This window comes from Hevea brasiliensis, chromosome 18 (genome assembly GCF_030052815.1).
Source record: "Hevea brasiliensis isolate MT/VB/25A 57/8 chromosome 18, ASM3005281v1, whole genome shotgun sequence".
NCBI lineage: Eukaryota > Viridiplantae > Streptophyta > Magnoliopsida > Malpighiales > Euphorbiaceae > Hevea > Hevea brasiliensis.
Window position 1 is genome coordinate 34,449,449 of NC_079510.1, and position 72,089 is coordinate 34,521,537.

Consider the following 72,089-nt stretch of genomic DNA (forward strand, 5'->3'; position numbering starts at 1 on the left):
CACTTTCGATTTAGTACAATTTTAATTTGATTTCGGTTCAATTTTGATTTAGTTCTTAATAAAAAATTAAAACCTAAACAAAATATAAAAAAAACTTTTGTTCAATATTCGTTCAGAATGATTCTTTAATTTGATTTGATTTCCAAGAATCATGCATAGCCTTAACTGCAATGGACCAAATGTCGCTTATCGAGGTGTGAACTTTGCTGTTAGTATGGCATTAGGAGCTGCACTGGGTCACATTAATCACTGCATGAATGCAAGGGTATAGTCACACTGTTAAGGACACTCACCATCCCATTTTGAGAATGGGCTTTGTGACACTGAAGGAAGCAGCCATAGGACAAGTCCTTTCGGTGAAAGAATGACCATAGAGCTCATGACTGAAAATTAAGGTCACGGACCTCAGTTCTGCACTAAAATTGGTGCAGCCTGCCAGTCTGATTCACCTTTGGATACAGTATGGATTGGTTGTGTTTCCAGAAAATTATAAAATCTCTAATCTGAACATTTACAGATGACAATTAGTTTCTGTCCCCATATTTCAACAGTTCAGATAAAGCGTCTAAAATTAGAGCCACAAGGAAGAAAAATGGTACTCATCGTCATCACATTGTAAAGAACCTCGCTATGTAGACCAAACTAATTCTATGGGAGGAAAAGCATTCCAAGCTTACCTTAAATAGAATCAAAATAAATGGTAAGTGTATTAGACAATGCACGGTAGCCTGTAAAATCAACTAACAATACCAATAACAATATAGACAACGTTGGTACATGTTGGCAATTGCTATCAAGTATAACCAGGGCAAAGGAAAATGGCTTCCAGCCGGTCAATTCCACGACAACCAAAAAATATACCCAGATAAGATGAAAAGCGAATTCAGTTGATGTGGTGGTTGGGATTTCTTGGTGATCGGTTCACAATGTTCTGACCCACAACCAAACCAAGCTTTCTATAAGCGAAATGACACCAGCAGGGTGATTTGGTAATTGGGATTTTTGGATTTGGATTTTAAGTTCTTTAACAGATAATGTCACGTCCTTGGTATCAAACCCAGGACCAAATAGCCTCCATAATTGAATGGCGCCAACAATGCCAATTTCAGGAGGGATGTATGTCTCACTTAAGTGGTGAGCAAAACCTGCGTCAAGATTAGCATTCCAACTCTACTTTAGAAGATGATGTAAAATAATACACGTATAAAACTAGAAAGATGCAATATAGGAAATCAATGACCATGAAGCAGAGAAAATTCCTCTGCTCTTATAGATGGCTAGTTTAAAGTCTACGATTTGGTTCAGGGGTAATATCACATTAATAATCACGCTGCTTCAGATCCTGCAGAATCCCATCATGCGGACCTAGGTAGTTAAAAGCATAAAACACATTTAAAGTGATGCATCACCTCATCGTTTAAAGCGCAAAAATAAGTGCTCGCATCATTGAAGGAAGCACAAAATTATCAAAAATTTAACTAACAATATGCAAAGAAAATAAATCCCCCGTATAAAATTTAAACCCTTGAGAAATCATCAAACATCCAAAAGCTTTTAGCATTCAAATTCATAGTCATGACCTACTAAATTTTCCATTAAAGTCCTTAACACTTTCATCCTCATATCCAAAATAAGATCCCATTTCCATCAAAACCTTTATCTAAATCAATCTCAACATCATCCAACATTGGCTTTGAAGTTGAGGCTCTTTGTGCTTTTTTTGTGCCTTGCACTTCAAGCGTAAAAGATCCCTCACTTCGCTAAATGCACTTCACTTACCATATGTAAAAGCGCTTTCCTATTAATCATTGTGCTTTTTCGCCTGAGCAAGCACTTTTTGCGCTTTTGACTACACTAATGCAAACAATTTTCCTTTTTTCTTTTTTTTTTTCAGGGTGTATGCATGTGTAGAATTGGATTGCAGCCCTTTGGTGCCCTGCAGTGAATATTCAGATTTCACCATTTTCTTAGTCATTAATGTAAAAAAAAATAAAAAATAGAGAATTAAAATCCCAACGAGATGCACAGTTCAATTCTAGTAACATCTTGATTTAGACAGCAGATGTAGCTTATGGAAGAGGACATAATCAGGTTTGAAACATAAATTTTAGACAACAAATTCTTCTCAAATGAAGCAGAAGCACAGGCTGCTTACACAAGAATGACGGTTCAGAACTCCATACTTACCTAAAGCAATTACACATTGTCATGGATGAATGAGAAAGGAGCGCAAATGAGAAAAGGCATAGATCTGACTATGGTTCCTTCTTTATCACACACAACAGGAAAACGGGGGATTTTCAACCAAAAATTGAAGTTGTTAGCAACATTAGACTACCAGCAGCAGCCAAAGATTGTAATTATCATAAATCACTCCAAAAGCAGGCTTATCAAGCAGAATCTAAAAAGCCAAAGCACACATGGGGTATTGGCTACAGTCGAAATGTTATGATAAAAATGCACATAGAAACAGGGGTTTCATTCCCTTGGCTATGTGTAAGGAAAATGGTGTATTCTAGAGGAGGCAAGAAAGTTCTGGAAGGATTGCAATTGGTTGTCCAGCTCAGTTAATTTCTGTTGGAGTAAAATTCGGGAGGCATGTGGGGCAACAGCTCCAAGTTCTATGTAATTGAGTAGAAGAGTGAGGGGTGGGTATGAAATGGAAATTTGTATTTCTTTTCAACTAAGTAAGCTTGAAGGCAGTTAGTATACTGCTGGGGTGTGAGGGAGATAGTTTGTATCTTGTTCCACCTGGATCCTTCAGGTTCTTTGAATAGAATTCTCTTCTTCATCCTGCTGCCATTTCTTGTTCTGTTTTCATTAGTTAAATTTCAGTTTTGTGATTCCTTAATTGTTAGAATTATGACTCAAAATCCTATAGAGATTTGGAGAGATGAGAAATATTCCTAAATAAGATAGAGAAATATTTCCTATACAGAGTAGAACTCTTATTTTAGTATTATTCCTAAATTGAGTGGAACTCCTAATCATATTAGGATTGAAGGAATTAACACTATAAATAGGAGAATGTTGTAAAAGGTTATCTCATTGAGAGAGGCTGTCGCCCATTGTAGAGAAGAGCCTTGCCAATTGTTGCGGATTTGGCTCTGCCCATTGATGAGGGCTTTTATCCATTGCAGTGGAGATAAACTTCGGCCTAAAGTGGAGTAAGGACATAAAATTCAAAAGGAAGGAATTCTTATCCATTGATAAGAGAGCTCTTGCCCATATAGTTAAAGACACCCTTTGTAGTATAGTGTCGTAATAGTAAATATATTGGGCTATGTCTAGAGGAGACTGAGAGAGACTAACTAATATATTTACTATGAGCAGTTATGTAGTATGGATTCTTTTGGTTGTAATTGGGTTTATGGGTAGTATAGTTTTGAGTTTGTAATTGATGATTTATTATTTGTTAATAGTAAAAGATGGCATGCCCGTGGATGTAACCCTATATTGAGAGGGTGAACCACGTAAATATTAGTGTTTTGTATATTTACTTTATTTCCTTATAATTTACACACTTACGCAGTGCACAACAAATTTGTATCAGAGCATGCGAATGATCTTAATAAGTTTGGTTGAAGGTGGAGCTATTATGATATGTGGAAAGTTGCACATGCAACATTGGTGGTGCAAGCTCAAGGTGATGGAGAGAGAAAATTTAGGTGGAGCTCTTGATGTGAAATCAAGATGGTTGATGACGCGACTATTTTTTGAAAAAAGAATTAAGTTACACCCAAGATAAAGATTGAAAAATAGAGATTTGAAGGATTCAAGGTCAAGTATGGAGATTAGATGATTTGATAACACCCAATAATTTGAGTTATACAATGGTTGATGTATTTGGAGATTGTTAGAATTATCACTCAAAATCCTAGTGAGATTTGGAGAGACATTTTTTCTAATTTGAGTGGGAGAAATATTTCTAAATAAGATAGATGAATATTTCTTATATAAAGTAGAACTTTTATTTTAGTATTATTACTAAATTGAGTGAGACTCCAAATCAGATAAGGATTGAGAGAATTAACACTATAAATAGAAGAATGATGTAAAAGCTTAGCTCATGGAGTGAGGGGTCTTGCCAATTATTGCGGATTTGGCTCTGCCCATTGATGAGGGATTTTGCCTGTTGCAGTGGAAAGAGTCTTCGACCTAAGGTGGAGTAAGGACATAGAATTCAAAAGTAAGGAATTATTGTCTATTGATGAGAGGCCCTTGCCCATATAGTTACAGGCATCATCCTTTGTGCTGTAGTGCTGTAGTGTTACAATAGTAAATATATTAAGTTATGTCTAGAGGAGACTGAGAGGGACTAACTAATATATTTACTATTAATTACTTATCATGCGTTTGCATAAGTAGGCAAGTGATCCAACTAGTGGTGCAAATCAACAGATCATCGAATGGGAATCAAAGGCTGCATAATAGATCTCTGAATGCAACTGATTAACAAACACTTGCAACACTGAACCATTGGGCCATTAGGTACCAAAATATTACCATGCGGATGCTAAGCAATCAACTTGGAGAAAAAGAAAAGAAGGAAAAGAAGGAAAAGAAGGAAAGAAAAAAGACTGATTTAATGATCAGTGCACTCAGCATAAAGAACCAAAGAAAAAAAAAAGAAATATAACAAGCCAAAAAGAATAACAACATTTGACAAAAATGCCTTGTTGCCAAAACAGAAAATAAGATAAACATGAATAAATAGATTTATCATTTTCAACTTATGCCCATAAACACAAAATGCAAATTCTCCACCATGCTCTAAAGTGTAAACTAGCACCATTCATATAAACCTACATTAAAACCAACTCATGTAAAACAAAACACATTCGAATTATAAATCTAAAATTTCCAAAGTAACACATTATATAAATGAAAAAAAGGAACCTCATCCTTCTACTGAATTGCCAAGGACAAATGAGAATAATTCACGAACCGGTGAGAACTCTACCAACCCAATATCCATTGCATACCCTGTAACAGGCAACTTCAAGTCTCTCAAAACACAAAATGCCTCTCCTATCCTCGCCTTTGGCACATCTTGAGCCACTGCACAATAAGGAATCCAGGAGTCAGGGCGGTAATCTTCAGTAATCTCAATCCCTTCCTTCTTCAATGCATCATACAATTGAGAATGAAATTGAAGAAGTGAAAGTGAAGGCGTAGGGGCTAAAAAGAGGACATTGTTATCATTTGGGAGACCCCCAATTGCAGAGAGAGATAAGGATAATGGCTCCTGCTTTGAGGCAAAGTTCTTGACAATTGATTCAAGCTTTGTAGGCTCAGCAAACGAGCTAGAATAGAGGGTTATGTGAGGGCGTGACTCGATTTCGATGAGATGGGTGCTGATTTGACGTCGAGCTAGCACGTTCCAGGCCTTCAAGACCTGATTTTCAAGGGCTGGATCGAAATAGAGTTCAATTGCATAACCTTGTGACATCGAGTGACAATTAAGAACTATATGAAGCAGAACAGTAGTGAAATAGCGAAAATGTTGATACCCAGAAAGGAAATTTGAGATCTAAGAGTACCCAGCTATGGAAACAAGTGAACAGTATGTGAAATTAAACTATCCCTAACAAGAGAAGCACAAGAGAAGGGAAGACCCAGTTAGGGATTGAAGGTTATAAAAGGCAAACAAGTTGAAGAATGAGCCGCAAGGGGAAAAGCAGAAAACCCTAGAAATTGGAAAAGGAATCAGCATAAAATAGAAGAGACCCAGATGAGATTGAAGGTGATAAACGCCTAAAAAAGTTGAGAAAATGTAAAATTAGAAACAGAAAGAGACATGGGAGACAGATCAGAGAAGCGGAGAGAAGAGAAGCACGCTCTTATTAGGATAGCTACATGAAAATATTTTGAATAATCTAATTATTCATTTTTTTAATTTTTTTGTTTTTTAATTGAAAAAGTAGATTTCTATTTTCTAAGACACCAATTTTTTGAGCTATATAATTTAAAATTTAAAAAAAATATACAATTTAAAATTTTATTTTATATATAATTTATTTAATTTTATTTTTAATTCTGTTTTAGAGAGAGAATAAGAGATACGGATAAAGAAAAATTAATAAAATAGAGAAAAAAAGGGAAAGTAGGTCAAATAAATTAAATTTAATTATCTATATATATTTAAATAATTATAATATTTAAAAATTTATTTATTAAAATATAAAAATTTATTTATAAATAAAAAATTATACTTAAATATCATATATTTTCATATTTTTAATATATTGAGATTAAACTTTCCTTTTAGTAATTTTAAGGTTTGTGTTTTTAATTTTTCACATTTAAATATTCAATTAAAATAAATATTAAAAATACTAAGTCAGCATTGACGTCAATTTAATTATATTTTATCAATACTACTAATCATTTTATCTATTAAATACCTACAGACCCCAAATAAAAAAAAATAAGTCCTTTTTAATAAAAAAAAACTAAATAAAATTTAATTTTTAAATATATTAAATATTATTTTATTAAAATATAATATTTTATTGTTTAATACTTTAAATGAATATTTCAAAATTTATTTAGCGTGTAGACAATAATCACAAATTAATAAAAATAAAAAATATATTATCGATACAAACGACGCATGGTAGCTGCAATATAATAATAATAATAATAATAATAACAATCTGGCAAAATTATTGGATTTGACTATTATTAAAAGAAAAAAAAAATGGCATTTAAACATTAATCTTGACCGCCGTCGTGCCGCCGATTAATCTTGATTGTTTTTTTGTATCTCATTTTTTGTGTTTATTAGTCTGAGGCTCCGAGCAGCCCATGATTCAATTATTATTATTATTATTATTATTTTAAAATAATTTTAAGTTTTTATTTTTTTATTTATTGAGTTTTTAAATTTTTATTCATCTACATTAAACATAAAAAGCTTGGAATTCTTACATTATATTTAAGATCATTATAAGAAAGTAAGTAATAAGATTTTTTAAAATAATGTAAGATAATGTAATGAAGGTAATCTATAATTTTTTTTTTTTATTTCATTTTACTTGGAAGAAGGAACGGAAATGATAATTAAATAATTTTATATTATTTAGCTGGAATGTATGAGAAAATAATGCTAAGCATAATATTGCTTAAAATATTCTTATTACGCAAATAGATATATTTTAATATTTAAAATAATAATATGTATAAAATTTTTAAAATTTATTGAGGATAATATGAGTAACAAAGAAATTATTACTTATTAAAATTTATAAAAATTCACTAATTTAAAGTGTTATGTAAGCAAGGGTTTTGAAAATTTTGAAAAACTTAGAAGTCTTAACAATCTTAACTTTCTTAAACAAATTTGTCAAAATCTCACATCTAAAGGAGAAATGAATCCTAATGGGTTTATAAGGAGTAATTATATGATAAAACTGTGATTTCATGTAAACAATTTATATGAAATGATAAATCAATCAGATATAGACAAATGTTTAAAAGGTCTAATGGTTAACTTTGGTTAAAACTATAAAAAAAATTGTCAATTTTAGCTTAAACTTTTTTTTTAGTCAATTTTGGCCTATTTTTGCAAATTAGACTCAATCATGGTTAGGGGAAAGAATTGCTTCTAGAGATGCATATGTGGTAGCTAAGTTAACAACAAATAATAATGTTTAATTGTGGGGCCCACAGTAGTTAACCATGGTTAACTTCTAAAAAAACAATTGCGTTTTGGTTAAAACCAAAATGCAGCCGTTCAATTTCCTTCCATTACAAAGCAATCGTCGACTATTTAGGGTTGTGGGTTAGAGTTATATGGTGTATGCTTTCTAAACTCGTATATGTAAGGAAGAAGATTCGAGTGGCAACTAGCAGCAAGGAGGGATTATTTAAGGGTTTTGATTGTGCTTGAAGTTAGAGATAGAGATTAGCTCATCTGACATCCAAGGGTACATTGTATTGCAAAAAGTAATAGGCGATGGCTCAACGTAAAAAAAGGTATGTTTTTCTTTTGTGAATAGTTTAATCATTTCAAAGCTTTTGCATGTGGGGTTGATGATTATAATATTAATTTAGGGTTAGTGGAATTGGGAATTGAAAAAAAAAATTAGGGTGTTCTGAAATAGGGTTTTTAAAAATTTGAAATTGGTTTTTTTAAATTCGATTTTTATCATGTGGAAATGGGCATTATTTTGTATTGTTTATGTAATGCATTGTATATAATCTTATTTGGATAGCATGCATTTTGTATGGCAGGTCTAAAGTTGAGGTATGGGTTGAAGGGTGTATGGTGGTAAATGTTATAACCTGGCATATAAAGGTGGAAAATGTCTAAAAGAAAACTGGTATCATTGTATGGGTGTGGGTCATTCTCAAGTTGTTAACGAGATTAAAGAGTTGGGTTATGCTGGGGTCAATCACATAGCTTATCATTCACTTAAAAAACTTAAATTTGACTGTTTGAAGTTAGTTATAACTGAGGATGAGGTTAGAAAAATGTTTGCTGAAAGTGTGGAACATGGTTTTATGAAGATTTATATGGAAACAATTAGTGTTAATGAGCCTAAACATGTTGCTGATGCAAGTAATTTGAATGAAAAGAGAGTGAATAAGGAGGTAGAGTTTGTTTTTAATAACTGCCACTTTTCGACTTTGGAATATCTACCATTGACGGAATATTTCAGTGAAAATGAAAACTTCACTAACAAGGGAGTGACAGTAAAATTTGAAAATGTGTTTATGTATGTGTGATGATTTAAAATGTATTTAAGAATGAAGAATGTTGTTAATATTTTATCTCCTAAAAGTTTTAATGTGCTATTTTAGGCAGAAGAAACTTTGTAGAAGGAATAGACTTTCAACAACCAAAATCCTTTTTATGATTCAAATGCTCATTTGGACAAAATAGACTCCGATAGCCAAAACTAAGGCTTCTGGCAGCCGATAGTCCCTTGACTATTAAGGGTATAAAAGGGACCAAAACTCATTTTGCTTTGATGTCTTGATTTTCTCACCTTCAAGCTCTAAGAAAGGAGGTAACATTCTTTTCTTCTTGAGGAATTAGGTTTCTATAACTTCAATTTCATAAAAAGTTATTTTTAAGTTGAGTTTTAGGGAAATTGATGCATATCAGGGTTAGGGTTTCATGATTTATGTGGAAATTTCTTATTTTGTTGTTAGTTTAGTAAAGTTTAGGTGTTATGGGTTTTAAATGGCTAGTTTAAGATGAATATTTCTCTGAAAATCTGAAAAATTTTCAAGTTCGACAGCTGAAGTCCAAGACTTTGGCAGCCGAAGTTAACACTAGACAAAAGTGCCATCAGAAGCCTAAGACTTCTGAAGCTAAAGAAAGTTTTGCCTGACTTTTTCTCCCTTCTTTTCTAAGCTTCCAAAACATGGTTTCATGGTTCTCAAGGGCTTAGAATAAGATGTTTACAATATGTATAGAGTTTTAAAACCTTATGTAACACTGCAGGGTCCGATTTTATAGGATTGAGCTTGAGAGACTCAAAAGGTTAAGTATTTGAGAATAGCTACCATTCAAGGTAGGTGGTTGATAGGCTACAAGGGGTGAGTAACTCTTACTTTAATAAAATAAAAACTATTTAAAGGTAATTTACGTTCATCCTCATGCATCATGTCATATATATTTAGGATGTATGTATCTAGAACATGAAGATGTTGCAAAATTACATAATTTGTTATTGGTGTATTGATGGATATTGGATAAACCATTGACTCCCCCCATGTTTATGACTATGTTATGTTATGTATGTTATCGATCCATAAGCAAATCTCATGAGAAGATCTTTATGATGCCTTGCCAGAGGAGATTTATAAGTTGCCATGGTATATGACACATGTCATGTTTTAAATAAAAGTTTGGGAAGTTACAAGTGACAAGTTCATCCTACGTGAAATATTTGTGAGGTGAAAACCTATATGAATGATGCATTGCATATATATGAATGAATGATATAATTAATGTTGGCTAGTTTACTCACTGAGTTTATGTAAGCTTACGCTTTTCCACTTAACCCCCAAATGCAAGGTTGTAAGACTAGAAGAGTTCTTTAAAGAGAGAGCATCAGGGGCAGCTTTAGTCGTTTTCTTTATTTATGATGTATGGATAGATGGACATGTAAACTGTGAATGGATAGTCTGGTAATTTAAGAATTTTAGAGTTATGTAGCATTTTCAAGTATGATGATTTATATGTTATGTTTACCTTTCTTAGGAGTATGTATTTAAAACATTACACTTTGGAACTTATGCATGTTAAGGTTCAAATTATGAACCATTTTTATGTTAAAAATATTTATATATGGATAAAAAGACTAAAGCGTAATGGGTTAGAGTATGCTTAGATGATGAGGTACATGAATATGTGTATATTTTACAGGCTTTATGCTTGTTATAAGTTTCGACAGTCTTAAGCTGACTCGATCCCTAATGTCGATAACGGCCTCTAGTTATGGTCATTACGTTGTTAATGCAATTAATTTCAATGAAATAACTGTAAATGAGGCTGTAGCTGAGGCAAGTAATGTGCATGAAATGAATGAGGAGCCTATTGTGGATGTGAATGTGCATTATAGGCCAACTGAAAGATCACTAACAGATACTGTTAGTGAACTTGGTGAGGATCAAAATGAATCTAAAAATGATTTAAGTGTGGATGATTTAGACAGTGATGAAAAGTACATTCAAGCTAGAAAAAATAAAAGACAAATCAGTAAGGTTGTGATGGATAATAGGTCATTGGATAAAGATAATGGGTTTATGAATGTGATTGGAGGGTGTACTGAATTTATAGATGAGGAAAATGTTAATGATGAGGTTGATAATGAAAGTGAGTATGAAAACTCTAAAGAAGGTTTTAACACTCCTGATAATAATGGAGAAGATGACATAGAGCCTAGAAGGAAAAGGAAAAGAAAGAAGATTATATATAACCCTAAATGTGATCATAAAGAACTTATTTTTGTACCTAGGATGGTATTTGGGAATAGAAGTGAAGTGAAACAAGCTGTTCAAAAATATGCTATTAGCAATGGGTATAATATCAAATGGATACTAAGCCAGGAAAGTAGGCTGGAGGCAATATGTGAAGGAAATTGTAACGCCCTCACTTTAGGTAGTCCGTACATTCTACTGTTCCGATGACTAACATTTCTTCGGATAGCTAGGATGCCTGAAACAACATTTAAACTAGAGTGAGGAGTCATAAGAAATGTAAATAAAGATCGAGAAAAAAAAAAAAGTAAAAGAAGCGAAGTACAACTCGGTTAAACAAGCCGAGATCACGGTGATGGGTGACCGTATTGGGAAGCGACTGTGAAGTCAGTTGACGACCCCAGACTCATGGGAAACCCTGTGAAATAATTTTTGGGGCTCCAGTGGAGAGTTATTGAGCCTTAGATAGCAATAGAATGCCAAGAAATTTCTCAGAGAATTTTCTAAATCGGTACAGACATTTTAGCTCATTAAGGAAAACGAAGGGCATTTTGGGCATTTCATCTTTAGAGATGATTTTTGACCAACTTATCCATTTAAGTAAGTGAGTTATATGACATAAAATATGAATAAATATTAATAAAAATTTAATTAAAAATGATTAGAAAAGAAAGAAGAAGAAAATGAAGTTTAATTGAATTATTACACAAGCATTAAGTAAGAATGATGTCATTAAAATTTTTCTAACCAATCACCATTCAACAAGCATTTATAAAAGACATAAAAAGAGACAAAAATAAAGAAAAATCAGTCCATTATCTTCTTCTTCTTCAGCTGGCCGAACCAGCTCCCCTCATCTCCTCCATTTTTATTTTTTTCAAGCTTGAATCTCCTTATTCTTCACTCAAAAACCCAAAGCCCCAACACTAAAAGCAACCCTTGGATCCTCCTAGAGTGTTTGGTAGCTAAGAAAACCAAAGAAAGTGAGGTTTAAAGCTTGGAAAAATTCTACTCACAAGGTTAGTGCACTAAACAAGTTCTTTTCCTTCTTTAATCTTTGTAAGCATGCTAAATCAAGTAGAGATTGCATGAAATCAAAAGAAAACCATGAGTAAATAGAACCTCTAAATTTTGAAAGCCTTGAAAATGTTTGAAAATTGTTGGTTTTTGATGAAATTAAGTGGTTTATTTATGTTATTGATGAGTATAAATGATGAATAAAGTGATTAATATGAGTTTGGTATGTGTATGCCATGAATTGGAAATTTGAAGTTAGGGTTTTGGTGAAAATTTGGGAATTTTGTGTATGGCTTGAAATTGATGATGTTGAAATGAATTGTTGACTATTAGAAGTACTATGAATATGAAATGAACTTTGGGAGTTGGGAGAATTTGAAATTGGGAGTGCTGATTTTTCTGTGTAGGAAATTGAACCTTAAGTCCAGTGTGGTTTTTAAGCCATAAGTTGAATTGTGTTGGTCCAATTGGTGTGAGGTCAATTGGAAATGAAATCTAGGACAATTTGCCACATTTTTCATGAAGAAACCATGCTAAAAAACTGTCCCTAACCTAGCCAAAAATTGGCTTGAATCCGGGTAACCCTAATATGGACTTGGAAAAATGACCATATGAACAGTAATTGTTCAATTGGCCATAACTCCCTCTAGGAAGATCAGAATGACCTGATTTTTATACCATTGGAAATGTTAGACATGGAAGCACAAATTTCATGAGAATACAGAACCCAGATCTTCCTCTAACCAAATCAAATTACTAGCACAAATTAGGTCAACAAAACTGTCCAGAACCAAATTGTCCAGAAATTCTAGACTTGAACCTATCTGACCAGTTTTGGTAAAAATGCTATAACTTGATCTACAAAATTGAAAATGCAATGAAACTAATACTAAAATTTTTATAAGACATAGATCTACAATATTGATGTTTTGACCAGAACCCAGAACCCAAGGGAACTAGGCCAAATTGCTAGAACAAATCAGCACATCAAAACTTTGAATTTGACTAAATCACCACTTGACCCCAGAATAGTATTTATAGCATATCTCCCACTACGAAATCCCAAATGGGATGAGCAAAACTGTTCTGGAAAACTAAGAGATAGGGCTTCAACTTTGATTAGAAACTTGTCTCCAAATTTGAGTGTAAAAACACTAAAATGGGAGTCAAACTCACTGACCTGAACCTGGAATCCATTAGACATAGGGTACTTGAGTCTGGGCTAGTTAATTTGTTATAACTAATTCTAAAAAACTTGAAAAATTATAATTCAAAATTATGAGTGATCATAAGACATAGAGTAATAACTTCTATGAAGAACATTAGGCCTAAAAGTGGCTGTAACATGTCCAATTAATTAGACAAACATTTACTCTAGAATTTGCCTAAATCTAGACCCAAGAAGTGACCATAAACCAGTTATGGTTATTTGACCATAACTTGAGTTCTAAAATTCCAAATGACATGATTTAAAATGAAAAACAAAGATAAGACATATAAGAACAATTTTCATGAAGGAAGTGAAGCCAAACAGTGGCCACATCTTGGCCAATTTGATAGATAAAATCAAGGCACCGGTTTTGAACAAGGCACCAATTCTGAACCTAAAGAAAGGTTCATGAAATTATTTGATACATAAAATATAAATTACCTAAATGGTTTGCTAAACACATAAGTTATATGAAATTACACTTGGAACCTATGTTTCTATCATATATGAATAACAATACTATAAATATGTATAGTACATGACATAAAATAATGAGAGTGATAAATACATAAGTTATATGAATATGTACTTGGGACTCATGTTCTCATTATAAATGATATGAATATGTACTTGGGACCTATGTTCCTATTATAATGACATGAAAATGATATAAAGCATAGATAGTACATGAAGTGAAATAACAATGTTGTATGAACCATTAATAGTATGTAGCATGAAATAATAAAACTATAAGTGCTTAATAAAATGCCCAAAGTATACCTGGACTTATGTATATAGCTTGGATCGATTGGTATACCAATTAGGGACTACAGATTGCAGTACTGCTTACAGGAATAATCATTGATAGACAATATATGTCTGATATGATTGTTCTAGTGGCTTTATGCCTGCTTGTTGGCCATTGTGCCTGATATGATTTCTGGCTTTATGCCTGCCCGTTGGCCTTGTGCCTGACATGACAGATGTATACATGATAGGCATACGAATGTCTAACTTGTATACTCCCATGTATCTAGTCTTTATAGTCTGTCATAGGTTACTTGGGTACAAATATGAGGAATGAGTCGTAAATTTAATTAAGTACCGAAAAAATCACAGATATGAGCAATAGGCTATAAAAATTAATTGATTATATGAAGAGATCCCAGTAAATTAATATGCTCCTATAGAGCAGCTAAAGTTATGAAATGACTCATAAGTAATAAGCTTTAAAAATTAAATAATTACATGAAGAGACCACTGATATGAAATTAAGAAGACTGAAAATGGAATAAATTATTAGAAAAGATCCTGACAAGTTTAATTGCTTTCAAAGTTCAGTAAACATGTAATTGACGCAGAGTCCATGAAATATGTATCTCTATATAAAATTATACATGAAATAATTATCCTTGATTATTCAGTTATTTTTATTTTAAATTATGCACCGCTAAGCAATATGCTTAGTGCGATGGATTTTTTCCTCGCTTAGATATTGGAGAGATTGATCAGTAGAGTCCAGACAGAGATTCTGAGCAGATCTGCACTAGTGTGGGAGTCACCTCAACATAGTATTTTTGGTAGGACCCATGTGTATTTAGATTTTGTGTTTTTGATTTCTGTACATAAGTCAAAGATATAATTCATTTTGAGACTGTAATGTAAATTGCAAATTATTGTATACAAATTTTATATGAATGTTTTAAGAAAATTATATGAGCTATGATATGATATAATGCATGGAAATTGATATGAGCAACGAGATGAGGTATCAGAATATAAAATCGATGTAAAATGTTTTGAACAGGTAACAGTGGAACCTGCCATGCACTGAATAAAATAAAAGAGACTCAGTCTGGGTCTCTACGAAAATAAGATGTGATAAAAAAAAAAATTTCTAAATGACAAGACAGGATAGGGTGCTCCGGCACTGAATGTAGCACACCTTGCTTGACTACACTATAGACGGGTGAGGGGTGATACATTTATTGGTATCAGAGCAAAGGTTTAAGAATTCTTAGGCATAAGTAGATAGAAAGATGTAGTGTGCATAACATGCATGGAACTTTAATTAGGAGTCAAGGTGACACTAATGCAGATCTGTTTTCTCTGGTTATTTTAAGTTAAGGTATGGATCCCGGTTCACAGAAAGTCATAGATAAAAAAAGGATAAGTATAGGAAAAATTTGATATATTGGGATATACCGTGGTGACTATACAATATTCTCGATGTTTGTGCTGTAAGTTACAGATTACAGTATCGATGTAGGACTATTGTGTAGAGCTACGTATTTTTTATAGTACATCGAGATAAGCATATTTGCATGTGATCTCTGCTTTAGTATAGTTATGCCAAAATAGAGTTCTATTACTAGAAATGAGTTTTAAAATACTATGGAAAAATCGTAGGACAGAGGGAGCAAAGGAAAAAGGTTAAAGATAAGCATGTAGAGCTAGATTAAGTAAGATAGACTAAGGAGAAAGTAGAAAAGTTGAGAAATAAGGAGATAGCAGTTCCTCAACTATTTATACCGAGTAAATTTTGAGGACGAAATTTTTATTAGAGGTGGAAAATTGTAACGCCCTCACTTTAGGTAGTCCGTACATTCTGCTGTTTTGATGACTAACGTCTCTTCGAACAGCTAGGATGTCTGGAACTATACTTAAACTATAGTGAGGAGTCATAAGAAGGGTAAGTAAATATGTGAAAAATTAAAAAAAAGTAAAAGAAGCAAAATACAATTCGGTTAAATGAGCCGGGATCACGGCGATGGGTGACCGTACTGGGAAGCAACTGTGAAGTCAGTTGCCGACCCCAGACCCATGGAAAATCCTGTGAAATAATTTTTGGGACTCCAGTGGAGAGTTATTGAGCCTTAGATAGCAATAGAATGTCAAGAAATTTCTCAGAGAATTTTCTAAATCGGTACAGACAATTTTAGCTCATTAAGCAAAATGAAGGATATTTTGGTCATTTCACCTTTAGAGATGATTTTTGATCAACTTGTCCATTTAAGTAAGCAAGTTATATGATATAAAATATGAATAAATATTGATAAAAATTTAATTTAAAATGATTTGAAAAGAAAGAAAAAGAAAATGAAGTTTAATTGAATTATTACACAAGCATTAAGTAAGAATGATGTCATTAAAATTTTTCTAACTAATCACCATTCAACAAGCATTTATAAAAGACATAAAAAGAGATAAAAATAAAGAAAAATCAGTCCATTATCTTCTTCTTCTTCAGTTGGCTGAACCAGCTCCCCTCATCTCCTCCATTTTTATTTTTTTCAAGCTTGAATCTCCTTATTCTTCACCCAAAAACCCAAAGCCCCAACACTAAAAGCAACCCTTGGATCCTCCTAGAGTGTTTGGCAGCCAAGAAAACTAAAGAAAGTGAAGTTTAAAGCTTGGAAAAATTCTACTCACAAGGTTAGTGCACTAAACAAGTTCTTTTCCTTCTTCAATCTTTGTAAGTATGCTAAATCAAGTAGAAATTGCATGAAATCAAAAGAAAACCTTGAGTAAATAGACCTCTAAATTTTGGCAGCCATGAGAGAGTTTGAGAATGGTTGGTTTTTGATGAAATTAAGTGGTTTATTTATGTTATTGATGAGTATAGATGATGGATAAAGTGATTAGTATGAGCTTGGTATGTGTATGCCATGAATTGGAAATTTGAAGTTAGGGTTTTGGTGAAAATTTGGAAATTTTGTGTATGGCTTGAAATTGATGATGTTGAGATGAATTATTGACTATTAGAAGTGCTATGAATGTGAAATAAAGTTTGAGAGTTTGGACGATTTGAAATTGGGAGTGCTGATTTTTTTGTGCAGGAAATTAAACCTTAAATTCAGTGTGGTTTTTAAGCTATAAGTTGAATTGTGTTGGTCCAATTGGTGTGAGGCCAATTGGAGATGAAATCTAGGACAATTTGCCACATTTTTTATGAAGAAACCATGCTCAAAGACTGTCTCTAACCTGGCCAAAAATTGGCTTGAATCCGGGTAACCCTAATCTGGACCTGGAAAAATGACCATATGAATAGTAATTGTTCAATTGGCCCTAATTCCCTCTAGGACGGTCAGAATGACCTAATTTTTATACCATTGGAAAGGTTAGATATAGGAGCACAAATTTCATGAAGAATATAGAACCCAGATCTGCCTCTAACCAAATTAAATTGCTAGCACAAATTAGATCAACAAAACTGTCCAGAACCAAATTGTCCAAAAATTCTGGACTTAAACCTATCTGACTAGTTTTGGCAAAAATGCTATAACTTGGTTTAAAAAATTGAAAATGCAATGAAACTAATAATAAAATTTTATAAAACATAGATCTACAATATTGATATTTTGACCAGAACTCAGAACCCAAGGGAACTAAGCCAAATTGCTAGAACAAGTCAGCATATCAAAACCTGAAATTTGACTAAACCACCACTTGACCCCAGAATATTATTTATAGCATATCTCCCACTAGGAAATCCCAAATGGGATGAGCCAAACTGTTTTGGAAACCTAAGAGATAGGACTTCAACTTTGGTTTAGAAATGTTTCTCAAAATTTGAGTGTAAAAACCCTAAAATGGGAGCCAAACCCACTGACTTGAACCTGGAATCCATTAGACATAGGGTACCTAAGTCCGGGCTAGTTAATTGGTTATAACTAATTCTAAAAAACTTGAAAAATTATAATTCAAAATTTTAAGTAATCATAAGACATAGGGTAACAACTTCTATGAAGAATATTAGGCCTAAAAGTGGCTGTAACATGTCCAATTAATTAGACAAAGATTTACTCCATAATCTGCTTGAATCTGGACCCAAGAAGAGACCATGAACTAGTTATGGTTATTTGACCATAACTTGAGTTCTAAAATTCCAAATGACATGATTCAAAAAGAAAAACAAAAATAAGACATAGAAGAACAACTTTTATGAAGGAAGTGTAGCCAAACAGTGGCCACATCTTGGCCAATTTGATAGATAAATTTAAGGCACCAGTTCTGAACCTAAAGAAAGGTTCATGAAATCATTTGATACATAAAATGTAAATTACCTAAATGGTTTGCTAAACAAATAAGTTATATGAAATTACATTTAGAATCTATGTTTTCATCATATATGAAATAACAATACTATAAATATGTATAGTACATGACATAAAATAGTGAGAGTGATAAATACATAAGTTATATGAATATGTACTTGGGACTCATATTCCCATTATAAATGATATGAATATGTACTTGGGACTTATGTTCCCATTATAATGACATGAAAATGGTATAAAGCATAAATAGTATATGAAATGAAATAACAATATTTTATGAACCCTTAATAGTACATAGCATGAAATAATAAAACTATAAGTGCTTAATAATACTAATTTGCCCAAAGTATACATAGACTTATCTATATAGCTTGGATGGATTGGTATACCAATTAGGGACTACAGATTGCAGTACTGCTTATAGGAATAATCATTGATAGACAATATATGTCTGATATGATTGTTCTACTGGCTTTATGCCTGCTCGTTGGCCATTGTGCCTAATATGATTTCTGGCTTTATGTCTGTCCGCTGGCCTTGTGTCTGACATGGCAGATGTATACATGATAGGCATACGGATGTCTAACTTGTATACTCCTGTGTATGTAGTCTTTATAGTCTGTCATAGATTACTTAGGCGCAAATATTAGTAATGAGTCTTAAATTTAATTAAATACCGAAAAAATCACAGTTATGAGTAATAGATTGTAAAAATTAATTGATTATATGAAGCGATCCCAGTAAATTAATATGCTCCTATAGAGTAGCTAAAGTTATGAAACAACTCATAAGTAATAAGCTTTAAAAATTAAATAATTACATGAAGAGACCACTGATATGAAATTAAGAAGACTGAAAATGGAATAAATTATTAGAAAAGATCCCGACAAGTTTAATTGCTTTCAAAGTTCAGTAAACATGTAATTGATTCCGAGTCCATGAGATATGTATCTCTATATGAAATTATACGTGAAATAATTATCCTTGATTATTCAGTTATTTTTATTTTAAATTATGCACCACTAAGCAATATGCTTAGCGCGATGGATTGTTTCCTCGTGTAGGTATTGGAGAGATTGACTAGTAGAGTCCAGATAGAGATTCTGAGCAGATCTGCACTAGTGTGAGAGTCACCTCAGCAGAGTATTTTTGGTAGGGTCCATATATATTTAGATTTTATTTTTTTGATTTCTGTACATAAGTCAAAGATATAATTCATTTTGAGACTGTAATATAAATTGCAAATTATTGTATACAAATTTTATATGAATGTTTTAAGAAAATTATATGAGCTATAATATGATATAATGCATGAAAATTGATATGAGCAACGAGATGAGGTATGTGAATATAAAATAGATATAAAATATTTTTAACAGGTAACAGTGGAACCCGCTATGCACTGAATAATATAAAAGAGACTTTGTCTAGGTCTCCACGAAAATAAGATGTGATAAACAAAAAAAAATTTCTACACGACAAGATACGATAGGGTGCTCCGACACCGAATGTAGCACACCTTGCTCGACTGCACTGCAGACGGGTGAGGGGTGTTACATTTATTGGTATCAAAGCAAAGGTTTAGGCGTTCCTAGGCATAGGTAGATAGAAAGATGTAGTATGCATAACATGCATGGGCCTTTAATTAGGAGTCGAGGTGACACTAATGCAGATCTATTTTCTCTAGTTATTTTAGGTTAAGGTATGGATCTCGGTTCACAGAAAGTCATAGATACGAAAAGGATAAGTATAGGAAAAATTTGATCTATTGGGATATACAGTGGTAACTATGCAATATTCTCGATGTTTGTGCTGTAAGCTGCAGATTATAGTACCAACGTAGGACTATTGTGTAGAGCTACGTATTTCCAATAGTACATCAAGATGAGGATATTTGCATATGATCTCTACTTTGGTATAGTTATGCCAGAACAAAGTTCTATTACTAGAAATGAGTTTGAAAATACTATGGAAAAACCGTAGGATAGAGGGAGCAAAGGAAAAAGGTTAAAGATAAGCATGTAGAGCTAGATTAAGTAAGATAGACTAAGGAGAAAGTAGAAAAGTGGAGAAACAAGGAGATGGCAGTTTCTCGACTATTTATACTGAGTAAATTTTGAGGACGAAATTTTTATTAGAGGGGGAGAATTGTAACACCCTCACTTTAGGTAGTCTGTACATTCTACTATTCAGATGACTAATGTCTCTTCGGACAGCTAGGATGTCTGGAACTACACTTAAACTAGAGTGAGGAGTCACAAGAAGGGTAAGTAAAAATCGAGAAAAATTAAAGAAAAGTAAAAGAAGCAAAGTACAACTCAATTAAATGAGCCAGGATCACGACGATGGGTGACCGTACTGGAAAGCGACTGTGAAGTCAGTTGCCTATCCCAGACCCATGGGAAACCCTGTGAAATAATTTTTGAAACTCCAGTGGAGAGTTATTGAGCCTTAGATAGCAATAGAATGCCAAGAAATTTCTCAGAGAATTTTTTAAATCAGTATAGATAATTTTAGCTCATTAAGCAAAACGAAAGGCATTTTGGTTATTTCACCTTTAGAGATGATTTTTGACCAACTTGTCCATTTAAGTAAGTGAGTTATATGAAATAAAATATGAATAAATATTGATAAAAATTTAATTAAAAATGATTAGAAAAGAAAGAAAAAGAAAATGAAGTTTAATTGAATTATTACACAAGCATTAAGTAAGAATGATGTCATTAAAATTTTTCTAACCAATCACCATTCAATAAGCATTTATAAAAGACATAAAAAGAGACAAAAATAAAGAAAAATCAGTCCATTATCTTCTTCTTCTTCAGCTGGCCGAACCAGCTCCCCTCATCTCCTCTATTTTTATTTTTTTCAAGCTTGAATCTCCTTATTCTTCACCCAAAAACCCAAAGCCTCAACACTAAAAGCAACCTTTGGATCCTCCTAGAGTGTTTGGCAGCCAAGAAAACCAAAGAAAGTGAAGTTTAAAGCTTGGAAAAATTCTACTCACAAGGTTAGTGCACTAAACAAGTTCTTTTCCTTCTTTAATCTTTGTAAGCATGCTAAATCAAGTAGAAATTGTATGAAATTAAAAGAAAACCATGAGTAAAGAGAACCTCTAAATTTTGGCAGCCATGAGAAAGTTTGAGAATTATTGGTTTTTGATGAAATTAAGTGGTTTATTTACGTTATTGATGAGTATAGATGATGGATAAAGTGATTAGTATGAGTTTGGTATGTGTATGCCATGAATTGGAAATTTGAAGGTAGGGTTTTGGTGAAAATTTGAGAATTTTATGTATGGCTTGAAATTGATGATGTTGAGATGAATTGTTGACTATTAGAAGTGTTATGAATGTGAAATGAAGTTTGGGAGTTGGGAGGATTTGAAATTGAGAGTGCTGATTTTTTTGTGCAGGTGATTTTTAAGCCATAAGTTGAATTGTGTTAGTCCAATTGGTGTGAAGCCAATTGTAGATGAAATCTAGGACAATTTGCCACATTTTTCATGAAGAAATAATGCTCAAAAACTATCCCTAACCTCTTTGAAAATTGGCTTGAATCCGGGTAACCCTAATCTGGACCTGGAAAAATAACCATATGAACAGTAATTGTTCAATTGGCCATAACTGCCTTTAGGAAGGTCAGAATGACCTGATTTTTATACCATTGGAAAGGTTAGATATAGGAGCACAAATTTCATGAAGAATACAGAATCCAGATCTGCCTCTAACCAAATCAAATTGCTAGTATAAATTAAGTTAACAAAACTGTCCAGAACTAAATTGTCCTAAAATTCTAGACTTGAACCTATCTGACCAGTTTTGGCAAAAATGTCATAACTTGGTCTACAAAATTAAAAATGCAATGAAACCAATACTAAAATTTTTTTAAGACATAATCTACAATATTGATGTTTTGACCAGAACCCAAAACCTAAGGGAACTAGGCCAAATTGTTAAAACAAGTCAGCACATTAAAACTTGGAATTTGACTAAACCACTACTTGACCCTAGAATAATATTTATAGCACATCTCCCACTAGAAAATCCCAAATAGGATGAGCCAAACTGTTCTGGAAACCTAAGAGATAGGACTTCAACTTTGATTTAGAAACTTTTCTCAAAATTTGAGTGTAAGAACCCTAAAATGTAAGGAACGTTTCTCAAAATTGGAATCCTGTAGCCACATGGTACCTGAGTCCGGGCCAGTTAATTGGTTATAACTAATTTTACAAAACTTGAAAAATTATACTTCAAAATTCTGAGTGATCATAAGACATAGGGTAACAACTTCTATGAAGAATTTAGGCCTAAAAGTAGCTGTAATATGTCCAATTAAATAGACAAAGATTTACTCCATAATCTACCTGAATCTGGACCCAGGAAGAGACCATGAACCAGTTATGGTTATTTAACCATAACTTGAGTTGTAAAATTCCAAATGACATGATTCAAAATGGAAAACAAAGATAAGATATAGAAGAACAACTTTCATGGAGGAAGTGTAGCCAAACAGTGGCCACATCTTGGCCAATTTGATAGATAAAGTCAAGGCACCAGTTCTAAACTTAAAGAAATGTTCATGAAATCATTTGATACATAAAATGTAAATTACCTAAATGGTTTATTAAACACATAAGTTATATGAAAATATGCTTGAAACCTATGTTTCCCTCATATATGAAATAATAATACTATAAATATGTATAATACATGACATAAAATAATGAGAGTGATAAATACATAAGTTATATGAATATGTACTTGGGACTCATGTTCCTATTATAAATGATTTGAATATGTACTTGGGACTTATGTTCCCATTATAATGACATGAAAATGGTATAAAGTATAGATAGTACATAAAATGAAATAACAATATTTTATAAACCCTTAATAGTACATAGCGTGAAATAATAAAACTATTAGTGCTTAGTGCTTAATAACACTAATTTGCCCAAAGTATACCTAGACTTATGTATATAGCTTGGATCGATTGGTATACCAATTAGGGACTACAGATTACAATGTTGCCTACAGGAATAATCATTGATAGACAATATATGTCTGATATGATTGTTCTACTAGCTTTATGCCTGTCTGTTGGCCATTGTGCCTGATATGATTTCTGGCTTTATGCCTACCCGCTGGCCTTGTGCCTGACATGACAAATGTATACATGATAGGCATACGGATATCTAACTTGTATACTCTCGTGTATCCAGTCTTTATAGTCTGTCATAGGTTACTTGGGCACAAATATGAGTAATGAGTCTTAAATTTAATTAAGTACCGAAAAAATAACAGATATGAGTAATAGGCTGTAAAAATTAATTGATTATATAAAGAGATCCTAGTAAATTAATATGCTCCTATGGAGCAGCTAAAGTTATGAAACGACTCATAAGTAATAAGCTTTAAAAATTAAATAATTACATGAAGAGACCACTGATATGAAATTAAGAAAACTGAAAATGGAATAAATTATTAGAAAAGATCCCGACAAGTTTAATTGCTTTCAAAGTTCAGTAAACATGTAATTGACTCAGAGTCTATGAAATATGTATCTCTATATGAAATTATACGTGAAATAATTATCCTTGATTATTCAGTTATTTTTATTTTAAATTATGCACCACTAAGCAATATGCTTAGCGCGATAGATTGTTTCCTCGCGTAGGTATTGGAGAGATTGACCAGTAGAGTCCAGACAGAGATTCTGACCATTCTGCACTAGTATGGGAGTCACCTCAGCAGAGTATTTTTGGTAGGGCCCATGTGTATGTAGATTTTGTATTTTTGATTTCTGTACATAAGTCAAAGATGTAATTCATTTTGAGACTGTAATATTAATTGCAAATTATTGTATACAAATTTTATATGAATGTATGAAGTTTATATGAATGAAATCAAATTTATTTTCTTGAGAATTATATGAGCTATGATATGATATAATGCATGAAAATTGATATGCGCAACGAGATAAGGTATGAGAATATAAAATAGATATAAAATGTTTTTAACAGGTAACAGTGGAACTCGCCATACACTGAATAAAATAAAAAAGACTCTGTCTGGGTCTCCACGAAAATAAAATGTGATAAAAAAAAATTTCTACACGACAAGACAGGATAGGGTGCTCCGACACCGAATGTAACACACCTTGCTCGACTACACTATAGATGGGTGAGGGGTGTTACAGAAATTGTCCTTGGAGAGTATATGTAAAAAAGAAACAATATGAGAAAACATATCAAATTAGTGGTATTGATGATAAACATAAGTGTTGTAGAAGTTTGACAAATAGGCAAGCAAATTCTGATTTTATAGCCCAAGAGTTTGTACAAAAGTTAAAAAGGAATATTGACTATTCAATGAAGGATATGATGGTTGATTTGAATGAGAAGTATGCACTAACAGTATGCAAGGAAGTGTGTTACAGAGCGAAAAAGAAAGCACTCAAGATTCTTAAAGGCTTACATCAAGAACATTGTGCAAGATTGAGGTCATGTTTAGTTGAATTGCAAAGAGTTGATCCAATTAGAAACTTCAAGTTAGATATCAAAGCTAATAAAAATTCCTATGTGTTTTCAGCTCTTTATGTTGGCTTTTCTGGACTGAGGAAGGGTTTTTTGGTTGAAGCAAGGCCTGTAATATGCATGGATGGATGCTTTTTGACAACTATGTTAACAAGTGCACTTTTGAGTGCTATAGGTAGGGATGGGAATGACCAAATGTTTCCCATTTCTTGGGTTGTGGTAGAGGGAGAGAATGAAGCCACTTGGTCTTGGTTTTTGAAAATTCTATTTGATGATTTGGGAATTAAAGATGGACTAGGTTTAACAATCATTAGTGACCAACAAAAGGTAATATCTTATCTTGTTTGTATTAAATTATTCTCATTTAATAATAGATTACCAATTAATTTATGCTTATAATTATGTAAGGTTTAGCAAATGCCATCAGAAATAAGGTTCCTTTTGTGGGGCACAGAAATTGTGCCAGGCACACGTAATAGCCCGGCTCACTAGTAATATTGTCCGCTCTGGGCTAAAGCCCTCACGGTTTTAAAATGCGTCACTAGGGGTTACGAACCGCCAACTTATAAACCCAACATCTCTCCTGTTTTTTGCCGATGTGGGATTTGCCTAGGGTGTTACCGCACATATACGTTAATTGGAAAAAAAAAATCACAAAGGAGAAGATTTCAAGAAAAAATTTTGGAGGGTAGTGAATGCAACTTATAAGGCTAAGTTCAATGAACAAGTTGATTCATTAAAGGAGTTGGACCCTAAAGCTATTGATGATTTTATGAAGCAAGACCCACATAGGTGAAGGAGCGGAAGCATGAAAAACACAAGTTTAGATTATTGAAATTTAAAATTTTCTTCTAGGGTCACATGCATCATGCAAGATTTATTTTTATCTATTTGATTTCAATGATAAATAGCATATTAAAACTCTTTTAATATATTTTTGGATCTATATTTTCCATTTAAGATTTTAGAATTAACAGATGAATTCATTAGAACCCTAGATTAGATCAAGAACAAGTGCACTAACCTGTTTGATGCACTGCAGTATGTTTGGCACCTTTGGGATGCATCTTTAGGATACCAGATGTTGTCCCTGTAGCTTGTCCACACTAAGATCACCAATGGCAGCCCCTTGAACAGCTTCTAAAGCTTTTCCAATCAATTAGAAAATCAAGTTTTGCCTTTTGAGAGATTACAGATGTAAACAGGACACTAGAAATGATTTCTAGTATTTTTAATTCAAGAGATTGTTGGGAAATCTCTTTGAATTGATGAGAGATGAAGAAGATGAAAGGGAGAGGTGCTATAGGGTGGCACCAATAAAACAAATAGCAGCTAGATATTTTTCTTTTCATCCTTTCCCTTATATAGCTAGGTCACCACTTAAAACCCTTGCCACATGTCACCTTCTGATTGGTTCTAGGTTTAATTGACCCAATCACATTGTGCCACTTTAATTATCTTACATGATTAAAAGACATATGGTAAGCTTACATGGTGCCACATGTCACCCTGTGAAATAACCAAAATACCCCTATATCTTAATTTTGAGTTCTTAACCCAAAATAATTATTTCTCTTCTTCTAATCAATTTATATCAAATATAAATTAATTAATTAATCTCTATTAATTAATCTCTATTAATTAATTTCTCATTAATTAGATTCATATTTAAACACTTTAAATATAAATTTAACTTATACTATATATCCAATAACCTAGATTTGGTTTCAAGCTATGTTAGGGACTTTGCAATCTAATTGCAAACCAAACCTATTTAATTAATCAATTAAACTCTTTAATTAATTAATTAAATCATATTTAATTTGGTGATTACTTGTGTATGTGTGTGACTTACTAGGCTCATCACTAATTGGCAATGAGACATGATATCAACTCTTAATATCATCATAACTCTTTCTTACCATAAATGATTTCTCTAAATCATTTTATGCACCTCATAGACCATGGTTAACATCTAGCATAGCATGCCATGGCCACCCAATTAGTAATAAGGTTTACCTTAAATGAACCTATAATCATATGTTACCATGCACTAGAATCTCTCTGTTACAAAATCCCAACTCAAGCTGGAGTTATGGTTTATGTTAAACCCCATTTGCTATGAATATTATGTTCTCTTTTAATTCCAGTTCTTGATTAAAAAGATTTTCTAATCAGAAACTCTTTTCTGATTAAATCTATCTGTCCTGGCTAGGAACTTGAAACATCAAGAACAATTAAATGAACATAGGATTTTATCCCTATTTACTTAGAGGAACAGATTCCATCTTGATCAACACCCACCTCCATATATAACTAGTAGGACCTAACACATGCCCATATACCCATACACAGTACAAGTATAAAAGCAGTATCAAACTCAAACCACCTATATAAAAGATAACTATGCTATCTCAGGTCTAAAGATTATATGCACTGATATGATTTATGACAATGCATTGATAAGAGTAAACTCCATGTGCTTATCATAAATGTCACTGGTACTCTATGTGCTTGTCATAAATGTCACTGGTTCAGCCTACTTATTATGTATAAGTGCCTATCATATTTGTTATATGGCATAAGACTCACCATTCCATCTTATTTATATCTCATATAAATAACTTGGGAACAAACATGAATACAATCTTTCTGGATAAGTCATGTCCTTATTGTGAAATATCCTCGATTGTGAATCTATTTATGATACTTTGTGCTAGAAATACTGTCATTCATATTCTTAACAACTTAAGAATAGAATTTCTAACAAAATATCAATGGACCTTTTCTATTACACATAAATATATTATGTAAACGGAAAAGTGAAAATGTCTTTTATTAATAAAATATATACAAGATACATACTTAATTATATGCTCTAGGGCATACTACTAACAATAAGTTCTGTAAGGCATTTGTGAAAACAATGCCCAAGTGTGATGCTATTACAAGTAACACGGCAGAGACATTTAATGGGTATATATGCCAACCTAGAACACTGCCATTGATCAACATGTTGGAGGGTATCAGGACCTTATTAATGGAAAGGATGTACAAGAAAACAAAAATGATGGAGAATAGTGCAAACATTGTTTGTCCAAGGATTAGAAAATATATTGAAAAGAATAAGGATGGAACAAGATTTTGTATAGTTAAGCCAGTTATGGGGAATGTATTCCAAGTGGAGTATGGTGAAGAAGGTTTTGTTTTGTCACTAGTGGACCACACATGTTCATGTAGAGCATGGAATTTAAGTGGCATTCCATGTTCTCATGCATTAGCATGCATCAATTTCATGAAGCATTATGTCAAAGATTATGTTGATGATTATTATTTGAAGGCCACTTACTTGAAGGCATATGAGTTTGCATTAGTACCTATCAATGGACATAGGAGAAGAGATCCTCATGAAGATCCAAAAGTTAAAAAAGATGAGAAGATTTATGGCCATTATGAATTGTTAAATTGTCTTCAAACTAGGCATAATAAATAGGGATGTCAAAATTTAGATCATACTCCAATTGAAAGGCCAGAGACGGTATATTATAACCTTTGTACTATTTCTTTATATATTATTACCGTGTAAATGTCGTATATTATATCATGTGTATTATTTTCTTATAGCTTCCTATAAGAAGACAAAAAAAAGGGAATCAAAATGCCATTGACCATACTTCTGGAATAGCTAAACAATCTATACATAATCATATTAATGAAGTTGGTAGCTCCTCAACCAAAGCAATGCAAAAAGAAAGGAGACAAGTATTAATTCAGTTGGCAACTTATGAGTAAAATGTACAAAATGTCAAAAAAAAAGTTACTTTTATTAATTACATTACTTTTATTATTGTCTTAAAATGTTAGAGAAGGTTATGGTGTGAGAATATTCAATGAATCTGGGAATATTTATGCAAGGGTTGAAATTTTATTAATTTTGAAAAAATTACATAACTTTTATTGATGCTATGTTTGTTAGTTTTATTAGTGACAATTTATATATGTTCAATTTGTTTAGATGCCTGGTGAGAGATTTGTTAAATTTGTAAGTGGTGGTGTGGCAGCTGGTAATGCAACAAGATCTTCAAAATCTGGAAAAAATGTTAGCCAAAGTGTTTTGTAATATCAAACAAGTGAAGCTTATTTGGTGCAACCTCAACAAAGTCAATATGTAAAATTGAATGTGCAAACTCAACAAAGTCAGAACAATGTCAATTCCAATTCTAATTTATCTTAGAAGGCTCCACTAATGTTAAGCAAATCTTCAAGGTAGACTACTAAAAGAAGGCCTGAAGTTATAATGATTGTTAGCACTTTTTGTTTTTTTTAGGATAGTTTTTTGTTCATGTGGGAATTAGTTGAAGTGTATAAACAATGTTCTATAGTTGATAAAATGTGTAGCGTTTTGTTATTGTTGACTAACCATGAAGTTGATTTTGGTATATATCCTTTTTGGTATTGATATCTGTATAGGCACAAATTGTTGATAGTGTTGACAATGGTCATAGGCTTATTTTGTACATGGTCAATATTCATTATAGGCCAAATTAGTAAACTATGGATAATGCATAGGTTATTAGCCCTAATCCACACTTTACATTTTATGCTGTTAAAAGATATATTTTGTACGTGGTTTACCCACAGATGAAATGAAAAGTGATGAATTTCAGTTCAATTTAAATGTTCTCTAATGGTTTGTTATTTCTCATTTCTTCATTGAATATATTAACATAATGTAAAATATGACTATATTAACAATCTTATACCAATACAATAGCTCTTAACTGAGTCCATGATATTTTTTTTCCTCATATTATAATTAACAAATAAAGCACAATTGATACAAAATAATAACATTCATTCATTGTTTAAAGCGAAAGTCATACAACTTAATCACCCTATCAGTACAACTAATTTCCTAAGCCAAAGCCAAACATAATTTCCTAATCTATACAAAGGGTTGATCTCTTTCCATATTTGTTTATAAGCAAATTCACACATACCATAATCACTACAAATATGAATACAACTAATTTATAGAACCTCCACTTCATTTCAACATTTTTCTTTCCTAACTTCAGCTTTTTCAGTTCTTTAAGCATAAACAAATTTTCAAGCTTGGTCTTCGCTAAATGTTCATTAGCTATTTTTGCCCTCTTTAATGATTTCTTCAACTACATGTAAACTTCCCTCTCAGCTTGCATCTTTTCCACCAACATGGCATTCAAATCATCAACCTTTTTAAATAATCCATCAAATACAACTTCCTCATGCGATGGCACATCTGGGTCAATCCATTTGGAAAAATCCATAACTAGACTCATCCTATAGTAATAGAAAAGAAGATTCAATTAATTTCAGTTCAAACTATATAAAAATCACTTTAATTATACTATATTGTTGTGTATTTACCTCCCAATTAGGACATCTCCAAAATCTTCTCCTTGGATTGCCTTTCGTCGAAGAAATATAAAGTATTGCAAGGACATCGTGTTGGCACAAGATTTGGCCACTAATCCCACTTGAACTAACTCGAATCTCTCCCCTTGCATTGCTTGCAGATGTTAAGGGTCTTGAATTTCTACCATGCCAGATCCCAGAAGCCATAGCATAAAAAAACCTAGACTTTCCTTTGTGCAAGAACCCTAGGAGAAAGAAGACTTTGATTTACAGTTTGCTTGAAGAATTCTCTATTTAAGAGAAGGAAATAGAAAGATTGCATTTTGGTTTTGCCCAAAATGTAATCGTTTTTTCAGAATCTAACCATGGTTAACTACTGTAAGCCCCATAATTAAATATTATTATTTGTTGCAAAACTGGCTACAACATATGCATCTCCAGAAGCAATTCTCTCCCCTAGCCAAGATTGAGTCTAATTTGCCAAAACATGCCAAAATTGACTAGAAAATTTTTTTTTGCCAAAATTGAAAATTCACGTAAAGTTTTGGCCAAAATTGACCATTAGGCCTATTTAAAATAGCTAAGTGGTTATTTTTTTTAGAATCACTATCAGACAAGTATTATTTAATAGAATACATTTATAACCATTTGTCTATATTTCATTGGCTTGCCATTCTATATAAAACATCCTACATAGAATCATCATTTTATTTTTATAATTTCTCATTTATAAGGGTCTAGGATCAATTAACTAATAAGTTAATTCTAATCTTTTAATTAAGGAGAAGATTTCAAGTTTCAAATATCAACTAGATGTCTTAATTGCGATTCGAGGGGAGTGTCAAAAATAGGAATTCAATAAATTTATGAGGGTAAAAAATCAACTAACTAATTTATTAGTTTTAATTAATCCAAATTTAAGTAAGTCAAATCTTCATACTTCATGTATTTTGTCTCAAACTTATTCATTCACCTCACCCTCCTAAACTAAGTGTGCATAAAAGCAGCTCTATTCGCATATACTTATAATTGAGATTTGATTATTTATATTGCAAAGTTTACCTATAATTATGTTTAATAGTTTAATTGGTAAAAGCCCTTTTGAAATAGTTTATGCCTCTCTTTGCACTTAAGTTGATTTGTTCCTCACACCCAATATAGTTATGATTTGCATATTAAAATGAAGTAAAATTTTATTTAAAATAATAAAAATTATAAATTTATTGCCAATCGTAATAATTTTATATTGAAAAATTATGAATTATATATTTTTAATAAATTAATTTTAATTAAAATTTAAATTCAAAACTTCACACTTTCAAAACAAGTATAGTATTCATATATTATTAATAGCAAAAGAATTTATAAATTTATCAATAAAATAAATTTATTTTACAACAATGGAAATTTTGGCTAATACAAATTTATTCTCCAACAACTTTATTCAGATGAAAGCAAACAAATCTTTTAGAAGCATGGCCTTTTCACTGTGGAATACGAAGATAGAGAGGGATGGGATTGTCAGCAACAGGAGGTGAGTCCCAAACAGAGAATGCACTTGCAGAGTTCATCCACTTGTTCGTCATTTCTGGGTAGTGACGATCAAGCACATCTTTTAAACTCTCTGTAGTATTCACCCATTCGAATCCCTTCTTTGTGTATGTTTCCTCATTGAAATTGCTTGTGAAGAACCTGTCAGCTTCTAGCCTCCTGCATGTGTCACCAACCCAGAATTTAGAGCTTTAATTTTTCTTTAATTATTTATGTTTATTGTTTGATTAGTTGATTAATTAATTACCTAGTTGCCAGGAGAAGGAATATGATGAAAGCAGTCTCACTAATGGCAAATCCTTTAATCTTCTTCTCTGCCATGAGGCCTACAAGAAGATCAAGTTCTTCAACATCTTCACCGTACACTTCATTTAGCACTTCAATGGCTTCTTTATCATCAGTCAAATCTTCCCATTTTGATATGGGTATCAACAGGATGGATCTGCGGAACTCATTGTACCTTGCAACATTCCTCTCCCTATCCCTATAAACTGCATCAATTTTGTCAAACAGGTTAATAATTTAATATAATATGGCGATAAATCACTTCAAAAAATAGTTAGAAACTATCAGTTTGATACCTTCAAGAGCTGGTAGGTCGACGTGATCCAACCTATCATGGCCAGTGATGTCCTGTGCAATAACATCCCTAAGCCATAGAGGGTAGTTCCAGAGCTCCAGGGCTCCACTAGCTTGGTGACCCATTGAGACCATTTGGCTCGTGAATCCAATTTTTGGTAGAGCCTCTTCTCCTTTGAGGCCTATCAGGTTTTGCATAGGAATCCTGTAAGAAAAAGAACAACAAAATGCTGTTGAATAATCGATTACATTGAAAGAGGAATGGTACAGATGTGAGAGCAGTAAACTTACTCTTCCTTTAAGGGTAGAGATTTGTTGGGGCCTGGTTCACTGGAGATGTCTCTAAGAGCAAGATGATCAGGCAGAAGTGAGTGCATCCTGTAAACACTCACAAACTCTTCAGTCAATGAATATGGAACACCATGATTATCAGGTTTCTTCAAACCAACAAGCCCTCCTAAGATGGCACCTCCAACGTGCCCAAATGTGTCCTTAAATTTCTTTCCCAGCAATCCATACCTGAAAATTTTGTAAACTTTAGGGCTAGTCTGGTGGTAGATGTATTTTTTAATGATGTACTCTTCTTACCTTTATTTTAAAAAAATAAAAAAATAGAGGCTTAATTAATTTACCAATTGGCACGCATTCCTGCCAATAATGTATCAGTTTTCAGAAGCTCCACAGTCCAATCAATGGTGTGAATCTTTGCAATTACAGCAGCTGTAACCAATCTTGCATGCCTATATAATTCTTCGTCCTTTAAATCTGGATATTCCTTCTAAAACATCAAAAAACAAAAATAAAAATTAATAACAGTCTTATGACAGTGTCTTAGTCGGAATTAATTATAAAAAAAAAAAAAAAATTAGTCAAACAACTATCAATTAGTCACCTTGAGGGCATCGCAGACTGCATTATGCTCCTTGACAAAGAGAGCCTGCAAAGTGGAGACACCAATCCAGCTATTGCGAACGTCTCCAGATAGGGCAATACCATCTTGGTCATGGAGGAGAAGGTCATCTTCTGAAATTTTGAGCTTGCCATCTTTATATGTCCTCACCTTATGTAGCCTTTCTTCGTTGCTACCATATATTGCACTTCCATCCCTTCACATGCATGCATAAACATTTTTAATCTTTAATCATATATATGATTAATTTTAATAATTATACTTTAAACCGAGGAATCAATGAGTTTTGATTTAATGGCAGAGGTGGTCAAACACTGGTTTCGAACTTGAATTAATAGTTTTAGTTCAAGGTTTTGGAAGACCAGGATAGGCCATTAAGGGTTATCCTTGATTTTGGTCCGGTTCTAATTTTGATTATGTATTTCCTATTTTGATCAAATTCAAATATTGATTTTTTTTTTTCAATTTTTTTTAGAAAGAAGAAAAAAACAATTTTTGATTAGTTTTGATCCAATTTTAATTTTGATTTAAATTAGTTCCGTTTTAATTCAAATTTGATTTGGATTTTCAGTCTATATTGAATTTAATTTCAGAACTATAAAATCTCGAGTAGTTAAAATCTAAATACTGACCAAATAATAATAATAATCTTACCACCAAGGTGTGCGGGTGTTCAATGTGCCAGTCTTGATCTCGTAGAAGCCTGTGGGAACTTGCTTTGTCTTGTAGAACTTGAAGGATTTAAGGGGACATTCACTTGCAACCTCTCTAGGAGCAGCCAGTTCAATCTGTATTTACATAAATGATACAAAATATTTTAAGCTTGAAAACCAGGCTGCAGAAATTTTCAGCAATTCAACTTCATTATTTTATTAGTCATACAGATAATTTTAAAAAAAATAGATGAATTGAGTTAGTTTAAGTAAAATTAAAGACACATAACCAAAAAGATAATTAAACAATAAAATTGTTTAAATATTTTGATTTTTTCATATGTTTGAGGAAAAAAAATCATAGTAAATAAAGTTTTAATCTGTTTGTTAATATGAAAATTCTATAATTTTGTTTGTAAATCAATCTTAACGATGGCTCTATATACTTAATCTATTATGAACCTTAAGATATAAGATATGTGATGGGACGCATTAATTAAATACCCTATTTGTCTCATTTAAATAATTTTTTGAAAATTTTACATAAAAATTAAGAAAATAATTGAATAATATTATTTTATATAAAAAAAATTAATACTTTCTTGATTTTTTAAAACCGTAAATAAAGTGAGATAAATTTTTTTTAAAATCATCTGTTACAACAAAACGGAAGAAATATATGAATCTATATATTTATGTCTTGAAAACTGATAAACCTATATGGACTACGTCTAATGGTGTAATTGTCGTAATTAATGGAAGATTGAAAATATGAAATTGATCTAAGCAACCCAATTTAATATTGAAAGACTCCCTTTTGTTACAGTAATTTAATTTAATTATTTTTCTTGATAATTATTATGAAATCTTTAATTTTAATCTCAACCGCATAAATTTAAATAAATAAATAAAATCAACATCATCATTTTTTTATTATAAAAAATATTAATTTTATTAAATAAATAAATTTCAAAAGTATAAAATTTTAAATTCAAATTCTCATTAAAATTTAATGGTTAAAAAAATAATCTAAAAAGAGAATGGTTTTAAAATAAAAAGTGGTTCATATAATTAATTGGAAAAAGCTGGGGTAGACCTGGTTGGTTTCCTCCAGGTGATCAATCCAATCATGGATCATAAACTGAATCCAAGAAGCTGCAATCATGTTGAATTGCTTTCCTGTGTCTTTAAATTTTCTCCGAGCTAGTAGTTTTGTGGCTACCACCATGGGATCTGGCTTCTTCAGCTATACAATATCATCATTATATTTATAATTATCAAATCAAATATAAGCATGATATATAGCTTAGATGTGAGGTCTTAAAATTTTTGCATATATACCTTATCTGTTTGGTTCACGGGGAGCATGTTCCGGCCAAAAAAGGTTCCTTGGCTACCAGCACCTTCATTGAAGGGATCATTGAATGTTCCGTCGGCTGTCCTGTAAGGATAATCGACGGGATTAAAGCGAACGCCGGTGGGAGTTTTCCCAACGTTCAATAAGTTGTACTCCTGGTGAAGGTGGCGGCGGATACCCAGATAAAACAGACCTAAGAACACAGGTAGCTTTGGCCATATTCCCAGCTTATCAATGGAGTGCACAATCTGCATGAAAACGTTACGTTCAAGAATGAATTAATAAACAAAGATTAAAAATCACTAGTAATGGAGAAGTAGGTAGCTAGCTTGATTACAAGGAAGAGAAAAGTGTCGATGATGGTCATCTTAGCAACAACTGCATGGAAATCTTCATGGATGTAGCGGTGCAGAAGAGGAGTTAAGAGAGATTTGAGAGATTTCATGACTAAGGAAAACATTTTTCTTTGTTAGAAACTCAAGTGTTGGGACATAGAAAGCAAAGGAATTTATAAAAAGGAATTTTGTGGATGGCCAAAAGGAATTTATAAAAAGACCAAATCAAAGTAAAAAAATATAAAATAAAATTTTTATTTATTAAGAAAAAAGGTACAATTGCTTCTTATAAAAAAAACAAAAAAGTTGCTATTGCCTTGCAAGTTGCAGGCAACAGCAGCCATAAGAATTTGCAGTTGACATGTTGTACCTTTCTCATTGTTAGGGGCCGACCCAGAAAAATTTTATTGAGGGAATCAACCATAAATAATATACCAATAAAACATTCAAATAAGTAGGGATGGGCATAGGATATTGGTAGCCACATATTTTTTGAGTCTAGAAGATTTAAGTAGAATTCTCCCTTCTTTTATATATGTAATAAAAAAATAAATTATATATAAGATTCTATAGAAGTAGCCATAAGGAGATTGATAATATCAGTAAGGTCTTTTTCAGAATCATTGTCAGAAGGAGTGGAGCAAGTATTGATAACTTCGTCCTCTTCTGATGTATTTTCAGGCTTAACCTGTAAACTTTAGGGTTGGACGGTCATTTGTGAAGGATGTGAATGTTTAATTGGCTGTTTGTCTTTCCTTTTGGGAGGTAAAGAATTTTTTTTGCCCATAGATTCAGAGGAAGAAATACTCTTACAAGGTTGATTTAGAAAAGGACTAGTTTAATATTTTTTAACAATTAAAAATTATAATAAAATTTTAATCATAAATATATAAATATAGTTTTGATTATTATATATCTTTCATAATATAAATTTTATTAATTAAATAAATAAAAGAAATAAAAATAAAGTATTATAACAAATGCTTGCATAAATTCATAGACTTAGAAGTAAATGTATAAATAAATATAAACCTAAATAGTTAGACTATATGGCATAACATAAAATCATTAAAATTAAAAAGATATAAAAAAATAGAAATTAATAAAATAACAAACTAAATATATCAGATAAAAATAAATATACATTTAATTTCATCAATCCAAAATTTACAAAAAAAAAAAAAATTGAGGCTACTAATTTTATTGGCTTGTATAGATATAAATAAAAATATTTTTTAATTTGAATAATATAAAAGATAAAAAGTTAAATGAGAGAAAAGTAAAAAAAAAAAATTATATGATACTCATAAAAGGATAAGGATAGAAAAACACAAATTGGCAAATGTCATTGATTTGAAATTACATCATAGAAAATTATTATATATTGACTTGTATTTATTTTTCAAATAACAATTATCAATCAAATTTTAACTTGTACACATAATTAAAAGTTTGAATAACTATTTTTAGTTAAATTTATATACTTATTTAATGACAATCAAACAACTTTATGTTCAATTTAAATTATTATAAATAAATTATAAATTATTAGAAGTCAATAAAAATTTTGAGAGATCAATTAATGAAAAATTAAAATTTATCCAACGTGACTCTGATGAAGCAGCCTTTAAAGAATATTGATTGGTTAGATAATTTCTGCGCATCTACAAGTTGTTGTTATTCTATTTCGGCTACGTGACTCTGCGTGCTGCATGGCTGAATGAGGCCAGGCCCGGTAGTCCGTGTTTTAGAAAAAGTCCGCGTCGTGTTGCGGTTATTATTATTATTTATTTATTTTTTAATATAATTAATAAATAAAAAAATATTTATATTAAAAATATATTTAATTTTATTTTATAATAATAATATAACTATTATACTTATAAATTATAAATAAAATTATTTTTTTAATAATTATTAAAATCATTTAATCAATTTAAAAATAAATAAAATTCAATTATTAGTTACTTATTGTTGATCCCGTGTAGCTCAAAATGAACATTGATTTTGATGATAACAAAACTCAAATAGAATCTATCTAACCCAACTTTTAAAGTGATGTGTAGATTCTTTCTCTTATTCATAAAGAATCTTTGAAGTTGCATCTAAGGAGGAAGAATACTCAAAGGTATCTCAAGACAAATTCAAAATAAGAAAGAACAAGATTATGTAAGCCAAGACTCAAAGTAAAGGTATGAAAGTCATAGAGTTAGAAATTGAGTCTTAAGACTTGTGTAAAAAGAATAGATGAAAGTTTAGTCAAATGGAGCTCAAAATTAAATTTTTTTCTTTTAATTATTTTATAAAATTCTCTCTCATCATGACCTTGGATATTACTATTGGAGTATATATAAATATATATATTTTTCTTAAGGTCTAAAATCATTTGTTTAAGATTACAATTTGAAACAGACATCTGATAAATTAGTTTGCTAGCCTGTTTGCTAAAATATTAGTTTGCTAATGTGTTTGCTAAAACATTAGTTTACTAACTAGTTTACTACTGTTGCCAAAATTTCATTAGTTTGCTAAATGATCAGAGTTGCTTATCTTCGCACAAAAAGACAAAATAACGGCTATTTCGCCTAGAACAGAGTGTATAACATTCCAAAAAGGCTTCAAACGGTTTAAAATGATTTGGGACTATAAATACACTTTCTTTACTTCATTTTACACTTGATGAAAGCTTACATTTGAACTCCAACCTTGATTTTTCATTTATTGCTTTCATTCAAGAGCTTTAAAGTCTTTGAGCTACCATTGGCAAATCAACTCATCTCTTCTTTATAGTTGTTTTTACATTGAGTGAGAGTGACTGTTAAAACATTAAGTTGCATTTAAGAGAGATTGTACAAGCACCTATTGAAGCTTGAGAGTGTAAGTGCTTGAGATAGCACTTGTCAAGGGTTCAAGTTAACTTGGTAAAAGCTTGGTGGTGAAAAAGTTGTAAAGGGCTTTTGGTCTCTTGCCTTAAAAGAGCAAATAGTGAAGAGAAGACTCAAAGAGGGTTCTTTGAGAGAGTGGATGTAGGCTAGTTAAGCCGAACCACTATAAAAATCATTGTGTTTGATCTCTCTAACCTTAATTTCTTTACTTTTGTGCAATTTAATTTTTATACATGATATTGAATGTTGATTGAATAGTTTGAGTTGATATACTTGAGGATATATCGAGTAAGTTGAAAAATTAGTTGAATATTTTGTGATGCATGTTATGTTAAAAATTGCTATAAATATTGATTAAAACTTGAATTGCAATTTAGGGACACTTTATTGAAATACATATCACTTTTATCATATACAAAGGAGCACCTAGTTGAACAAAGCCACAATTTTTCATTAGGCTACAAGCAAGGGCCGAAAAATTATTAAAGTCCAATTCACCCCCCTCTTGGACTATTTTGGGACAACAAATTGGTATCAGAGCCTGTCTCTCTTGCTTAGGGTGTTACAACCTTGGAGTGATCCATAATGGCTGGTTCATCTAGCAACACTGCCGGTATACCCGCACCACTAGCTGAAGGCTACTCAATTACTAGACCACCACTCTTCAATGGCACTAATTATTCATTTTGGAAAGTAAGAATGAGAAATTTTATACAATCTGTAGATATTGAAGCATGGAGAATTATTAAAAATGGTCCACATGTTCCTCAAAAGAATGGTCAAGGAACTACAAAAGTACCAAAACATGAAGATGAATATGATGATAATGATTGGAAGAAAATTTCTATAAATGCTAAAGCTATTAATATTTTGCATTGCTCACTTGACCTTAATGAATACAATCGTGTTTCAGGATGTCAATCTGCCAAGGAAATTTGGGATAAGCTTGAGGTCACTTATGAAGGAACTGATGTCGTCAAAGAGTCCAAAGCAAACCTCATTATCCAAGATTATGAGCTTTTCGAAATGAAGCCAGGAGAATCAATTGCTGATATGAGTACAAGGTTTACCGACCTTGTAAATCTTCTCAAAGCACTTGGTAAAAGATTTGAGGAAGCCGAACTTGTGAAGAAAATTCTAAGATCACTTCCAAAATCTTGGGAAGCAAAGACTACAGTTATCCAAGATACCAAGGATTTTAAAACATTCACTTATGATGAACTCATTGGATCTCTCATTGCACATGAGATGGTATATAAGAAAGATGAAGTTGAAAATGAGCAAAAGAAGAAGAAAAGCATTACTCTCAAGTCAAACAAGGATGAAGATAAGAAGAAAGGAGTTGCATTCAAAGTTGACTCAAGTGACAACTCAAGTGCTTCAAGTGATGATGATGATGATGAAATGGCTATGCTTGCGAGAAAATTCAAAAGAGCTTTCAAGAAGGGAGGAAGTAAATATAAAAAATTCTTGAAAAAGTATACTTCCAGGGATAAACGTTTTAAGGATTCTAAAGAAGAAGTTGTATGTTATGAGTGTCACAAACTTGGACATATCAAGCCCAAATGTCCATTACTCAAAAAGAAGAAAGGAAAAGAAGACAGGAGCAAGAAAACTATGAAAGTAGTATGGAGCAACAGTGAAGAATCTTCAAATGATGAATCAAGTGACAAGGAGACTGCTCACCTTTGTATGATGGCAGTTGAAGAGAAAGTCGAGAGTTCACAAAAGGAAGAAAAAAGTGACAATGAGGTAAACTCTTATGAACCTCCTAATGTAGAAGAACTTGAACTTGCATTTGCTAGAGTATATGATGAGTATAGAAATTACAAGAAAAAATGCACTAAAATGAATTTAGAAATTGAATCATTGAGATCACAGAATATTGCCATGTCCAATGTGTATAAAGAAAATGAATTTTACAAAGGACAAATTGCCTTGTTTAAAGAACTAGATTTAGAGTTGAAAATCTCAAAAGGAACTTGTGAAATGCTCATTGAGAAAAATAAAGTTTCTGAAGCTAAAATAGTATCTTTGACAAATGATTTGGCAAAATTTACAAAAGGAAAAGAAACTCTAGATGTACTTCTTGGAAACCAAAGAATCTCAAATGAAAAATATGGAATTGGTTTTGATGGTTTCATAAACTATGGTAAATATAAGAATCATTTCATTAAAGCATCTACATCCTCCTTGCCTAATGTCACATGTTATTATTGCAATAAAAAATGTCATATGATTAGTTCTTGTGCACTTAGGAAGGATCTTCTTAAGGTAAAGAATGTATGGGTGCCAAAGGTAACCTTACCTAAGATCACTAACCCTTAAGGACCCAAAGTTGCTTGGGTACCTAAAACTCAATGATTAAATTTCAGGTTTGTTTCAAAGGGATGAAGGAAAGTGAAAAATGGTATATAGATAGTGGTTGTTCAAAGCACATGACCGGTGAAAAGGACAAGTTTTCAAAAATCACAACGGAAGTTGGAGGACATGTGAAATTTGGAGATAAAGGGAAAGGAAAAATAATTGGAAATGGCACAATTGGAACCAAACCTTGCATTGAAGATGTGTCGCTTATTGAAGGCTTGAAATACAACTTGCTAAGTGTAAGCCAACTTTGTGATAAAGGTTTTGAGGTAAAGTTCACTTCTTCTCTTTGTACAATCAATAACTTAGATAATGGTACATTGTTCATTGCCAATAGATCTAATAATGTTTACTTACTTGACATGAATAATTTTGAAACTAATCATGGTACATGTCTAGTATCTTTTGATAACTCTAGTTATTTGTGGCATAGAAGACTAGGTCATGCAAGCATGCATACACTCTCAAAATTGTCTAAGAAAGAACTTGTTAATGGTCTTCCTAAGATTAATTATGAAAATGAATTTCAATGTAGGGCATGTGCACTAGGAAAACATACTAGAGCATCTTTTAAATCTAAAAATATTGTGTCTACCACTAGGCCATTAGAATTGCTTCATCTTGATTTATTTGGACTCGTATCTCCTACTAGTCTTGGTGGGAAGACATATGCTTTAGTTATTGTTGATGACTATTCAAGATATACATGGACATTCTTCCTTGCTCACAAGGATGAGACTTTTGAGAAATTCACCTCTTTTAGTAAAATGGTTCAAAATGAAAAAGGTTTTTGCATCACATCTATAAGAAGTGATCATGGAACTGAATTTGAAAATCATTTATTTGAGAGATATTGTGATAAACATGGAATCAATCATAATTTTTCAGCTCCTAGAACACCACAACAAAATGGGGTTGTAGAAAGGAAAAATAGGACTTTGCAAGAAATGACTAGAACCATGTTGAATGAAAATAATCTGCCAAAGTATTTTTGAGCTGAAGCTATTAATACTTCTTGCTATGTGTTGAATAGAATTTTGATTAGATCAATTTTGAAAAAGACCCCCTATAAGCTGTGGAAAGGAAGAAAACCAAATATCTAATATTTCAAAGCATTTGGTTGTAAGTGCTATATTTTAAATAACAAGAAGGACAACTTAAAGAAATTTGATGCTAAATTCGATGAAGGAATCTTTCTTGGGTATTCAACAAAGAGTAAAGCCTATAGAGTGTTTAATAGCAGAACTTTAGTTATTGAGGAAACTATTCATGTTTTGTTTGATGAGACTAACCCTTCTATTAGAAGGAAAGATGTTTTTAATGATAATGATGAGCAGGTGTTTGGAAAAGAAAATATAATATCAAGTAAAGAAATGGAACAAATTAATGATAAAGATGAAGAAACTCAAGGAGATACCACAATAGATGTCCATAATGCCAATAATGATCAAATCAATGAAGAAATGCCAAATTTGGAAGAATTACAAGTGAATGAGCCCCAACATGAAGATTTGCCTAAAGAATGGAGATTCCATAGAAATCATCCCCAAGAAGACATCATTGATGATCCATCTCAAAGGATGATGACTAGAGCACAATTGAGAAAATATTTTGGTAATGTTGTCTTTGTTTCACAAATTGAACCTAAATGTTTTGAAGAAGCTCAAAATGATGAAAGTTAGATTCTTTCCATGCAAGAAGAACTAAATCCATTTGAGAGAAATAAAGTTTGGAATTTAGTGCCTAAACCAAAAAATCATTCAATTATTGGTACTAAATGGGTTTTTAGAAACAAAATAGATGAAAAAGACAATGTTGTTAGAAACAAAACTAGACTAGTGGCTCAAGGCTACAACCAAGAGGAAGGGATTTATTTTGATGAAACCTTTGCTCCAGTTGCTAGAATTGAAGCTATTAGAATGTTGTGTGCCTTTGCATGTTTCAAGGATTTTATTCTTTATCAAATGGATGTCAAGAGTGCATTTTTAAATGGTTATATTAATGAGGAGGTGTATGTTGCACAACCTCTGGGCTTTGAAAATCATGAACATCCAAATCATGTTTATAAGCTTACTAAAGCTTTATATGGTTTAAAACAAGCTCCTAGAGCTTGGTATGAAAGGCTTAGTAAATTCCTTTTACAAAATGATTTCCAAAGAGGCAAAGTGGACACAACACTTTTTGTTAAGAAGCATCATAATGATATGCTCATTGTGCAAATTTATGTTGATGATATAATTTTCGGTGCTACTAAAGAATCTCTTTGCAAGAAATTTTCTAAGATTATGCAGAATGAATTTGAGATGAGCATGATGGGGGAGCTCACATTCTTCCTTGGACTTCAAATTAAGCAAATGAAAGATGGCATCTTCATAAATCAATCAAAGTACATCAAGGATATGTTGAAGAAATTTAAAATGGAAGATTTGAAGAGCATGGGCACTCCTATGAGTTCAACAATTAAAATGGACAATGATGAAAAAGGTAAAGAAGTAGATACCAAGCTTTATAGAGGTATGATTGGCTCTCTTTTGTACCTTACTGCATCTAGACCAGACATACACTTTAGTGTTTGCTTGTGTGCAAGATTGTTGATAGTGTTTGCTTGTGTGCAAGATTGTTGATAGTGTTGACAATGGTTATAGGCATATTTTGTACATGGTCAATATTCATTATAGGCCAAATTTGTAAACTATGGATAATGCATAGGTTATTAGTCCTAATCCACACTTTACATTTTATGCTGTTAAAAAATATATTTTGTACGTGGTTTATGCACAGATGAAATGAAAAGTGATGAATTTCAGTTAAATTTAAATGTTATCTAATGGTTTGTTATTTCTCATTTCTTCATTGAATATATTAACATAATGCAAAATCTGACTATATTAACAATCTTATACCAATACAATAGCTCTTAACTGAGTCCACGATATATTTTTTTTTCCTCATATTATAATTAACAAAAAAAACACAATTGACACAAAATAATAACATTCATTCATTGTTTAAAGCGAAAGTCATACAACTTAATCACCCTATCAGTACAACTAATTTCCTAAGCCAAAGCCAAACATAATTTCCTAATCTATACAAAGGGTTGATCTCTTTCCATATTTGCTTATAAGCAAATTCACACATACCATAATCACTACAAATATCAATACAGCTAATTTATAGAACCTCCACTTCATTTCAATATTTTTCTTTCCAAACTTCAGCTTCTTCAGTTCTTTAAGCATAAACAAATTTTCAAGCTTGGTCTTTGCTAAATGTTCATTAGCTATTTTTGCCCTCTTTAATGATTTCTTCAACTACATATAAACTTCCCTCTCAACTTGCATCTTTTCCACCAACATGGCATTCAAATCATCAACCTTTTTAAATAATCCATCAAATACAACTTCCTCATGCTATGGCACATCTGGGTCAATCCATTGGAAAAATCCATAACTAGACTCATCCTATAGTAATAGAAAAGAAGATTCAATTAATTTCAGTTCAAACTATATAAAAATCACTTTAATTGTACTATATTATTGTGTATTTACCTTCCAATTAGGACATCTCCAAAATCTTCTCCTTGGATTGCCTTTTGTCGAAGAAATATAAAGTATTGCAAGGACATCATGTTGGCATAGGATTTGGCCACTACTCCCACTTGAGCTAACTGAAATCTCTCCCCTTGCATTGCTTGCAGGTGTTAAGGGTCTTGAATTTCTATCATGCCAGATCCCAGAAGCCATAGCATAAAAAAACCTAGACTTTCCTTTGCGCAAGAACCCTAGGAGAAAGAAGACTTTGATTTATAGTTCGCTTGAAGAATTCTTTGTTTAAGAGAAGGAAATAGAAAGATTGCATTTTGGTTTTGCCTAAAATGTAATCGTTTTTTCAGAAGCTAACCATGGTTAACTACTGTAAGCCCCACAATTAAATATTATTATTTGTTGCTAACTTGGCTACCACGTATGCATCTCCAGAAGCAATTCTCTCCCCTAGCCAAGATTGAGTCTAATTTGCGAAAACATGCCAAAATTGACTAGAAAATTTTTTTTTGTCAAAATTGACAATTCACGTAAAGTTTTGACCAAAATTGACCATTAGGCCTTTTTAAAATAGCTAAGTGGTTATTTTTTTTAGAATCACCGTCAGACAATTATTATTTAATAGGATCCATTTATATGCATTTGTCTATATTTCACTGGCTTGCCATTCTATGTAAAACATCCTACATAGAATCATCATTTTATTTTTATAATTTCTCATTTATAAGGGTCCAGGATCAATTAACCAATAAGTTAGTTCTAATCTTTTAATTAAGGAGAGAATTTCAAGTTTCAAGTATTAACTAGATGTCTTAATTGCGATTCGAGGGGAGTTTCAAAAATAGGAATTCAATAAATTTATGAGGGTAAAAAATCAACTAACTAATTTATTAGTTTTAATTAATCCAAATTTAAGTAAGTTAAATCTTCATACTTCATGTATTTTGTCTCAAACTTATTCATTCACCTCACCCTCCTAAACTAAGTGTGCATAAAAGCAGCTCTATTCGCATATACTTATAATTGAGATTTGATTATTTATATTGCAAAGTTTACCTATAATTATGTTTAATAGTTTAATTGGTAAAAGCCCTTTTGAAATAGTTTATGCCTCTCTTTGCACTTAAGTTGATTTGTTCCTCACACCCAATAGAGTTATGATTTGCATATTAAAATGAAGTAAAATTTTATTTAAAATAATAAAAATTATAAATTTATTGCTAATCGTAATAATTTTATATTGAAAAATTATGAATTATATATTTTTAATAAATTAATTTTAATTAAAATTTTAATTCAAAACTTCACATTTTAAAAACAACTATAGTATTATTAAGTTAAAATTCATATATTATTAATAACAAAAGAATTTATAAATTTATCAATAAAATAAATGTATTTTACAACAATGGAAATTTTGGCTAATACAAATTTATTCTCCAACAACTTTATTCAGATGAAAGCAAACAAATCTTTTAGAAGCATGGCCTTTTCACTGTGGAATACGAAGATAGAGAGGGATGGGATTGTCAGCAACAGGAGGTGAGTCCCAAACAGAGAATGCACTTGCAGAGTTCATCCACTTGTTCGTCATTTCTGGGTAGTGACGATCAAGCACATCTTTTAAACTCTCTGTAGTATTCACCCATTCGAATCCCTTCTTTGTGTATGTTTCCTCATTGAAATTGCTTGTGAAGAACCTGTCAGCTTCTAGCCTCCTGCATGTGTCACCAACCCAGAATTTAGAGCTTTAATTTTTCTTTAATTATTTATGTTTATTGTTTGATTAGTTGATTAATTAATTACCTAGTTGCCATGAGAAGGAATATGATGAAAGCAGTCTCACTAATGGCAAATCCTGTAATCTTCTTCTCTGCCATGAGGCCTACAAGAAGATCAAGTTCTTCAACATCTTCACCGTACACTTCATTTAGCACTTCAATGGCTTCTTTATCATCAGTCAAATCTTCCCATTTTGATATGGGTATCAACAGGATGGATCTGCGGAACTCATTGTACCTTGCAACATTCCTCTCCCTATCCCTATAAACTGCATCAATTTTGTCAAACAGGTTAATAATTTAATATCATATGACGATAAATCACTTCAAAAAATAGTTAGAAACTATCAGTTTGATACCTTCAAGAGCTGGTAGGTCGACGTGATCCAACCTATCATGCCCAGTGATGTCCTGCGCAATAACATCCCTGAGCCATAGAGGGTAGTTCCAGAGCTCCAGGGCTCCACTAGCTTGGTGACCCATTGAGACCGTTTGGCTCGTGAATCCAATTTTTGGTAGAGCCTCTTCTCCTTTGAGGCCTATCAGGTTTTGCATAGGAATCCTGTAAGAAAAAGAACAACAAAATGCTGTTGAATAATCTATTACATTGAAAGAGGAATGGTGCAGATGTGAGAGCAGTAAACTTACTCTTCCTTTAAGGGTAGAGATTTGTTGGGGCCTGGTTCACTGGAGATGTCTCTAAGAGCAAGATGATCAGGCAGAAGTGAGTGCATCCTGTAAACACTCACAAACTCTTCAGTCAATGAATATGGAACACCATGATTATCAGGTTTCTTCAAACCAACAAGCCCTCCTAAGATGGCACCTCCAACGTGCCCAAATGTGTCCTTAAATTTCTTTCCCAGCAATCCATACCTGAAAATTTTGTAAACTTTAGGGTTAGTCTGGTGGTAGATGTATTTTTTAATGATGTACTCTTCTTACCTTTATTTTAAAAAAATAAAAAAATAGAGGCTTAATTAATTTACCAATTGGCACGCATTCCTGCCAATAATGTATCAGTTTTCAGAAGCTCCACAGTCCAATCAATGGTGTGAATCTTTGCAATTACAGCAGCTGTAACCAATCTTGCATGCCTATATAATTCTTCGTCCTTTAAATCTGGATATTCCTTCTAAAACATCAAAAAACAAAAATAAAAATTAATAACACTCTTATGACAGTGTCTTGGTCGGAATTAATTATAAAAAAAAAAAATTAGTCAAACAACTATCAATTAGTCACCTTGAGGGCATCGCAGACTGCATTATGCTCCTTGACAAAGAGAGCCTGCAAAGTGGATACACCAATCCAGCTATTGCGAACGTCTCCAGATAGGGCAATACCATCTTGGTCATGGAGGAGAAGGTCATCTTCTGAAATTTTGAGCTTGCCATCTTTATATGTCCTCACCTTATGTAGCCTTTCTTCGTTGCTACCATATATTGCACTTCCATCCCTTCACATGCATGCATAAACATTTTTAATCTTTAATCATATATATGATTAATTTTAATAATTATACTTTAAACCGAGGAATCAATGAGTTTTGATTTAATGGCAGAGGTGGTCAAACACTGGTTTCGAACTTGAATTAATAGTTTTAGTTCACGGTTTTGGAAGACCAGGATAGGCCATTAAGGGTTATCCTTGATTTTGGTCCGGTTCTAATTTTGATTATGTATTTCCTATTTTGATCAAATTCAAATATTGATTTTTTTTTTTCAATTTTTTTTAGAAAGAAGAAAAAAACAATTTTTGATTAGTTTTGATCCAATTTTAATTTTGATTTAAATTAGTTCCGTTTTAATTGAAATTTGATTTGGATTTTCAGTCTATATTGAATTTAATTTCAGAACTATAAAATCTCAAGTAGTTAAAATCTAAATACTGACCAAATAATAATAATAATCTTACCACCAAGGTGTGCGGGTGTTCAATGTGCCAGTCTTGATATCGTAGAAGCCTGTGGGAACTTGCTTTGTCTTGTAGAACTTGAAGGATTTAAGGGGACATTCACTTGCAACCTCTCTAGGAGCAGCCAGTTCAATCTGTATTTACATAAATGATACAAAATATTTTAAGCTTGAAAACCAGGCTGCAGAAATTTTCAGGAATTCAACTTCATTATTTTATTAATCATACAGATAATTAAAAAAAAAATAGATGAATTGAGTTAGTTTAAGTAAAATTAAAGACACAACCAAAAAGATAATTAAACAATAAAATTGTTTAAATATTTTTATTTTTTCATATGCTTGAGGAAAAAAATCATAGTAAATAAAGTTTTAATATATTTGTTAATATGAAAATTTTACAAATTTGTTTGTAAATCAATCTTAACGATTGCTTTATGTACTTAATCTATTATGGACCTCAAGATATAAGATATGTGATGGAACGCACTAATTAAATACTTTATCTGTCTTATTTAAATAGTTTTTTGAAATTTTTACATAAAAATTAAGAAAATGATTGAATAATATTATTTTATATAAAAAAATTAATACTTTTTTAATTTTTTAAAATCCTAAATAAATTGAGATATTTTTTTTTAAATCATCTGTTACAACAAAACGGAAGAAATATATGAATCTATATATTTATGTCTTGAAAACTGATAAACCTATATGGACTACGTCTAATGGTGTAATTGTCGTAATTAATGGAAGATTGAAAATATGAAATTGATCTAAGCAACCCAATTTAATATTGAAAGACTCCCTTTTGTTACAGTAATTTAATTTAATTATTTTTCTTCATAATTATTATGAAATCTTTAATTTTAATCTCAACCGCATAAATTTAAATAAATAAATAAAATCAACATCATCATTTTTTTATTATAAAAAATATTAATTTTATTAAATAAATAAATTTCAAAAGTATAAAATTTTAAATTCAAATTCTCATTAAAATTTAATGGTTAAAAAAATAATCTAAAAAGAGAATGGTTTTAAAATAAAAAGTGGTTCATATAATTAATTGGAAAAAGCTGGGGTAGACCTGGTTGGTTTCCTCCAGGTGATCAATCCAATCATGGATCATAAACTGAATCCAAGAAGCTGCAATCATGTTGAATTGCTTTCCTGTGTCTTTAAATTTTCTCCGAGCTAGTAGTTTTGTGGCTACCACCATGGGATCTGGCTTCTTCAGCTATACAATATCATCATTATATTTATCATTATCAAATCAAATTTAAGCACAATTTATTGGTTAGCTGTGAGGTCTTAAAATTTATGTATACCTTATCTGTTTGGATAACGGGGAGCATGTTCCGGCCAAAAAAGGTTCCTTGGCTGCCAGCACCTTCATTGAAGGGATCATTGAATGTTCCGTCGGCTGTCCTATAAGGATAATCGACGGGATTAAAGCGAACGCCGGTGGGAGTTTTCCCAACGTTCAATAAGTTGTACTCCTGGTGAAGGTGGCGGCGGATACCCAGATAAAACAGGCCTAAGAACACAGGTAGCTTTGGCCATATTCCCAGCTTATCAATGGAGTGCACAATCTGCATGAAAACGTTACGTTCAAGAATGAATTAATAAACAGAAATTAAAAATCACTAGTAATGGAGAAGTAGGTAGCTAGCTTGATTACAAGGAAGAGAAAAGTGTCGATGATGGTCATCTTAGCAACAACTGCATGGAAATCTTCATGGATGTAGCGGTGCAGAAGAGGAGTTAAGAGAGATTTGAGAGATTTCATGACTAAGGAAAACATTTTTCTTTGTTAGAAACTCAAGTGTTGGGATATAGAAAGCAAACAAGCCAATGGTTTATTTATAAGCACCTGAGACCACCAAGGGACAGAGACTATTCTCAAAGGCAGTCGTCATTTTGTCGATGGTCAAAAGGAATTTATAAAAAGACCAAATCAAAGTAAAAAAATATAAAATAAAATTTTATTTATTAAGAAAAAAGGTGCAATTGCTTATAGCCTTGCAAGTTGCAGGCAACAGCAGCCATAAGAATTTGCAGTTGACATGGTGTACCTTTCTCATTACTAGGGGCTGAACCAGAAAAATTTTATTGAGGGAATCAACCATAAATAATATACCAATAAAACATTCAAATAAGTAGGGATGGGCATAGGATATTGGTAGCTACGTATATGTTGAGTCTAGAAGATTTAAGTAGAATTCTCCCTTCTTTTATATATGTAATAAAAAAATAAATTATATATAAGATCCTGTAGAAGTAGCTATAAGGAGATTGATAATATCAGCCAGGTCTTCTTCAGAATTATTATCAGAAGAAGTGGAGTAAGTATTGATAACTTCGTCCTCTTCTGATGTATTTTCAGACTTAACCTGTAAACTTTAGCATTGATAATTGGCTGTTTGTCTTTCCTTTTGGGAGGTAAAGAATTTTTTTGGCCCATAGATTCAGAGGAAGAAATACTCTTACCAGGTTGGTTTAGAAAAGGACTAGTTTAATATTTTTTAACAATTAAAAATTATAATAAAATTTTAATCATAAATATATAAATATAGTTTTGATTATTATATATCTTTCATAATATAAATTTTATTAATTAAAGAAATAAAAGAAATAAAAATAAAATATTATAACAAATGCTTGCATAAATTCATAGACTTAGAAGCAAATGTATAAATAAATATAAACCTAAATAGTTAGACTATATGGCATAACATAAAATCATTAAAATTAAAAAGATATAAAAAAATAGAAATTAATAAAATAACAAACTAAATATATCAGATAAAAATAAATATACATTTAATTTCATCAATCCAAAATTTACAGAAAAAAAAAAATTGAGGCTACAAATTTTATTGGCTTGTATAGATATAAATAAAATATTTTTTAATTTAAATAATATAAAAGAGAAAAAGTTAAATGAGAGAAAAGTAAAAAAAAAATTATATTATACTCATAAAAGGATAAGGATAGAAAAACACAAATTGGCAAATGTCATTGATTTGAAATTATATCATAGAAAATTATTATATATTGACTTGTATTTATTTTTCAAATAACAATTATCAATCAAATTTTAACTTGTACACATAATTAAAAGTTTGAATAACTATTTTTAGTTAAATTTATATACTTATTTAATGACAATCAAACAACTTTATGTTCAATTTAAATTATTATAAATAAATTATAAATTATTAGAAGTCAATAAAAATTTTGAGAAATCAATTAATAAAAAATTAAAATTTATCCAACGTGACTCTCTTTAGTTCGGCCTCTGATTATATATATATGTATTGTGATGAAGCAGCCTTTAAAGAATATTGATTGGTTAGATAATTTCTGCGCATCTACAAGTTGTGGTTATTCTATTTTGGCTGCGTGACTCTTCGTGCGCGCTGCATGGCTGAATGAGGCCAGGTCCGGTATTCCGTGTTTTAGAAATAAATAAATAAAATTTAATTATTAATTACTTGTAAATTAAATTTACATATTTAATTAGGAGTGAATAATATTTAATTTGAATCAAATAAATCAAACTAAATCACCTTAATTCAATAATTTAATTTGATTTTTAAGATAATTTAATTTAATTCGATTTTATATTTTAAGAATTTTAATTATTTCGATTTAGTTCGATTTTGAAGAGAAAAAAATTAATTAAACTAAACTGAATAGAATTGTTTTATTTATTTTTAAATTGATTTATTTTTATAGAGAATTTATGAATTATATGTAATTATATATATATAAATTATTTAATTTTATTAATTAATGATTATTAAGTTCAAATAAAAGTAAAAATTAGACTAAATAACTTGAAAATAAATTTAAATTAAAAAATTAATCAAAACTCAAAAACTGATTAGTTTGAATCGAACAAAACTGAAATAGACCGATTTGCTTCAATTCATTTTTTATTCATTTCAATTTAGTTTAATTTTTAAAATATGATAATTCGATTAATTTAGTTTTAATGATTCGATTCAGTTCGGTTCGATCCAAATGCTCAGCCTTATATTTAATATACTAAACAACTCTAAATAAATATTATGAAAAACTTTATAGATATTATTTTTTAATATTTTTTACATAATAATAATAATTATATTACTGTTTTAAAATAGTGGTTTATAAAAATAAAAAGGTGGTGTAAATAATATTAGTAAAATAGATTAATAACATAATATGAAATTTTAATATTTCATTTATATAATGTTAATGTATAAAGTGAAAGTCATTATATCATAAAATAAAATTATCGATAATAATAACTAATGTAAATTTAATAATGAAATAAAATAATAAAAAAAATTAAAATGATAATAACAAAAAAAGAAAAATTAATTTGAATTTATGTGTTTTAAAAATTAAAATAAATTAAAAATTTTTTAAAACAATTACTAAATAAAATATCCAAATGATTTGAAGTGGACTCATTTATTTTAGTTTAAAAGATTCAACTAATTAAAAAAGAAAAAAAAATTAATAAGTTAGCATTTTAAAAGATTTTAAAATATATCATTGAAAAATTGAAAAGAAATTTTTTACTTTTAACAATGAAAAAATATTTTAAAAAATTAAGATATTGAAAATAAAGAATCAAAACAGGTAAAATAAAATGTATTTCACTTTATTATAAATAAAATTATTTTTAATAATAATTAAATAATTTTTAAATAATTAAAATTTAAATCAAAATTTGAAAAGGGAAATAATTTGAATATATATATATATACTGCTTTTTAATATGTTATAATTTTGGGACTATCAAATTTCTTCGAAACAAAAATGAAAAGAAATAAAAATAGAAAGGATAAAATTCCCCTTAGTTTTATATAATAATTTTCCTTATTTATATGTAATGGTACCATAAAGTAGGGCTAGTGGCAGTCCAAAACAAAGGATGTTTGGCTACTTTCAAATGTAATCAATTATCATCAAAACCACTACAACAAATAATATCTAGTAAAAAAATTAATTATAATGAATACTCCTTTTGTCCAATTTTAAGTGTTGTTTTAGATATTTTATTTTATTTTTTATTTTAAAAATTTTAAAAAATATTAGTTATTTTTTCTTTAATTTTACTCTTGTCTATTATTATTATTATAATAGTCAATGTATTTATCTTTTCTTTATCACCTCTCTAAATTCCAAAGGCACTGAAAAATATTTTAGTGAATTATTAATTTATGTAAAAAAGTTCCTTAATTCATTTGGTAAATATAATTTTGATCGTTAATTTTTCTTTCAATAATAATTTTGACTATCATTTTATTTTAATTTTAATTACTCATTAAAAATATTTTATATCAAATCAATATATAAAACTAAAAATAAAAGTAAAAAAGACATAATAATTGTTATGGACAGGTAATTATTATTTTAATATTTTTATTTTATTATTTAAATTTAATTATTACTTATTTATATTTTATTTATTTGATTTTATTAGTATTTGTATTGAAATACTAATCTTTGATCATATAATTATATAAAAGTAAATTAAATCATAAATAATGAATATAAATAATATGTATAGTACGTTTAACAAATTAATTAATTATAAAGTGGTTTTTAAATGTATGTGATTATTATTAAAATTTAATATTTTTAAAACTATTTAAAAAATTCATTTCTCAATATTAATATAAAATATTTAAAATTATTATATTAAAAAATTTTAATTGATGTAGAATGGAGGCTTATCTCATTCATACCATATTACCATTAGACTAATCTTCTTAGTTTTAAATAATTGAATTAATATATTCTTTCTGTTCAATTGCATTTTAAAATTTTTAATAAGAATTAAGAAAATAATTGAGCCACTGGGCCAACTCGAGAAATTATGATACTATTATATGTAAAACACGGAACCGGACCTGGTCTTGTTCAGCCATGCAGACACAGAGTCACGTAGCCAAAATGGAATCGAAGGGCAGAAATTATCTACCCAATCAATATATATTCTTTAAAGGCTGTTTCATTTTATTTTATTTCATTTTGAATCTAAATTTTCATTTCAAGAATATAGCCAGAAAATTTATGTTTGTGAATTTACCTAAATTATTTCATTTTATTAAATTGATTAAAAATTTAGATTAAAAATAATATTTTATTCATTTTAGTGGGTAAGTTTCCTATTTGATATACAATGCTTTGCCATAGTTGATTTATCGTTGTAACGATAATTTTTTATTTTAAAATATATTTATCTTATTTATCAAGTTAAGATAGAATTATAATGGAAAACGACTCTTCAATACATAAATTTTAATAATCAATTTATTTTGAATTGTAATAAAAATATTTTATTTAGTTAAATGTCGCAAGGTGTTTTGCGGTCGCCTGAACGAACCCTCACCGAAGTGTAAAAGAATGAGGAGTCGCCACTTTAGTTTTGAGGAAAACTAAAGAAAACCATTTGTGAAGATAAATTGAAATAAAACCACTTCAAAACAGAGATTCTAAGTTCGGGGTCCGTAAACGGGTGGGGAAGGTGTTAGGCACCCCACCTCGTCCCTTAATTAGGGCAAGTAGATTTAACTTTGCACTCTTTATAAATTAGTTAGGAGGACTTGAATGGAAATGTTAATCCTTTTGACAAAAGGAATATTTGATTTTTCACTAATTCGGATTACCCAGATACATAAGTAAATGAGACAACCTTAGTGAGTTACTGTTGTATGTTAGTTTTGTTTGAAGGGCTATTTTATTAGAATCCAATTTTTGAAATTGGATGAGAACTCTCATCCGATCTGTTTTAAATATTTATTTAAATTTTAGATTGAGAACCGGATAAGAACTCTCCTCCGATCTCTTTTAATATTTATTAAAATTTTTGGGTGAGAACCGGATAAGAACTCTCCTCCGATCTCTTTTAATATTTATTAAAATTTTAGATTGCAATCTCTTTTAATATTTATTAAAATTTTTGGTTGAGAACCCGATAAGAACTCTCCTCCGATCTCTTTTAATATTTATTAAAATTTTTGGATTGAGAATCGGATAAGAACTCTCCTACGATCTCTTTTAATATTTATTAAAATTTTTAAGCTTGAGAACCGGATAAGAACCCTCCTCCGATCTCCTTTAAAATATTTGTTAAAATTTTAGATTGAGAATCAGATAAGAACCCTCCTCTGACCTCTTTTAATTAAATGGTAGTCGGATAAGGATTTTTTCGATCTCTCTAAATTTTACCTATCGAGAGGGCCTAAGGCTAAGGGTTCTGACGTTCAAAGGTGTCAGGGGGTTTGCGCAAGACTTCTTTAAATTATTGGTACCTTAGGACTGGGCAGGGGATTCCAAACCGAATCCTCCGACCTTCCTATATGGTCGCCTCACCAGCATTTTTGGTAGCCAATCTATTCCATTTAGTTATCCAGGGTTTGGTTTTACTCTGTCTTATGACGTCTTGCCCTATGACCTACTGAGTCATTCTAGTGACTCAACTTTACCATAATCCAGGCTTATTATTCAGACCTTTCATTATTTCAAAAGGACTCTTAAGTTGCCGTTACCCACATCTCATCCAACCACTTATGTATCGCTTGGAACTAGATGACTTACGCTCAGAAATAATAAAGATTAACAAAGGTATCGACACAGAAATAAACTAGAGTACAACCTTTCTCTGTATCTTTCTAGCGTGATATGAACTTAAAGAAAATAACATACGTAAAGAAAGAAAAATGGAAATGCGTAAAACAAGAACTAAACTTAATAAAATGGCAACATGAATACTGAACTGTAAGGAGTCGATTCTAGTGAACTAAACGAGAATCACAAACGCAATAAGATTGCAAGTTGATAGCCGGGAGACTAAGGTTCGCCTTTGAACAAAGAGTGCTTCACTAAATGCAATCGAGTCAGAATTATACCCGAGTTTAAATGAGATTGAGCATGGGCGATGGAAGTGAAAATAAAGATAACAAGGAACTGAAAAATGTGAACGCTACGGGATAATGAACGAGCTGAAAATGGAGAGTTTCAGTGTTCAAAATCTTTTAAGAAAACACTTCAGAAAATTGGTTCCAAAAGTTCTTCTTATGAAAGCAGAGTAACGATCTGAATTAAATTTCAGAGTTCTTCTGCTATAGTAACTTCCTCCTTTTTTGTCCGTCCTTTAAACAGTTTTTCATGCAGGTATTTATAGGGACCGGGTGTTCCCCTTGAAGGGTCAGGATCTATCTTGAGGGAGATGGAGGGTCAAGATTTCAAAGGACATAATCCTAAGTTCAAGAATTAAAGAGAATCAGAATAGACGGCCGAGATCCACTTCAGAATATTTGTCTTTTTCCTCCTCTAATATGACAGTCCCAAATTCTCTTGTCCGGGGCGATCCAAGGGCTAGGAGTGAAAGGCGCTGGTTTTGTCGTCTTCTTCTTTGATCCAAGGGCCTTAGGCTCGTCCTTACAAGTTGGATCAACGGTGGAGATTGGGAGGTACAGCGCTGTCATGACATATTCGCACTCGATGTCACGGGCGATTCTGGGGCGTGCGGTTGAGATTTTACCTGCAATGCTTTAACTACCTCGGCTCTGATCATGGTGACGGCGGTAGGTGCCTTATTCTTTTTGTTTTCTACTCTCTCTTCCTTTCCGATCTTCTTAACATGATCCTTCTCCGATCTTTCATACCGGTCTCCCCTCTTTCGATCTCTATTATTCCAATATTTCCCTTAATCAGGCCCAATCCGGTTAAAGCATTAATTCCCCTCGATTCCCGAAGCGTCCGCTTCGTTTTCTGCTTAGCAATAAATGCCCGATTTTCCCCTATATATACCCCTGACGGAAGAGACTTTCCTCATTCGATTATCCTCTCTTCCTTCTTACTTTCCAGTTCTAGCTGCTCTGGCAAAAGTTCCGGCCACGATTGTGGCTTTTGATCCTTTTCCAATGGACCTCTTTATTCCTCGACTGAAAATTTACGATCCCGGTGATCGAGGAATTATGATGACCTTATCTGATGATGGTGAGAGAACTGGACTAACTAACCGATCCGGGTCGAGGACCTTGATCGTGCCGATCTCGAGCTGTTCGATCGGTATAACCGGCGAACTGATTTTGGCTGAGAAAACTGCTAATGTTCCCCCGACCCTTGGCGGTTGCCCTTCCAAGTTTATTCGGCTTCTCACCGCATTGGGTGTTCCGACAGCAACTTTCCTCCACACTGGGTGTTCCGACAGTGGCTCGGTTCCGAGCGGTAATACCGGTGACGATCTCTCTCATTCTCATGAGAGTCGTTGTCACCGCCATCTAAGATGTACATCTATCCGATGTCGTCGGCCGGTCTTCTGGTCGAACACATCCTTTGGATCAGTCACAGCCTGGGCTTTGACATAGGCCCTTTAGATGGGATGTTCCACTGATCGCTAGAGATTGGCTTTTGATGTAGTCAGGTCCTTAAATGTAATCCGATCTCTTGGGATCGCCCAAATGATGTAATCTAGCTTTTGGAAATAAAATTTTATTTTAATAGTTATCATTTTATTATTGTTGCTTCCGATCTCTGAAGTGTTTGTCCGATCTGGTTTCCAACTGAACAGTCTTTATCCGATCCATACTTCCAAACATCATTTTTAATTAGCCGATCCCTAACTATCTGGTCCCTCCTTATGGAATTTTGGAATATTCGTGAGATGTGTCAGAATAGCTGGTGAGTCCCGCTAACCGATGCAGTGCCTGGAACATCGTGAGCATTAAATGCTCGGACGAGTATAAATAGGGGTGGGATTAGCCAATTGCTCCCATATGTCATTTTCAGTCTCTCGCTCACAACTTCAAAATTCTCTCATTTTCTCAAGTTCTTCCGACGCCTATCAGACTCCAGTAAGGGCTTTGATCTTTCTTTTAGTTTAAATTCTTTATTTCCTTTGAAAATGAGCGGTGCCGAGGGTCAGAGAGCGGCAAGCCCCCCTTCCGTTCAGGTCTCGTGGTCATCCGATGAGGTAGAGGTGGTCGGACCGAGCGTTCGGACTGAACCTGTTAGGGCCTCCGCCCCAATTCAGGGGCAGGCGACATCTTCAAAACGAACACATTCTTCAGGGAGAGAAAACCTCCCCATGGACGAGCTACCGTCCATTCTTAAAGAAACCGACCTACAGTCGACATTCACCCTGACTTATTCGAACTCATTAAGTGTCACGGCGATCTTCGAGCCGATCACTTCTTTGAGGGGAATGACATGATCATGGTGTACGAAGAGCAGTTAAAAGCCGGGCTACGGTTCCCTTTAGACGACTTCTTCAAAGAAGTTCTGAAATTTCACCAAGTATGCATCGCCCAAGTTCACCCGAACTCGTGGCGGATCCTTGTGGCCTTCCGTGGCCTGTGCCGAGCTAAGGGAATTAGTCCTACTGCCAAGGTGTTCGCCGACCTTCATAGGTTAACTCGTCAAAAGGACGACGAGTATTGGTTTTTCCAGGCGAAACCCCACTGCGGGCTTTTTACCGATCTGCCGTCCTCCCTTAAGAATTGGAAGAACCACTTTTTTATCCTGAGAAGCAAAATCCCAAAAGGTTTTGAGGGTTTCCCACACAGTTGGCTGCACCAGGGTCCATTAATTCCGAGGCACCTTGCCCTGAATAGGGAAGAGGGCGCAATGGTGATGGATTTGAAAGAGCAGGAGAGCAGAGAGAAGTTCTCTTGCCTGGATGCGGTGACTGCCGAGCTGCACCATTGGACTATGGAATTGATCACCGGCAAAGATCGCGGGCTTCCGCTCTCTGACCTCGGCATTGGTATTTTCTACATCTCAGATCTCAGGACCTTAGCGATCTCACTGACCTCTTCTTTGTGCAGGTATGGCAAGCGGCGAAGCCTCCAAGGAGAGCCGGAAGCGAAAGAGGGAGATATCTCGGAAGGTACCGGAGATGAAGCGGGCCGAGGAGATGCAGACACCTCGTCACGAGCCCAGGGAAATACGAGAAGGCTCGTCTCAACCTTCGGGACCGCTGATCTCCGAGGTGGAAGTGATCTGATCTCCTCCTTGGAGGGAAGAGCCTCCTCCGCCTCCTCCAGTTGTTCCGGGCGCGGAAGGGGGTCCTTCCCAACAATAGGTGAGGCCCATTTCTCGCGGTGCCCAGGTTTTGGTCCATTCACTGGAGAAAAATCACACGATTCGAGAGAATCCTGGTTTCGCCAAGGTGCTAGCGTTCTCTATCTGCCTTCGAGAAGATCGGGATAGGCTGTCTCCGGATAGCCTTGATGATATCTTGACCAGATCTATGAGCTTGAACGTTGAGTGTTTGGTGAATCAGCACATGATCCGGGAGAAGGCGCATCGGCTGGGTAAAGAGGTCGAGAGGATAGGTCATGAAGCAGCTTCCCTCCAATCCCAACTATCATCCGCTCGGGACTACATATCTTAACTTGAGGGGCGATCAAAGTATTATGAGGACAAGCTGGCCGAGCAAGCTCATGTTCTGGCTGAGCGGGATCATGCTCTTGAGGAAGTGCAAGCGCTCCGGGCCTATGAAGCTGCTCAACTTGCTCACCTTGCTGAGGAGCTCAAGGCGAAAGAGGAAGAGATGGTGACTGGAGTGGCTGGCGCTTATGTAAATGCCCACAGAGATCTCTTGGCTGAGCTCAAGACGCGTTACCCTGAGGAGGACTTCTCCTGGATGGCCAACCTGGCTCCCGAGGATGAAGGCGAGGAGAGTGAGGAGGCTGAGGGTGAGGGGGGAGACGGACAAAATGTAGATCAGGCTGGGGGTGATCCTCCAGCTGAATAACTTGTACAAATTTTTGAAATGAAATGAAATGGAATACCTCTTTTATTCGATGAATGGTTGTGATCGGAAAATTTCTAAATTATTTAAACACTTGATTGTCTGAGTATGTTGAAATAACTGAAAGTGATTATTAACCTAAGTGTGAGAGATCGGAAAACACAATGAGCATGAGATCGGTAGGGAACCAACGCTAAACGGGACTTGATTAAAATTAGAAATTTGGCTTGAACATTTAAGATCGGGATCATCATTAAACCGGAACGGAACCTTTGATTATTCTTAAACTTTTGAAAGGGAGATTGGCAACAAAAATGGTAACAAAGATCTAGTGTCAGTTCAATTTCGTTTGTCAACAGAGATTAGGAATATACTTGACTGGTCAGGAGATTCGACAATGGGTTTGAGAGATCGGTGAGTGATTTAATAGACCGGTAAGGCTTTGACTGATGTGAGGACTTAGTATTGATTCAATTCCTTGTGAGGAGAGATCGGAAATGTGGTTATCTAGCAAAGAGAGATCGGAAATGTGGTTAGCTGTCAAAGGGAGACTTAGTACTGGGGATCGGTTTCAAAGTTTATTAATTCTGGGGATCGGCCAAAATATGGTGTCGACATTAAATATAAATAAAATTGAGAATTTTAAATTTACATAGAATTTTAAATTAATTTAAATAATAAAAATAATATAATTATAAATAATAAAAATAAAGAAAGGTATTTTAGGCAATCCCAAAATACAAATTAAACTAATATAATTAAGTCTACATTAAAATAGTGTTATACATAGTAGGGGTGTGCAAACAGTCGGTTCGGTTCCAAACCGAACCGAACCGAATCGATAAAATCGAAAATCAAAAATAAAAAATTTTAAAAACCAAACCAAACCGATTAATAAGAAAAAACCTGTAACACCCCTATTTGTATAGCTTGGTATATTTCACTATTCCGGTGATCGGAGCCGGTCCGGACAATTAAGGGGATTAAAACCATATTTAAGACAACTAGATAAGCCATAAACACAAATAATTAGTAATTGTCAATTAGTTAAGTATAAATAAGAAAAACAGAACATAAGAAGTTAAACGAGCCGAGAGTCACAGCGATGGGTGACCTTTTCGGGAAGGACTGAGAAGTCAATTTAAACTCAAATTTCAAACCATAAAATATGACGCTGCGGTCCTTAGGACTATTACGAACACAGTGAAAAAGAGAAAATCACGAAAAAGAATTGTTAAGCCAGTCAAATAATTAGGTCAGGGAGCTAGAAGAAATATGAAATTATTTGCAAACTGGGTAGAACCAGCGAGGGGCAATTTGGTCAATTGACCCCGAGAGCTAACTCCTGACCTGACTGTTAATTAAAATTGGAGAAATGAAAAATTTGGAATATAGAATTAAATTAAAGAACTAATGGAAAAATAAATAGAAAAATAAAAAGAAAATAAAAAAGTGAAAAAAGATGACATCGTGCATGACATAATGCATGATGCCATAAATACTATAATTAAAAATTTATTTAATTTGAGTTATGGTCTTCCATAAGACTAAAAACAAAAAGGAAAAGAAAAAGAAAAAAAAATCCATTCTTCTTCTTCAAAACAAAAAAACGTCCATCTCTTCTCTCTCTCTCTTTTCTCCTTAGTTTCCTCCATGGCCATGAAATTCAAGCTTTCAAAGCTTGAATCAACCCCATAAATCCCCCAAAAATTCCACTAAATTATGATTATGCTTTGTTTGGGCAACTAGAAGAGGAGATTGAAGAAGCAAAAAAGAAAAAAAAAGGGAAGAAAATTAGTGATTGGAAAACCAAACAAAAGTTAGTATGTAAATTTGAATTCTTTTGTTCAATTTCTATGTTCTTAGTTTAATTAACTTAGAAAGTAACTTCAAATCATAACAAAATAATTGTTGAGGGACCAAATAGAAAATTCGTCTAGCTAGGGTTAGGGTTTGATATAAATGAGTTTGATGGTTTTGAATAGTTATTTGAGGTGAATTAGGTGTGTATAACATAAATATACACTTTAAATTGCATTAGGTTAAACTTTGGGTGTAGCTAGGGTTTTGAACATGTGAAAATTTGAAGAAAAATTTGAGAATTGGCCAAATGATGTGTTTGACCTTGTTTGAGGTGAGCAATGGTCATTTGTGACCAATTGGAGTAGGTTAGAAGTGTTGAAACCAAATGCAAATTCGAATTGCTTAGGGTCATACTATAGGCAGCAGGACCAAGGTCCCTTTGAGGGACCAAAACTGAAAATTTACAAGTCCAATTGGTGTGAGGCCAATTGGGAATGAAAATAGACACAAAATGACACAATTTTCATTCAGAAATCATGCCCAAAAAGCGACCAAAACCTAGTAAACAAATTGACTAAATCCAGATTTATGCAGTCTGACCTGTACAAAAATGACCAAATGAATAGTGTTTGTTCATTTGGCCATAACTTGGGCTAGGTAGGTCTAAATGACCTGAAATTTTACCAGTGGACAGCTGAGATATAGACCTAAAACTTTCATGAGGAACACAAACTCAAATTATGCCCTTAACTAAGTCATTTGGCCACCCAAAGTTGGTGACCTAAAACTACCATAACCAGTTTGGTGCCCAGAAATCTGGGTTAAGTCCAATCTGGCAGCCATAACTTAAATGGCTATAACTTGAGCTACAAAACTCCAAATGGAGTGATTCAAAAAGGAGAATAAATTTAAGACAATAGGGAACATTTTCTATGAAGAAAGTTTTGCCAAATTCTAACAGAAAAATGATCAATGGAACAGTGTAACTTAAGACACCAAAACTGAAAAATTACAAATTTGCCTAAAAGACTTAGAATTTGAGTAAACAACCAAAACCAACAAATTTAGTAACCAAAATGTGGTATGTGGGTGAAATTGGAATTCTCATACCTATTAAGTCTTAGAAAGTCAACAAATTGACTTGAATAGTGTCATGAATAGTAACCCGAAATACAAATTTTAAAGAACGTTAAGTTTAGCACATTAAAGTTAGGTAAAAGTGAATTTAAATTTATTTTTGGATTTATGCTAAGTTATGATACTGAAACACTGTGAAACTGTGTGTTTCAGTGGAAAAGAACACCAAGAAAGAACCCGATGAATCGAGTCAAGGCCAAGAGGCGACTCGCTTAAGGTTTGTGCACTACATAGAATTTCTGTAAATTTTCTTCTGCATATTGTTTTGAATAATTTGAAACATTGAATTGTGACATCATTGTCATGAAATATTTATTATGCTTTTGATTTAAATTGTTGAAAGTTATTTGTGTATATTTGAGATGGCATAAATGTTTAGTAAATTGTTAAGATAAGTTTTGAAACCATAGTGTCATGACCATATATTTGAACACCTCACTAGCATGACTAGTAGTTGTAATCAGTTTCAAATTTTGATTCCTTCTCTGGCTGAAGTATTGAGGTGTGTGCCAGTAGAAGAAGAAATTGAATGGATATCCATATATTTGAGCTAGCTAGCCTTGTGATGTGACTTCTCCTTAGCCTCTGGCTATTGAGATTATATTTGTTTCAAATGGCATGATATAACTGTGGGTTTTATGAAATTGGTTTTGACACTTCGAAATGAAATTGTTTGGATTAAAATCTCATAATTCATGTTTTGTGTTCAACTCTCATGTTCAGTCCAATTTTTGAATAAATATAATTTAAATTCTGCATAAAGATTATTTTAGTATGTTGTGCACCACTGAGTCCTAGTACTCAGCGATGGCTATTATTGCTGTCGCAGATTTAGAGACTAGAGGAGCAGCAGACTGAGCTGCTGAGAATTGAGGAGCTACCTGCTTGAAGTTATCGGGTATATTTTATACCCTAATGGTAAAAATTTATTTTGATATATGTAATGTATGTATAGGTATGGACTTGTAAAACTGATCTTGAGCAGTTTGTATAAAGTTTGTAATAAATTTTAGTTTGAATTTCTCTTAATGTAAATTTTTGTAATGATGTATTTAAATTGTTTTATCTTTAATGAAATATGAATGGAAGTATTTTGCCTTAAATTGAATGAAATTGATTAATGGTATTTTGATGATTATTGAATATTGGAAATTGTGGATTTGAATTTTTTGAAATTGATAAATGATGTTGAAATTGATTAGGATGATTGTGAATTTGAAGAAGTTGTTGAGATAAATTATTGGAAGTGTTTTTTTTTAGGTATTTGAAGAACTGTTTTCTCAAAATACAGACGGTACTCTGCCGAAATTTCTATAAAATTTGCGGAAAAATAAAATGGGCCAAAAATTTTAACTAGTTTTTAACTTTAATTAAATATTTTAATACCTATTAGAAAATGCTCACCACTTATAAAAGTAAGAAAATTATTTTAAAATCCCTTGTAGGGTACTTAATGAGTTATCGGTAGGTGAAGATCGGTAGTTCATTAGGTATTCTACGAGATCATGTTATGCCTTATAAAGGGGTAAGGTGTAACAAAACCGAACCGAACTAAACCGATAAATATAAGTTCGGTTCGGTTTTAAACCTATCAAACCGAAATTTATAAATTGAGCATTTGATTTTCAACTGGGTTCGGTTCGATTTTAAACCGATCGAACCTAAATCTTAGGGTTCAGTTTGATTTTCTTTGATTTCCTTTATATATATGTATATATTAATAATTTTGGTTCGATTGGATTTTTTTATAATTTTTTATGAAAATATCTGAACCAAACTAATTAACTGAAATTATCAAAATTATAAACCGAATTGATTAAATTTTAAAATCGAACTAATTGAATCGAATTGACTCAGTTTAGTTCGATTTTTCAGTTTAAACCGAAAATTGCTCTTCCCTAATACATAGTAGTGCTTTCCTAGAATACTCATTAAACTTCATTTTAAAATTTTAAATTAATATTAGTATTAATATAAACAAATACCTATTAATATGAATTCTTCTCCAAATGAAAATTGAATTCTTCCACTATTCTTGTTTAATTTACCAAATAACAGATCAACATTGGAATTTTTTTTTTTCACTCTTATTTAATGTTGATATTTTCAAATTTGTGGATTCTCTCAAAAAAAAAAAAAGTTGTGGATATATAGGTTTTTTGTTTGTAATTTTATTCTTATTATGATTCCTATTTTTATTTTATATTACAATAAAAAAATTTAATTAAGACGAAGTTAACTATAAATAGGATTAAATAATAAATTAAAATTTATTTAAATTTTAAAATTAATAAAAATGTAAATTGTAAATAATATAAAGGATTAAGGGTATTTTTCTCATATCTATACCTCCCTCTTCATATATATATATATACATACACACATTATAAGGGAAGATAAACACTGAAACTGGTTATGAAATGAGATATTTAATTTTTTTATTTTTATCATATATACATTCATTAAATTTTTATAACATTAACACTCTCAAAAAATATGTTTAGTTTAACTATACTCTATTATGTATTTAATTAATATATAACAACCTTGATTTCTTCAAAATATATAAACAATGAATATAATTAATTATTTTTTAATTTAATTTTATATTTAACATTTTAACATAATGGCGGAACTAAAAATTTCATTTAGTGTAGTCATTTATTTAATTAGTCAATTCTAAGTATATATATAAAATTTTTAATTACAATTAAAATTTGAAATAATTTTAAATAAAAAATTAATTTAAAAATAAATTTTAATAATCAAGATATTTGACAATTGTTTAGTACATTAAAAAAAATTAAAATAATGATTGCAAATTTTTCTTCTTATTTATGTTGCCTATATAAAATATTTTTATGTGTATCTCCAATTTTTGTATATCATTTAAAATATGCAAAAGGCCTATTTAAGTCATTCAAGCTATGCCAAATAATCATATAAACCCTTAAAATGATTTTAAATTCAATTAAACCCTTCAACTTAAAAAAAAAAAAGATGAAATAAGTATTTAAAACTTTTTAAAAATAGATTAAATAAGCCTTTAGAGATAAATAAATACTTTAATTTTTTAAAAATAGATAAAAAAGACTGAATTGTAATTTGGCTATAATATAAATTCAGCCAAAATCGTATATGAAAATTTTCTAATGCACGAGCTCCTCATCATCAATTCTGCGTATTTAATTTATAATATTTCTGTAGATATCATTTGCATTCTGAAAATAGATCTTCTCATTACCAAAATATTACTACTCTGTATTTTATTTATTTTTTATTTATCTCCTTATATTGAATTAATTTGCTTTTCTTATTTCTCCATATGTATGAGTTAAATCTTTTATTCGTTTATTTTTTTAATAAGGAAATTAAGAAAGTAGAGACTCAAGTTACATGCCTTCAAATTTGGAGTTACTATTAGTTTTCTTATGAAATTTTTCAAAAAACTTTGGATTATTATTATTATTTTATTTTATTAAAAGATTACGAATAATTACATAAAAACTCCTCGTAAAAAGATGCTGAAACAATAAAATAATTTAGGAGAAGTATGAAAATTTTATTTTATTAAAATAATAATTTTTACTATTAATTATAAATAATATATAACTATTTTAATTAAAAAAAAATCATATATTATAAGTCATTACCTTCTCTGCTTGCTTGCAACCCCAAAACTGCCATCCTTTTCACTGCTGACCACGATGATTACATCACCCATATATAGGTCCACTATTCTTGTTTAATTTCCCAAATAAGAGATCACCATTAGAATTTTTTTTTTTTTTTTACTCTTATTTAATGTTGATATTTTCAAATTTGTGGATTTTCTCGAAAAAAAAAATTGCGGATTTTTTTTCTTAATTTTATTCTTACTATGATTCCTATTTTTATTTTAGATGACAATAAAAAATTTAATTAAAATGAAGTTAACTATAAATATAATTAAATAATAACTTTAACTTTATTTAAATGTTAAAATTAATACTCAACTCAACTAAACTAAGCCTTTATCCTAAAAATTTGGGGTCGGCTATATGGATTCGTTTTCTCCACTCTGAACGATTTTGGGTTAAATCCTTAGAAATGTGTAATGCTTCTAGGTCATGTTGTACTACTCTCCTCCAAATCAATTTAGGTCAACCCCTTTTTTTCTTTTTATCCTCTAACCTAATGTGCTCCACTTGTCTAATTGGAGTCTCCGTATGTCTACGCTTCACATGACCAAACCACCTCAATCTCCCTTCTCTCAACTTATCTTCAATTGGCACCACTATTACCTTTTCTCTAATACTCTCATTACGGACTTTATCTAGTCTAGTATGGCCACTCATCCACCTTAACATTCTCATCTCTGCAACTCTTATCTTAGATGCATATGACTCTTTCAGTGCCCAACACTCACTATCATATAACATAGCCATTCGTATGGTCAGACGGTAAAATTTTCCTTTCAATTTATTGGGAATCTTACGATCACATAAAACTCTCGTGGCACGTCTCCACTTCAACCATCCGGCTTTAATCCTATGACTAACATCCTCCTCACATCCCCCATCTACTTGAAGGACTGAGCCTAGATATTTAAAGTGATTACTTTAGGGCAGTATCACTCCATTCAAACTAACTCCTTCCCTATCACCAGTTTGGCCTTCACTAAACTTGCAATGCATGTATTCTGTCTTCGTTCTACTTAACTTAAAACCCTTTGACTCTAGAGTACTTCTCCAAAGTTCTAGCTTTCTATTGACTCCTTCTTGTGTCTCATCTATCAGAACAATAACATCCGCAAACATCATGCACCAAGAAATACTCTCTTGTATATGTTTCGTCAGTTCATCTAAAATTAATGTAAAAAGGTGAGGGCTTATGGCTGATCCTTGGTGTAATCCAATTGAGATCGGAAAATCTCTTGTGTCCCCTCCCACTGTGCGCACAATAGTAGTTGCTCCTTCATACATATCTTTCAATACTTGTATGTACCTAATAGATACCATCTTTTATTCTAACACATTCCATAAGACCTCTCTTGGAACACTATCATAAGCCTTCTCCAAATCAATAAAAACCATGTGTAGATCTTTCTTCACGTCTCTATATTTCTTCATCAAGCTTCTAATGAGAAAGATCGCTTCCATAGTTGAATGACCGGGCATGAAACCAAATTGATTGAAAGAGATAGAAGTATCATGACGTAATCGATGCTCCACAACTCTCTCCTATAACATCATAGTATGGCTCATGAGTTTAATTCCCCTATAGTTTGAGCAACTCTGTATGTCTCCCTTATTTTTAAAAATAGGTACTAAAATACTCTTCCTCCATTCAACAGGCATTTTCTTTGAGTTTAGAATCTTATTAAATAATTTAGTTAACCATGCCACTCCCATATCTCCCAAATACTTCCACACTTCAATTGGTATTTCATTGGGTCCACAGGCTTTACCCACTTTCATTCTCTTAAGTGCTTTCTTTACTTCTAAAGATCTAATCCTTCTAGTATAATTCACATTCTTTTCTATTGTTCTATAATCTATATTCACGCTATTACCATTTTGACTATTATTAAAGAGATCATTAAAATAATTTCTCCATCTTTCTTTAATGTCCTCATCTTTCACCAACACTTTTCCTTCTTTATCCTTAATGCACCTAACTTGATTGAGATCTTGACATTTCCTTTCTCTCCTCCTTGCTAATCTATAAATATCTTTCTCCCTTTCTTTAGTTCCAAGTTTCTCATATAACTTTTCAAAGGCCTGTGCTCTTGCTTGACTAACTGCCTTTTTTGTCTCTTTTTTTGCTATCTTGTACTATTCATAAGCCTCATTATTATCACATTTAGGTAATTTCTTATACCATTCTCTTTTTCTCTTCACTGCCTTTTGTGCTTCCTCATTCCACCACCATCTCTCTTTTGAGGGTGGTCCATGTCCTTTAGACTCTCCAAGTACTTCTCTAGCTACTTCTCTAATCTTTGATGCCATCTGTATCCACATATCATTGGCCTCCATATCCAGCTTCCATACTTCGAACTCGAGAAGCTCATTTTTGAACTTTACTTGCTTTACTCCTTTGAACTCCCACCACTTTGTTCAAGCTACACTATTTCTTCTGACCTTACTTGAATTGTTCCTGAACTTGACATCCAAGACCACCAACTGATGTTGACTTGTTAAATCCTCTCCTAGAATGACCTTGCAATCCTTGTATAGAGCTCTATTTGTCTTTCTAGTTAAGAGAAAGTCGATTTGGCTTCTATGTTGCCCACTTTTGAAAGTCACTAAATGTGACTCTCTTTTATAAAGTAGGTATTTGCTAGTATTAGGTCGTATGCTATAGCAAAATCCAGGATGCTTTTTCCCTCCTCATTTCGACTGCCAAAACCAAAACCTCCATGAACATTCTCATAACCTTGTCTATCACTTCCTACATGCCCATTCAAATCTCCACCAATGAAAACATTCTTTTCATTCGGTATGCTTTGCATTAAATCATCCATATCTTCCCAAAACCTTTGTTTACTCTCACTGTCTAGTCCTATTTATGGGGCATAAGCACTAACTATATTTATTGTTTCTCCTTCTAGTACTAGCTTTACTAGTATAATTCTATCTCCTACTCTTTTCACAGCTATTACTGCGTCTTTCAATGTCCTGTCTATGATTATGCCCACTCCGTTCTTGTTTCTCTCCTTTCCGGTAAACCACAGTTTGTACCCTGAATTACCCACTTCCTTACTTTTCTCTCCTACCCATTTAGTCTCCTGAATGCAAGCAATATTCACTCTTCTCCTTTCCAAGGTATCCACAAGCTCCATTAATTTTTCTATAAGTGATCCAACATTCCAAGTACCAACCCTGATCCTCCTCCTATCCTGCTCCTTCCTAATTAGTCTCCTTCTATGATATCTTCTATTGTTTTCTATGTCTATCTTGTACTCTGTTCCACTATTTATTCTACTATCTGTCCTATGAACTAACTTCTTTACCCACACCCATCCATGATGTGGGAACCCTTGCTCACTTAACACCACACCCCGGTGCGAGCATGGCGCGTCACTTTCGGTGAATGCCCTACACCCTTGCATATTTCTCACTACACCCGGGCTCCGATGTAGAGCGTCGTTAGTAGAGGACCCCCCAACGTTTATATCATTTGAATCCATATCATAGGGTGTGATAAAATTTTTACACTGGTTGTCACCTACTACAACCCTCCTCCTTTATCCGGGCTTGGGACCGGCTAAGCGCAAACTACTTAGGCGGAGTTAAATGTTAAACTTAATAAAAATATAAATTAAAAATAATATAAAAAATTAAGGATATTTTTGTCAAATCTAATACCTTCCTCTTCGTACATTTATATACATTATAGATTTATGAGAAAATTTTAAATTTTTAAATGCTTATATATATTTTGTAACACTCCAAAAATTTTAAATTTTAGTATTTTATAAGTAATATTGATATTTTAATTTTATTTAAATTTTAAGAAATTATTTGAGATTTTTCGGATTTTAAAAATCGGGTTCGATTTTCCGAAAATATAAACTTTGATGATTTTTAAAAATTAATTTAAAGACCACGTGGCAAAACTAAAAATATATTTGGAGTCTACGAATTTTCTGAGTTTTCTGAAATTTTTTCAGAATTTTTGGACCTCGTTTTCGGTCCCAAGGCAGAGTAAAAATTCAAAATTTTGTATTCTGAATTGAACCGGACCGGTAGAATCGGACCGGCCTTCTTCTTCCTTTTTCTTCCTCTCCCGCGCGCATTTCTCCTCCTCTCATCCTCTCCCGTTTTCTCTCTCCTCCCTCCTCCCCTTGCCGCACCGCCGCCTCCCACCACCCATTTCGTCGGTCTGTCCCACCCTTCCCCACGGCCGGCGCCCGACGCAGCGCTCGAATGCCCCCTTACGCACGCGTGACTTTTCGTCTTCCCGGCCGAAATCCAGCAGATCCGGCCACCAATCGAACCGGGTCTTGTGTCTAAATCTATCTAATTATCGAGAGCTTTCCATAGACACCAAGAACACCGAAATCCATTTAGCGATTTGTCTAATTTTTGCTCGGGAAGTTTTAGCCCATTTTGACTTTTGGGCTAAATTTCTCGCAAATCGTGAACCCCACGAGAAAACCGAGAGTACCAGAGCGCTCCGCTCATCGAGAGCTTCGCGGCGATATAAATTTCAAATTTTTTCGACACCGTTTTTCGGTGGGTCCCACGAAACTTCGCAGTGTTTTTCCGAGAGTTTAATGAGCTTAGAAAATTTCGTAAAATTTATGTACTAATCCCTGTGTTGTGGGCTTCGTGAAGGTATCTTCAATTCGCAGAAATTCCATAGTTGTCTAGGTCTATGAATTTCCGGCCAGACAGACTGGCTACCTGAAAAAGTCTCCGAATTGAATTGAGGTTTTGGCTACCCCACCATTGTCAGACGTCCCGAGTGTTTCCCCAAAGTCAGAATCGGCAAAGGTAAACCCGAACTTTGCTTTTTCGTAATTTTCTAGTGCTTAAATAGGATTAAAAATCCATAAAATATTCGTGGTAGTTCAGAAAATTATGATTCTTTTTGCAATAGCCTAGTAATATTGCTAAAGACAGCGGGGCAAAGTTTTAGAATTTTTAGAGCTTGTTTGGGCAGTTTTTGCAAAAATGATCAATTATAAGGATAAAATTGAAATTTTACATATTGTGATGGATGATTGATTTGATGGGCCTAGGAGGGGCTGTGTGATGTGATTGAGTTGTGGATATATGGATTGTGAATATAGAAGTGTGTTTTGAGCCATTTTGCAGGTTGGGTAGGTCCTAGGTATAGGGGAGACTCTACCGGATTTTCGGCACGACTTAGGACGTATTTGGTCTTTTCTTGATTTGTATTGAGTCAATTGTATTAAATAAATGTAATGTAATTGTCAGGTGAGCCGGGACAGCCTTCTTCCTCCGCCCAGCCGCCACAGTGATTGCTGTCAAGTTTGTGAGTAAAATATTAATTTTAATTGTAATTTCACTATTATTATATATTCAAGCATGTCCATGCATCACTTATGTGTATGTATCTATGTAGTTAAACTCTAGGCACGTTTTATGTTGCATTCATAACTGTTAAAGTGCCATGGATGTTGTTGTGATAATTTGGAGCAGTGTGCGTGCGTTGGCGTGCGTGTGATGTGGTGTGGACTATGGATAGGACCGGTAGACACGGCTTGAGATCTTCGCTGGGACCCGGTCCTTCGGGGGTAGTCACGGCTTGAGTTTTTCGCTGGGACCCCGATTTGGTTTATTAAGCGAAAGTCCGGCTTGAGTTCTTCGCTGGCACCAGGTTGGATTTAAGA

General features: G+C 32.2%; 3 protein-coding genes across 5 annotated transcripts; all 3 read right to left on the minus strand.

The window, feature by feature from the left end:
• Nucleotides 1-673: 673 nt before the first annotated feature.
• Nucleotides 674-5,881, minus strand: LOC110659233 (uncharacterized). Of its 3 annotated transcripts, XR_009146027.1 has the most exons (3): nt 4,900-5,881; nt 1,241-1,365; nt 674-1,145 (listed from the first exon to the last, which is right to left on the minus strand). XR_009146027.1 is itself a non-coding variant. In XM_021817100.2 (2 exons), the coding sequence occupies exon 1, from the start codon at nt 5,450-5,452 to the stop codon at nt 4,901-4,903; it is 552 nt and encodes a 183-aa protein (XP_021672792.1). In that variant the 5' UTR covers nt 5,453-5,881; the 3' UTR covers nt 674-1,145; nt 4,900. The 3 variants fall into 3 exon arrangements, 2 of the variants coding, with proteins under 2 accessions (XP_021672792.1, XP_021672793.1); XM_021817100.2 differs by lacking the exon at nt 1,241-1,365; XM_021817101.2 differs by lacking the exon at nt 674-1,145 and having other exon boundaries at nt 1,237-1,365.
• A 25,595-nt stretch (nt 5,882-31,476) lies between these two features.
• LOC110651180 (alpha-dioxygenase PIOX) lies at nt 31,477-35,730 on the minus strand. The gene is made up of 10 exons (XM_021806429.2): nt 35,548-35,730; nt 35,195-35,458; nt 34,950-35,099; nt 33,855-33,988; nt 33,183-33,396; nt 32,923-33,068; nt 32,582-32,809; nt 32,293-32,495; nt 31,959-32,202; nt 31,477-31,870 (listed from the first exon to the last, which is right to left on the minus strand). The coding sequence occupies exons 1-10, from the start codon at nt 35,668-35,670 to the stop codon at nt 31,645-31,647; spliced, it is 1,932 nt and encodes a 643-aa protein (XP_021662121.2). The 5' UTR covers nt 35,671-35,730; the 3' UTR covers nt 31,477-31,644.
• A 9,963-nt stretch (nt 35,731-45,693) lies between these two features.
• LOC110651179 (alpha-dioxygenase PIOX-like) lies at nt 45,694-49,890 on the minus strand. Its single transcript, XM_021806428.2, has 10 exons — nt 49,724-49,890; nt 49,371-49,634; nt 49,130-49,279; nt 48,041-48,174; nt 47,369-47,582; nt 47,113-47,258; nt 46,772-46,999; nt 46,483-46,685; nt 46,149-46,392; nt 45,694-46,060 (listed from the first exon to the last, which is right to left on the minus strand). Exons 1-10 carry the CDS (start codon nt 49,844-49,846, stop codon nt 45,835-45,837), a joined length of 1,932 nt encoding a protein of 643 aa, XP_021662120.2. The 5' UTR covers nt 49,847-49,890; the 3' UTR covers nt 45,694-45,834.
• Nucleotides 49,891-72,089: the final 22,199 nt, after the last annotated feature.

Bases quoted from the DNA above. Each gene is read 5' to 3' on its own strand.
- LOC110659233 (XM_021817100.2), bottom strand. From the start codon at position 5,452: ATGTCACAAGGTTATGCAATTGAACTCTATTTCGATCCAGCCCTTGAA.
- LOC110651180 (XM_021806429.2), bottom strand. From the start codon at position 35,670: ATGTTTTCCTTAGTCATGAAATCTCTCAAATCTCTCTTAACTCCTCTT. The intron at 35,100-35,194 runs GTATATATGCAA...GATATTGTATAG, and splicing joins CCGTGAACCAAACAGATAAG to CTGAAGAAGCCAGATCCCAT. The intron at 33,397-33,854 runs GTAAGATTATTA...ATGCATGTGAAG, and splicing joins AACACCCGCACACCTTGGTG to GGATGGAAGTGCAATATATG.
- LOC110651179 (XM_021806428.2), bottom strand. From the start codon at position 49,846: ATGTTTTCCTTAGTCATGAAATCTCTCAAATCTCTCTTAACTCCTCTT. The intron at 48,175-49,129 runs GTCTACCCCAGC...ATGTAAATACAG, and splicing joins ACCTGGAGGAAACCAACCAG to ATTGAACTGGCTGCTCCTAG. The intron at 46,061-46,148 runs GTAATTAATTAA...TGACACATGCAG, and splicing joins TTCCTTCTCATGGCAACTAG to GAGGCTAGAAGCTGACAGGT.